The 72089-nt window shown below is 32.6% G+C and overlaps 1 protein-coding gene and 1 long non-coding RNA gene across 2 annotated transcripts in view; one reads left to right on the top strand and one right to left on the bottom strand.

Moving 5' to 3' along the window:
- LOC143055618 (uncharacterized) overlaps positions 1-6253 on the top strand; it is a 13479-nt gene extending 7226 nt beyond the window's left edge. The window contains exons 2-7 of the mRNA XM_076228780.1: positions 1555-1870; positions 3037-3196; positions 3635-3712; positions 4547-4702; positions 5224-5320; positions 5872-6253. Coding sequence (XP_076084895.1) covers positions 1570-1870; positions 3037-3196; positions 3635-3712; positions 4547-4702; positions 5224-5320; positions 5872-5877 — 798 coding nt within the window. The 5' untranslated portion in view covers positions 1555-1569 and the 3' untranslated portion in view covers positions 5878-6253. The remainder of the gene's footprint in view (positions 1-1554; positions 1871-3036; positions 3197-3634; positions 3713-4546; positions 4703-5223; positions 5321-5871) is intronic.
- Positions 6254-45295: 39042 nt separating this feature from the next.
- On the bottom strand, positions 45296-52154 carry LOC143055616 (uncharacterized). The gene is made up of 3 exons (XR_012972105.1): positions 51932-52154; positions 50950-51060; positions 45296-45796 (listed from the first exon to the last, which is right to left on the bottom strand). It is a non-coding gene; the product is annotated as an uncharacterized LOC143055616 (long non-coding RNA).
- Positions 52155-72089: the final 19935 nt, after the last annotated feature.

Raw genomic sequence — 72089 nt, 5'->3', positions numbered from 1 at the left:
TAAAGTTACATATATCTTGAATATTGAAAACGGATTCAAATCATTTACTGGCTTTCATATTGATTTAAAAATATTTGGTTTGCCTTTTTTTTTGTTTTTTGTTTCCATTGTAGATGTGAGAAAAAAGCAGCTCTGTTTCTCTTAATTTTGTCACATGGTGTCTTATGTCGTCTGATTACATAATGGATGTTATTATTGATCCGTAATAATTATCTTTTCAAAATGTTTATTTGGCACGCCATACTCGATAGAAGTGCGGACGTGAAAGAAAGCACTCTTCACGTAAACGTCAACGAAGATTGCATTTTATCTTTTAAAAAAATACAAAATATAGATCTAAATAAAGAAATATAAAAAAATATATATACATATTTATAAGAAGCTACGGGTAAATAACTCAAGTATTTGAATTTCAAGATCTTTCTCTTATAAATAATGTCTATTGGGTTCTATATTTCTAATAATAACACACATTATTTGCCGACTTCATATTCTGTGACTTTTTGTCAGGACTGTGGTTACAGATATTTACTAAATGCTACTTGTCATCTTATCTGTCATAGATTCTTTTTATGTTTTACATTATTTCTTAAGAGATAAAACTGCGTTTTAGAGAAGTTTGGTATACGTTTTAGTTTTCAAACTACTATATTACCGCTTACATCACTGAGAAAAAATACTCAGCTGAGAAAAAAAATTCTCAGCTGAGAATATTCTCAACGTTGAGAATATTTTTTTATGGCGGATAAAAAAGTTCTCATTCTTAGCTGAGTAAAATACTTCATTCTGAGAATATTTTTTTACTCAGCAAAAAAAAGTTTTATGGCGCCGGGGCCGGTCCTACTCTTTTTCCAGCAAAAGTCTACCGAAAGACCAAATCTTGTCAACCAACTTTGGACAAACAACTCTTTTTATTATTTGATAATCTATCGCTGACGCTTAATAATTACTAACGCATTCGCATTCGTCCGTCCGTACGTCCGTTCACATTTTGTGCTCTTATCTCCTCTTACACAACTTTATGAATTTAATGAAACTTTCTCAAAACATTTATTGTATCGAGTGAGTGACATTTAGGACTTTGTCCTTTTTTATTTGTATCGAAATGATATTAAGGGTTTTACTTAGAAATTAACTTGTAAACAAAAGTGGAAGACATCTTCGTATCCTTTAAAACTGATGTAATTTCAACGAAACTTTTATTAAAACTTTTTTTTTCATTATGACAATGTGCATTCGTCATCCTTTTTATTCGACAATTTTTTATTTGGGTTTTACACATCAAATCATGAACTGTGCAATAGGAGAGACATGGTATATATTTGTGCACTTCGTTCAAATTTCATATTTTAGTTCTAGTCTTAAATGTGCTTGAAATGTTTGTCTGGGGCGTCAGGTAAACATAATCAATCAAACATCAATCATAGGCCTACATGCAACAAAAAAAAATGCCAAAATCTATGTAGTATTAGTGCTTTCTATTTCAAAACCTCGCCAAATAATATAAGGCTGGAATTTAACTTTAATTTTCAGTATGATAATTTTATTTTGTAGAAAAAGCTGTTCATCATGACAAGCCCTGGTATAGTGTGTCCATCACCAGTGTACAGTAAACCATCTCCGTCTTGTTGTCCACAGTCCTCACTACTATATCCACAGATGACCTATCCGGATGCCCTCTCCTGTTACCCTTACAGTCTGATGTACAACAACTTGTTTATGCTCCAGGCGGCGTACTCCACACCAAACAAAACAAGCATCCGAAATTACCTGCCGAGTTACCATGACAGCAGCCCCATCCTTGACCTTTCAGCACGAGCAAACAGTTGTTCATCGCCAGAAGTATCTTCAGATGACAGTTTTGCATCAGGTATGATTTTTTTTTTTTTTATAATCAAATTTGTTGACACGCTCTTACTTATTTTTTCTAAGAGTATAATTTGTGAATGAGGGGACTTGAAAGCATTGTACAGTAAGGGGGTTATCTGACCATGTACAAAGAATAAGGTGTCTTCGTTGTAAAATCGTTATGCCAGCCAGAAGGGAAGACAAACGATAGAGAACCGAAAGTAAAATAGAGATATGGAACAACATTTTTTAAGATAAAAATAAAATTCGTTCTAGCGATGACAAAAGAGGAAGAACCAACCCCCACCCCCCAAACAAAAAATAAATAAAAAAATAAAAGAAATCAAAAACACATGTAAAATAAAGAATAAGTCTTTCTTCATATTATATGAATACCAGTATGATTTATTGAAGACTTGAATTATAAAACAAAAAAATTATAATAGAAATACACAGACCAAACACAGCTGTCTTGTCTGAATACGTACAATAGTTTTACCTGCCAATGGCTTATTTATAAATCCATTACTAACCCTATAGTTGTGTGACTTAATAAAAACTTATTGATATTTAAGTAAAAACATAATGTACGAAAATTCTCAAATATTTTAATCTACAAAACAACAACGTACGTGTGGTAGAACGCAGTAAACAGAAGCCTACCGCTCATTAAAGTGTGGTTAAAGCGGTCAAAACACAGCCAATGAGGAGATAAATTACCCTCTATTTAGCCTCGAATATGACTATAATAGATGTAAGATAACAATACTTTCGGAAAAGATAAGCTTAAACATCGGACATGAAAGAATTTTAATTTATTCATAGGAAGCAGGTGAATGAGATGTCAAGTTTCATTCAAAATGGGGTCGAATTTTTGTCTTATCTAGCATATAACATAGCCAATTAACAATCATTTCGTTGAAAAACCACTTTTCTGGAAGTATATTGTTATTAAGATTACATATATTGTAAATAATGACGCAGCAAATGACCGAGAAATACTGTTTTCAGTAGCTTTTGTTTTTGTACTTAAAAGCGCGGGAAAGTACGAAATATTTAGCGCATGATCACTTGAAACTGCTACTTGGTTATAGGTTTCGAAGCTTTTTTCACTCATAGAAACAGGAAATTGACCACTTAAAGGTAAAATGAAAATGCAGTTTGCTCATATCTTTCTTTTGATTTTAGAGTATAAAAAACCTGAAACCCCAAAGTTTGACTTCCACCACTTAGCCGAAGCTGCAACGACCCATAATGGAAGCAGCGACGAAGAAGCCAGTTCTCCAGAAAAGACCAGAGACGCATATGTTGTCAGTCATGCATGGCGGTACATCTTAGAATCATCTAGGTACGGACATTTTAGTCATGTAACGTTCCTCAGTAGCTTGGATTACATTTTTGTTTGTAAACACGACAATTCTTTTATTTTCAACCCAATGCATAACATATGTATCTATTTATAAACATATATAGCTGCTGAAGAACTATCATTTTTCAATCGGTGAAATTTTATGAATTTTCTCTTTATGAATATCCTTCTAAATCTAACAAACATCACAGATAATTTTTCTTCTCATTTTGAATTTAGAGTGGCCTCCCTTTGTAGTCGGAAGTGAAGTGAAATTTTAACCCGTATAGTTAATACACTATTCTTTTTAACCACGAAATACTTTTGAATGACGTTTCATTAAAAACTTTTTGTATAACTTGACATTTTATGAATGCTTTTGTATAGAGTTGCAACCAATACTTTTATAGAATTTAATGAATATTTATTTTGTTTTAGAATGCGCATGCGGTACCCATTCCATTACAACAAGTACCCACTGAAAATGGACTTAAACAGAGGGAAAAAACCAAGAAGGTAATAGTTGTGTATTGAACGTATTCAACCTCAACCTGACTTCTCATAAGATAATCTCAACACTAGAAAAAAACCTATGGTGTATATATTCAGTTGTATTGACAGAGTTTTGAAGTTAATTGTTATTAAAGTGTTCTAACCAATTACGCGGCTAGTTTAGAATATGAGATGATCTGATATCAAGATATCAAATTCAATTATTTGATTGTTACATTTGTCGGCGGAACATTTTTAAAAGCGTATTTTATAAAGAAGAAAGGTTGAGGTCCCAATAATATTTTATGTTAGAAGTGGGGATGTTTGGTTGGGATGTTTGAATCGAATCGGACGGTCGACCCCACCTCGAGAAGCTTATCTTTCCCCTCCTGTTATATCATGTATCTTGCCTTCATCTTTATATAAAAGATTTAAATGATGAAAAATAAGTGCCAAAAAGGAAGTCATGTTTGTTTTTATAATACACACAAGAATAAGATGAAAATTCAATGTAACAAAAAGTTTTAGAAAAAGGAAACGAATAACCACATCAAACGAGTATCACACATTTAACTTGTAGTAAAGGGAAATTACCCACATTATCATTAATAGACATAGCATGATATAGAAGCTAAATAAAGTCCAATGTTGGTGTTTTGGCGGGAATACGTCAAAGAAGCCTTACAGGCTCAGCATGATTTTTCAACACCTTTCCTTTCAAAAGAAATGAAAATGAAAGAACGTTTTACAGTTGTTCCTTTTTTGAACTTGATGATTTGTTTCTGGTTGAAATGCTTGGTCGCCATACTGTGCTTTTAAATGTATATAAGATTTCAATGAAGTTGAATTTTATTTCAGGGCCAAGAAAGAATACATCTGTAAATACTGTGGTCGCCATTTTACCAAGTCTTATAATCTACTGATTCACGAGAGAACTCACACAGACGAGAGACCATTCCCATGTGATATCTGTGGAAAAGCGTTCAGAAGACAGGACCATCTCAGAGATCACAAGTACGTTTTATTTATCAGTTTCTCTAAATATTATTTTACTGTTTAAGTACTCTTCAGTTCTTGAGCGTATAATGACTCTTGATCGTATAACCATGAGGCCTTTTCTCATCGATTATCGAAACCACGATTAGCTATTTATAGTAATTATTATTTACAAATTGAAACTAACTTTAATGCTTTTAAGGATAGTTATAGTTTCGAAATTTTGTTATTTCACTCACGTTAATAGATAAAGAGTTACAAGTTATTCCGAAACTAGGACTTTCATATAAACTTTTGTCATATTCTATTCGTATCAGCGAAATTTAGTTATTTCACTCACGTTAATAGATAAAGAGTTACAAGTTATTCCGAAACTAGGACTTTCATATAAACTTTTGTCATATTTTTTATTCGTATCAGCAGAAAGTAATGAAAGCAATCAGATCGGCAATGATCGGCATAGTTCGTGCAAGAACGAAAGTATAATATTTTAAGTCCACTTTTAATGTTAAATTATATCGTTTTATGTTGTTTTTCAGGTATATCCATTCCAAAGACAAACCATTCAAGTGTGCAGTCTGTGGTAAAGGGTTCTGCCAGGCACGAACATTAGCAGTCCATAAAGCAACGCACATGGTAATAATCATATTATATAGATAAAAAAATATTAGAATAATATACTTCCATCATATGCTGTTTTTATAATGAAATTAATTGGGTTACAAAAAATTTTGAGATCCCATTTAAGCCGAATGACACAGAAGGCATAGTCAAAACCAGAAGTCGAAAACTAAGTTACATTACCAGCCCCACCAAATCAAAAATCAGGATAGTTCCGTTCAAGAAAACTCACCCATTTGTAACAATACCGAAGTAACATTGGAAAACTTTTACAAATGAGGTATTATTTTCTGACTATCTTACCATTACAGTCACTCAAGATTAAAAACCTACTGAAGAATATACAGAATATATTTAAAAATTGTTATTATTCACTATTTAAAAATAATAATTTAGATATATGTACATAATGGTATAGGCTTTGCTCACTGTTGAAGGCTGTCAAATGACCTATATTTGTTTATTTTTGTGTCAGTTTGGTCTTTTGTGGAGAGTGGTCTAATTGGCAACTTTACCACATCTGATTTGCGTTGAAGCCAAATTCATATTATATTTATTTATTTTAGGCGTGATTCGACATTTTGTGATTTCGTCACGTGACTGATTCTGAGGTGCTATTTCTTAATACTGCCACAAAGTGCCATGAAAATGACATTCCGCCAAAGATTTGTGCAATTTTAAAAGAAAAGACATTCTAGTGAACTGAAAAAGGTCCACATTTATTTGTTACGAGTGCTTATAACATTCCTTATTTTGTTGTTGAATTATATATTTTGTTATTTGTTATTGTACGGTTATCAATTTTAAAGGTGTGTACATGTGTATGGTTGTGTGTTTGTATGTGTGTGTATGCTTGTGTGTTTGAAAGAATGCGAGTTATTATATAGATATGAAATTGTAAATATGCACTTGTATATATAAAAATGAAAATAAAATTATCAACTTTAAGATTTGTTTCATTTTTTAAAGATTATCTAAATATATGAAAACCAATGGAATATGCCAGAAAACACCCCTTTCTAACTCAGGGTTGAATTCAGACCGCGAAAAAATCAGGAAGAAATGTCATTCTTGGCAAAAAATTGTCAAAATAATGTTTAAAATTGAGAATGGAAATGGGGAATGTGTCAAAGAGACAACAACCCGACCATAGAAAAAACAACAGCAGAAGGTCACCAACAGGTCTTCAATGTAGCGAGACATTCCCGAACCCGGAGGCGTCCTTCAGCTGGCCCCTAAACAAATATATACTAGTTCAGTGATAATGAACGCCTTACTAATTTCCGAATTGTACACAAGAAACTAAAATTGAAAAAAATACAAGACTAACAAAGGCCAGAGGCTCCTGACTAGGGACAGGCGCAAAAATGCGGCGGGGTTAAACATGTTTATGAGATCTCAACCCTCCCCCTATACCTCTAGCCAATGTAGAAAAGTAAATGCATAACAATACGCACATTTGAAATTCAATTCAAGAGAAGTCCGAGTCTGATGTCAAAAGATGTAACCAAAGAAAATAAACAAAATGACAATAATACATAAATAACAACAGACTACTAGCAGTTAACTGACATGCCAGCTCCAGACTTCAATTAAGCTAATTGAAAGATTATGATTTCATCATATGAATATCAGGCACAATCCTTCCCGTTAGGGGTTTAGTATCATACCATCATAACATATATGAGAAGAACATAACCCGTGTCATGCCAACAACTGTTTTTTTAATAAATGTGTTTAGTTCCGATGCAAAGACCCTATAAGTGAATCAATATTAACGCCAAAATAAGCAATCTTTAGTGACCTGACAACAGTATCGTAACTATATCCCTTCTTGATAAGTCTATTTAAAGGTTTTGTTAGTTTCTGAGGTGAATACTGACAATTTTGTGCTTTATAAAGAATATTTCCATAAAAAATTGGATGTGAAATACCTGAACGTATAAGAAGTCTGCATGTTGAGTTATATTTACGAATGATGTCCTTATACCGATGATAAAATTTAGTAAATGTTTTGACTAGTTTGTGATATCGAAAACCCTGGTGTAATAATTTTTCAGTAATACATAAATTTCTCTCGTTAAAATCTAAAACATTGTTACATACACGAGCGAATCGTACAAGTTGAGATATATAAATACCGTAAGATGGTGACAATGGAACGTCACCATCTAAAAATGGATAATTAACGATAGGAAATGAAAAATCATCTCTTTTATCATAAATTTTAGTATTAAAATTTAGTATTTGTCTCTCTCCATTCGATGCAATTCTTATTCGGAAAAACTCTCCTCAAATCCTTGATCCGCCCTATCTACCCGTCTTGTCGTTTTCGTCTTACCTTTTTCTTTTAATCACGTTTTATCATCTGATCCTTTTATTTTGTCTCTTTAAATATTGTTATCTTTTATTAAAATCTGAATATAAATGCTTTATCGAAAAAAATGGTAAGTCACAGTTACCAGTTGATGATTTATTAAATAATCCTTCTATAATGTTATGGTTTTGCGAACCTTGAATTTGTTAAGTAGATATTCGAAGATGTGGTATGAGTGCCAATGAGACTACTCTCCATCTAAGCCACAATTTGTAAAAAGTAAACCATTATAGTGTTTATATAATATTCATTCATTTTTTGGGGATGTTGTTGTTGTTAATGATCAAACTTCGAAACAGCGGTTACATCCTCTTTACTACGCTACGTTGACTTTATGATAGTTTAGCGAAGCAACGTCACTATACTGTTTCGGAGTTTGTGTGAGGATCTGCTTAACTGGTTTACTTATATGTAAGTTAGTATTATTTTTTTCTTCTACTTGGTCAAAGTGACGTTGCTTATATATTAAAGTGACAAAAGGAGAGATTATTTTACACGATGATTAGATTTGTCTAGACTGAAGTTTGGCTTATATTCTATGGATATTGTCTACTGTTGAAGACCATATGTTGACCTGAACGACATTTTGCAATTATCGTGTTGTTATAGTTCTTATTTAAGGGTCTAGATGGAAGATGGCTTTCATTTCTGTATCTTATTTCTAAGTATGTGTTGCTTAGACTTAATTTTTCTATGATGTGACATTTGTACTATTATTTGTCTGTGTGTCTTTGTCTTTTTTAGCCATTGCGTTGTCCGTTTATTTTCGATCTATGAGTCTCTTTGGTATTTTTCACCCCTCTTTTCTAAGTAACTTTCATCTATTCTTTTACCAGTATTCTATTTTCTGTATACTTTTGCACCTCAATTCTTTATTTGCTTTGTTTGTTTTCTCTATTCTGTATATTGAGCCCTTTATTACGCCAATTATTTTGAATTTCCATTTCGTATAACACATAGCTATAGGAATCAGTGGCGGATCCAGGGGGGGGGGGGGGGGGGTTCCGGGGGTGCGCACCCCCCCTTTATTTTTGCCGATCAATGCATTTGTATCGGGACATATGTTTTGCACCCCCCTGCACCCCCCCTTTGCCCTGGGTTAGCACCCCCCCTTTCGAAAATTCCTGCATCCGCCCCTGGGAATCTCCCGGGTTATTTGTTGAAGGCGTTCAAGAAACAACATTATCATGTAATCACATGCAAACAATAAGACTGATCATAAGAATCGTGTCACGTGTAAGTCACATGTTTATCTCTTATGACAGATTTTAACCACATACAGGAAACATGCGTGTTATACAATACATGTATACATATACCAATCATCTAAGATAAATATCGTCCTCAATATGCATGAAATATTTGCCACTGGATGTTAAGCAACTAACAATCAATCAATCTAAAATAAATTCGCACAAAAGGAGATATCGTGATGATGCCAAAAGCCATAGTAGTATTACCAAACTTCAACAAAAGACTGTTGTCCAAACATGAGTCTATAACAGTTGAAAAAAACGATGCCAACTACAGACGACGGTCCAAACATGGAACAAGCACATGCACATTTGATTGGGTTATATTACTTTTCTGATATCGCAACCCCTTCTTTAACCAGTTATTGCTACATTTTATCATTATTCTATTAGAAGGCACATTTTATAAGCTTGTAGTTTGGTGTGAGCGAAGGCTCCGTACGTGTTGATCACCGTTCTCAGTCATGATGGTTAATTTTTACAAATTGTGAGTTAGATAGAAAGTTGTCTCATTGGCACTCATTCCAAACTTTCTATATCTACCCGAATGTAATTGCCCAAACAGGCTTGCAGTAACATTGGCATTGCCCAAACAGACATGCAGTAACATTGGCATTGCTCAAACATGCCTGCAGTTACATTGGCACTGCCGAAACAAGCATGCAGTTACATTATCATTACCCAAAAAGGCCTGCAGTAACATTGGTATAGCCAAAACAAGCCTAAAGTGACATTGTAATTGCCAAAACAGGCCTGTAGTAACATTGTCATTGCTCTAACAAACCTGCAGTAACATTGTCATCTTAAATAGGCTTGCAGTAACATTGGCACTGCCCAAACAAGCCTACAGTAACATTGTCATTACCCATGCATGCAAACAGGCCTGCAGTAACATTGTCATTGCTCTAACAGGCCTGCAGTAACATTGCCCTTGCCAAACCAAGCTCGCAGTAAAATTGTCATTGCCCAAACAAGCCTGCAGTAACATTGTCATTACCAAAACAGGCCTGCAGTAACATTTGCATTGCCAAAACAGGCCTGCAGTAACATTTGCATTGCCAAACAAACCTGCAGTAACATTGACATTGCCCAAACAAGCCTGCAGTAACATTGTCATTGCCAAAACAAGCTTGCAGTAACAATGTCATTGCTCTAACAGGCATGCAGTAACATTGTCATTGCCAAAACAAGCCTGCAGTTACATTGTCATTGCCAAAACAGGCCTGCAGTAACATTATAATTGTTCTAACAAACCTGCAATAACAATGCATTGCCCAAACAGGCCTGCAGTAACATTGGCATTGCCAAAAATAAGCCTGCAGTAACAATGCATTGCCCAAACAGGCCTGCAGTAACATTGGCATTGCCCAAACAATCCTGCAGTAACATTGTCATTGTCCGAACAAGCCTGCAGTAACATTGTCATTGCCCAAACAAGCCTGCAGTAACATTATCATCACAAATCTTACCTGTTTTTTTTAACTGATGCGAATTAGAACAAAATAAACACAATTTTCCCTGTAGACGGTTTAAAACACCTGAAAAAAAACTGTCTGTGTTTGTTCGATGAATGAATTTTTTTTAATGGTAGTCGGACCGTTTGGTTGTTAAGTTTATTTGATTCATAAAAAGGATTATGACATATGATATTGTGAAATTATTAAGTAAGATCAGAAGATCTGACTTGCATGCACTGCCGTTTTAATAACCATAAGGGAGCTACCATTTGATTTTTAAGGAGGGGGGGGGGGCTAGGATGAAAAATTGTCCTGCTTTTTTTTTAGTTGTAATCTCTGTCCTGCCTTTTTATTTTTTACTCTATTCGGTCCTGCCTTTTTTTTTTACTAGTTTATCCTGACTTTTTTTTACACAAATTGTCATCCTGCCTTTTTTTTTAACAAGTTTCTCATCCTGCCTTTTTTTTTAACAAGTTTCTCATCCTGCCTTTTTTTTTACTCAAAACTCCTGTTCTGCCTATTTTTTCAAATTTCAATCTGACAAAAATTCAAAAAATAGAGGAGCAAACATCATTAAGTTACGATAGGATAAAACGACAACCAAGTAGATTGTGTACTAATATTTCACAAGGTTCATGGCTTAGAACAAAAAAAGAAAACTTCCCCATCAAGTTCAATTTACTTCGATCACAAGATCTATTGAGCAAGTGGATGGTTTCCTTATATCACTTAGTTTTCCCACATGTCCGGACGAAAACATACACATGGTAAACTCTTATTCACTATACCAATACCTATAATCATGATACCAGGATATAAACGGAGTGACACACATTTACAAGTTTTTTTCATATAATCGTTTAAATTCAATGGTCATTTGACACTGATGATGTACAAAATGCCACAAAACATTTTTGTTGCCGCAAAATTTTTGTGAAACGAAAGACATAAGAAAATATCTGTTAGGCATAACGAGTTATACTAATGAAAGAGGATAACATTGTCATATGCGAAAACCGAACAAGACAAACGAAGCGCTTCGTTACCTATGACACAAATGCGAGGGACCACACACACTGATCCAGATAAAGGTTTTACCATAGAAGGGAACAGTCCTGTTAATATATTCCTGATATATTACCATGAATATCTGCGAAATTAACAAAAACATGAGGTCACTGTTGAAAGCATTTATGTTGACCGTAATTAAAATTAATAATATGAACTGTTTTATTTACTTTTGCTGTAAAGGTGAAATAAACACATAAACGGAGTACCACACTAATGCATGACCCAATTTCATTCTATGTTAAATTCCTCAATTTCAAACAGACACAGCTCTTTTGTTTTAAGTTGAAATACAGTTACAATCATTGAATGGTAAAGCAACACTTTATGGTGTCTTGTACTGAAAAAAAAATTCGATATACCTTAATTGGCATATAAGAATGAACTGGTTCCCGAAACCTCAGATGTACCAAAACAGGTCATTCAGATCTGACAAACAGGCAACATGTACCTTCTTAATAAAATTTGGTGCAATTTTTTTTAATATTCAAAATCATAAGTCAAAAAGAGTTCTACAATTATCACAAGTCATTCAGCTTTCATTTGATACCAACAATACCTGAATATCCTACAAAGTTTGAAAGTTACACTCATGCGTAGGAACTATTTTGTGTTAAATATGTACTACTTTCTAGTATGTGCTTTCTGGCCGGTCCGAATTAGTGGTGTTACACCTAAAGATTATACCAATAGCCGCGTCGAAAAGTATGTGGAAAGAATTACCCCTCCACTTCTAAAAGATAGTGGTTAACACAATATTTCATTTTTGTTTGCTTTTGATTTTTTTAAAAACAAAACATATTAACATGAAATATTTTATTACGATTTACACGTTTCTCACAGAAACATGTATCCTCAGTTAAGTTGTTCTTTTCTTAGCTAAATATATTACAATTATCCAAAAATAAAATCTATGTTTATGCTATTTCATTTGGGAAAATCCATATCATTTCCAGTATAGCATAAGTATTCAAAATAGAGAATGATTAGTAAACATCTGCACTGATATAAATGTGATATGCGCGAAACTATACTTTGTTCCGAACGGACGAATTTTTCTACATTGTCCTACGGTAAATTAGTAATCTTACCTGAAGTTCTTTTATGCATATCAGCCCTGGTTATAAAAATACTTTTATATACACATTTTTGTTGGCGATGCTGAATGATTGCCAATGAAACAGCTGCCCACCTCAGCTCTGATGACATATTGATGTTAGCAAGGACACACTGTGGCCTTCATCAATGAAGAAAACCCATGCCATATAATGTTAGTCAGCTATGCAAGACACTGACATAAAAAATGGCAGCATGCATGTTTGCCTTTCATGCAGATATCTATCTAGTAAAGGGAAATGATATGAACTATCGGTCATCGCACTGCCTTTAACAACGAGTAAACCTATAGAGTGTGAGCTATGAAATATCCCGGTTTACAAATGCGAAATACCTCAACAGAGTAAAGCAAGTGTTTACTTGAAGGATATACCATAAAGCGTAAATAATTATTGAAGAATTGAATGCTTCTTTTTGTAACTTCATTGGGGTGTAAAAGCGTTGACCGAAGTACATTTTTTATGAATCGCTTACGCGCTTCATTCTAAGATGTGCACACGGCCAACGCGCTTTTACAACCCTATGAAGTTATAAAAAGAAGCATTCAATACTTATAATTTCATAAAATGAGAATGGAAATAGGGAATGTGTCAAAGAGACACCAACCGAACAAGTTTATTTTACTTTGATCACATGATCTTTTGTACAAATGGGTGATTTCGTTATATTATTTTGTTTTCAGACAAGACCACATGATATAGGGTAGACAAGTCTGTCTTACAACAGTTTGCTTATGAACTAGTATGTGAAGTTAGATTAAATCATGTCAATGTGCTGAAAGCTGACCATACAGTCATCCATCAATAATTCAATTTTGAATATAACGCGTCGTTTGATTGGCTGACGTTATTTTGTTATCAGGCCATAGACATAATTTAGTCATGTGACCGTGAAGTCATCAACGTTTTTTTCATGGTTTTCTATGGTTTAAAATGAGACTTAGAATTGAGTTATAAGAAATGACTGTAATATTTTTTTCTGTCTATTCGAAATAATATTAAAAATGCGGTGCACACTGTTAAATAACTCGCTACGCGCGTTATTCAGTGTGAACAATTTTTTTTATGTTATTTCTTCATAGACAGAAAAAATATTACAGTCATTCCTTAAAAAAACACGAGTCTAGTGTCATTATAAATCCATTTCAACCGAACGTGTCCGTGTATCTATACATCCCGCACAGAAAAACAACGCATTATCTGCAATTCCGCTAATCCAGGATGTGCAAAGTCTAACTATCCTATTATAATTGTGTTGCAATACCTTTTCCTACCCATACAAACTACTCGTTTAATTATCCACTTATTAAATACATAGATGTATCGTCTATCATATGATACAAGTACGGAAAACGTCTAAGTACATCTTTTATGTTATTTTAAATAGTTATCATAAGACATTCATAATTTTCATTTTTTCGGATTTTCCTATCAGGTTTGTTACGGATTTGGATACACGTTCGAGGCGAGCTCTCCTCTTAAATCTGGAAAGTACAAATTTTACGTGTATTTTTGATTTTCATTAAATTGTCATTTTTTTGCTGTTTACTACGCAGTACAATTTTGTTTCGAAAAACATTTTCTAATCAAATTCAATAGATAACTTATTTTAAACTATTACGTTAAAATCATTTCCCAGATCAATTAATATTTAACTCAAAATATCCGATTTCAACATGTTGATTGATTGATTAATTGATTGAGAGAGAGAGAGAAAGGTGGAGGAGAGAAATATATTAAATTAATGTAACAGTTGAGATAGACAAAAGATAAAATATATTGGTTTGACATATTGGCCACTGGTTATATCAGCGTGTATCCATGTATATTGTACAGTAAAGTATTCCCCTTAAGAAAGGATTCTGAAGGTGAGAGAGAGAGAGGGTAACAGATAGAAAGAGAGAGAGAGAGTTTGCCAGATTGGCCACTGGTTATATCAGCGTGGATCAATCTGTACAGTAAAGTATTCCCCCTTTAGAATGGATTTTGAAGGTGAGAGAGAGAGAGGGGGTGACAGAATGAAAGAGAGAGAGTTTGCCAGATTACCCACTGGTTATATTAGCGTGGATCAATATGTACTGAAAATTATTCCCCTTAAGAATGGTTTCTGAAGGTGAGAGAGAGAGGGTGACAGAAAGAAAGAGCGAGAGAGTTTGTCAGATTAGCCACTGGTTATATCAGCGTGGACCAATCTGTACTGTAAAGTATTCCCCCTTAAGAATGGATTCTGAAGGTGAGAGAGAGAGGGTGACAGATAAAGAGAGAGAGAGAGAGTTTGCCAGATCAGCCACTGGTTATATCAGCGTGGATCAATCTGTACTGTAAAGTAAAGTGTATCACTTAAGAATGGATTCTGAAGAAGATGAGAAGTGTTTTAATGAAACCAGAGGCAGTGAGCTCATCGTTCCGTCGAGTGTTTCCGTTCGGTACTACATTACCGTTATATAATCTAAAAGTGGTAACTAGGAACTTGTCAAAATATCTACTTTGCTATGTTCTTTTAAAATCTAATTATATACTTCTCAAACTGTAAACAAGAGGTTCTAAGTAGGGTATGAGAGCGTTCTATACTGTCAAAACATTTGATTATGGAAATTTTTAACGACCTTGACTGTCTATACACCACTTGCACGGTCGTCAAAACAGTGATTAGCCCCTAGTTGTACGTACATCTCGAATGTTCAGCTGTTTAGAAAATCTGGATAGGATTTACTATATAGAGAATAATGGACAAACATTACAGAATAAAGAGGGAAGGGGTGAAAAATAGAGAAACAGCAAGCTAAAATTAAATTGAAATACAACTATGGAGTAATAAATTATAGGGAATAAAACAATAATGGACCAAAAACTTTAAATAAAAGAGAAAATAAAGAATAAAGAGATGATGCCCCCTTCATCTAGACCCTTTGTGCACGAACTTTATCCTTTACCACCCGCGTACATACAGCGGGTTAACTGATTAAAAGTTAAAAATTCCCTTTCACTACAGAAGCATCCTGAACGCTTAAATATGTCTATTCATCTTGAAACATTATACCTATACTTATATTTTCTTTAAAACACATGACCATCATCTTACAAAGGCTTCCCGAATCATCAAATCACTTACATGTAGTATAATTTCACTATGAAAAAAGATATTATTTAGTCAAGGTCCTTGGCTTACTGTGAATGTATCATAGGCCAGTGCCAACCAGTGGCCTTCGGAAGACAGAGTCATCTTGGACTAGTGGACTTTGTATCCAATGATAAAAGCACAAAAATACTATCATTACCCTCTCATATTCAAATTTATAATCGTTACTTGATTAAATGTATACATTGTCAGTGCAGGTCAGAGGAGAACTAAACACGTGTAGATAATTTCAAATTTCTCGCTGTACACGTTCCATTTCTGTTCAGCAACATTCAATAAGCACCGCTGTAATGAAATTCCCAGTTGATACGATAATTAAAAGCTTGCATTCCGATAATGATTTCATTGAAAGAGGGTTGCTGCTACTTACAGTGTATTATATTATTATCAATAAAATGGAACTTATCCTGAATATCCCACTCCCACCTCCCCTTGGAAACGAGGTGTACCAATGTGGACTATAGAACGTGTTTAAGACATGATTAATGCATGTGAATAATATACAATTAATGCAGCATCGTTTTTATCAATTAACAGCAACCAAAAATTTATATACTTTTTATTACTATTGTAACTTTAACACGCATTATTGGTGCAAATGAAATATCTAATTTAAGCGCAAATGAAATATTTTATTTTGACGCAAATGAAAAAAAAATGTTGCGCAAAGGATTTTTGTTGTTGGCGCAAATAGATTCTTATTTTGGCGCAAATTAAAAGCATCGATAATGAACGACAAAAGAATTAACCACATTTGATATGTAATATCCAACTAAGTGTATTTTGGCATGATCAGATGAGATACTAATATTAGGACAGTGACAAACACTTCACATACCACTTAAGCTGATGAGACCTAGTACTTGAAATAATTATAGACGCCGTCCAAAGTCAAAACTTCCTACCAAATAGATCAGCTGACAAGGAAGTTAGCATTTATATTTGTTTGTAGTCATCTGTTTTATATGTTGTTGTTTTTTTTTTTCGCGTTTAAATTGTCCTTTGATATATAGGCGCACTCATAGCTTTATAATATAAATCAAATATTGACGACTCCTCTTAAGCAGATATCTAATTCTTTAGGATTAAAACTGATGTTTATTTGTTTATAGGTATGAAGTGCCACTTTGAGCGAACGTAGCTTTGTCTTTGTGGTAAGGTTTTACTGTTTAATGGAACCAGTGTACGCGAAGAGAACAATTGACATCCGCCAATCCTTGTTCATTTGTTTTTAGTCAAACACTCTTTGCCACGCGCTGTACATAACATAATATGCATTCATGCTTTTAAACGGATGCAGATGGCAAACGGATGCATTTCCTCGAAAAAAGTAAAATAAATGAAAGAACAGAGTTTAAATGTCTCCCGCATTGCACTTATTTTATATTTCATTTCCAAGAGGCATAACCCTTTAAAGAATAGTAGATTCTCCACCATTATAGAACTTTTCTGAGATATTCCTGATACTAACCGACTTGTAAGTTTTATAAAAATTTGGCAAGAATTGTACCCGTGAGAGCTCTTACGAGTCCATCTTCCATAAATGAATCATTTCAAAGGGGCATAACTCTTTAAAAAAGTCGATCGTCCACCATTTAGGAACTTTTCCGAGATATTGCTACCTATAGTATAAGTCTATAAAAAAAATCTGGAAGGAATTGTACCAGTAGGAGCGCTACCAAGACAGGACGCACTGACATATACGGGGTACCCAACACTTTGACTAAAACAGATTCTGGTCGTTTAATTTTCTTAAACTTTGACTTGTTGACAATAATTATAAAAAAAATCAAGAAATTTGAACCATACCATCTGTAAGAATAATTTTATTGGATATATAGCAGCTCGACAAAGACTTGTTTTGATTATCCAGATGCAAGATTTTTCTTGATTAATAATATTAAATAAAGTTTTAGCTGATATTCTAAGATTTAATTACGTAGGTGGTTTAGATCCCTTCATCCATAATGGTGCGTTCAGCCAAGGAGTTTATATAACTTAGTTCAGCTAAATAGCATATTCAATGGAAAACACTGTTTGCTCTGCTTATAAGATAAGAGGGTAACCATTTATCTGTAAAAATAGATGATGCCTTGCCCTTTGTGACAATCCTACTGCCTGTCGATACATTTATTTTTGGCATTGCACAAGTGATGTCTTCTATTACTGACCATGACGTTAATTATTAAATCCCTTGGATGTGTTTTAGTTGATTTAAGTCTCTAATGCATACATTTTTATTAATAATTGCTTTTGGCTTTTAGCTACATGTAGCTGTCAGTAAATGCGAGTACTCAAAAATAACTTTCTTGTTAATTTGACCTGTTGTTAGCACTTGTAATGTTTTTTTTTTGTTATTTAAAGTTTGCTAGTTCAGGGTTATATAAAAAAGAAGATGTGGTATGTGGTATGATTGCCAATGAGACAACTATCCACAAAAGACCAAAATGACAGACATTAACAACTATAGGTCACCGTACGGCCTTCAACAATGAGCAAAGCCTGTACCGCATAGTCAGCTATAAAAGGCCCCGATAAGACAATGTAAAACAATTCAAACGAAAAAACTAACGGCCTTATTTATGTAAAAAAAAAAAAAAGGTTTATTTGGTCTATTTACCAGCTTTGATAAGTGTTTGGTATTACTGTGTATTTTCACTGCTTCGTAGTATGACATCAAAATTATTTATTCCGAAAAAATATTTCCTTTCTCCATTTAAACTGTATATCTAACAAGAAAATTATTTTCATTTATCTGCGTATATTATTGTAAATGGCGGATTTTTGTTCAAGATTATTGCTGTTTTTTTTCTGAAATTGTTTAACATCTCACAGCGGTATAATATTGCTACTTCAATTATTCACTCCTTAGTTATTGATTTTGTATTTTCATTGTATCATATATCAAATTTATTTCTTCGGTGTATGTTCACTTGTGTTATATGTCTTTTGATTGAGTTAAGCCATTTCAATTGATATTTTATAGTGTGTCTTTCTATGTTGTGTTGTTACACTATTGTTTCAGGTAAGGGGGATGGTTGGTACCTATTAAAACGTTTAAACCCGCAGCAATTGTTTGAACCTGTCCTAAGTCGTGAATCTGATGTTCAGTAGTTTTCGTTTGTTGCTGTGGTTCCTAAGTGTTTCTCGTTTTTGTTGTTGTTGTTTTTTTTTTGTTTTTTTTTATAGATTAGACCGTTGGTTTTACGGTTTGAATGGGTTTACACAAGGTATTTTGGGGGCTCTTTATAGCTTGCCGTTCGGTGTGAGCCAAGGCTTCGTTTTGAAGACCGTACTTTGACCTATTATGGTTTTCTTTTATAAATTGTGACTTGGATGGAAAGCTATCTCGTTTATACTCATACCACATCTTCTTATATCTATTTGAAAGAGGAAACAAACCAACAATAACCATCCATGTAATGTGACTAACTCATACTATGTAGCAAATCAGATTATTTTTCAATTCCCAGTGGGATTTGAAATAATGTGCCCAGTCTAGAGAAAAAACAACACAAAGTGAAAGATTTTAATATTTTATTTGTTATGCTTAACAATAACCACCATTATTAGATACCCAGGGTTTCATTTTTTTCTTGCTAAATGGTTGATTTGTTTTTAGTTTGTTTTTCTAAACATTCAAATCAAGTTAAAATATCCATAGAGGATTTCGTCGTGTATGGAAAGTATGTGAACCACTTATCGTATATCTAACTAGGACAGACCATCCACTCATGTTCAGCTCAGGGTTATTTTCAAAGGTAGAAGATGGTCATTGAAACCACATGTTTCTTTTTAATTTTACTTCGCCTACGAATGGACTTTTTATGTATTGAATCAGCATGACATTACGAAATGCAAATATAGTGTGACTGACGTGCACATTTTAACATTTACTCTGCTGTTAGTGATAATTGACATATTCGGCTGAACATCCAATTTTAGAAAACCTACAAAAAATATCAATGAAAATATCACGGTGACCTCGTACTTACTTTGTCATTTCGGAAGTTATAGACAATTGATTTGATTCCGAACATACCTACTTCCTGTCATCATTTTTATGAATGAAATCTGAATGACCTTAAACCTGACCTCTATGGCCTCAAATTGTATGTAGTACTCTAACATCTTTTTTAAATATACGATTTATTAGATAAAATTGCCTAGTTTTATTTTAGTGCAAATTGAAAAAATGAAAAACGAAACAACAAAATTATTATTTTACTATTGAGTGAAGATATAGAGGAACTAAAAAGAAGAAGTATGCACATCTATTCATATTTTTATACATGTAAATTTGACAGCGATCGAATCTAAAATTAGTTGTGCACCCGAGAGTGGACAAGAGTTTTCTGTAACATGGATAATTTTGTAAAGGTGTTGTTTGACAAAAAGAGAGATATAGAATCATTTTCATAACAGCGTGGACAACTTTTGTTAGTAATAATACTGAATCATTTACCTTGAACTTGTTTGACATCGGCTATCGATTACAGCGATTTTACGCTCAATAAGTCAAAACTGGTCTTGCCCACGCTGTTATGAAAATGTTTCTAATGCTGAGTTCACACGTAATTCGAATTCGATTCGCATTAACTAATTCGAATTAGTTTAATTCGCATTCGAAACGTTTTACGTCAGGTTGGAAACGTCAATTCTAATTCGAATTGCAATGCGCGTCAAATTCGCTTTACTGTCCAAACGACGTTAACTTTTAATTAGTATTAACAAAAGCGTATTTGTTATGCGAATTGGCCAATTCGAATTAATTAATTCAAATTAATTCGAATTAAAAAAAAGAATAGTGTGTGAACGCGATTAGCGAATTCGATTCGCATTCGATTCGAATTCAATTCGAATTAAGTGTCCGTGTGAACGAGGCATAAGAAGAATTTAAGCACCACTTTTAAAATGCATTATACACTGATTGATATATTGTTTAACTGAAAATTACGCACACTCCCGGGCCACAAAACTGCAAAACCTGATAAGATTGAGATGTTAATAAAAAAAATGTTCTGGATACAATATTTTATGTCGAGTATAACGAATTGTATAACTTAAAGAAAGACTTTCAAATAATATAAGAATTGCATACATTGAATTGCATACCTAAAATTACATATCAACATCATAAAAGATGCATCTATATAAATTTGATTTAAGGGGCTAAAGCTAATATTTGTTTTTATTGCTCAAATGGTTATGTTAGTTTTACAGAGATAAATCCGTCTGACGGCATAATATTTTCAGCCTATGATGGTTTACTTTTACGAATAGTGACTTAGATGGAGAGTTTTCTTATTGGCACTCATACCACATCTTCTTATATTATTCTGCTCATTATTAGTCATTGATATGATCTAATTATTCAAGCAGTTTACTTTGCAATTACTACAAAGGTGATAAATTTTATTATATACAGCCTCCTTCATTAATAACTACTGTTTCCTTTGAATCTTAAATAAGAAATAAGATAAAACAAATGTTTGCGTTATAACGCAAAGGTTTGCGTTATATCGCAAAGGTTTGCGTTATAACGCAAAAATAGGAAGAAAAATAAAAAAAAATGTGTGGCGCTAATACGCTTCCGTAGAAAATAACATTTGAAAATGCTACGCACTATAAACTATATTTGGTCATCACGTGACGTTGCTCAACCAATTAAAGGTAGGATATTACAATATACAAAATTCTGCTGAAGATCAAATTTCAGAAAACATCGTATCCGTTGTTTATATTGTCAATTCACTTATTAACTTTGTCCTTTCGGAAGTTGACTCTCACCAATGTATTGTTCATGAAGGTGCATCAATCCTGTCCTTCCGGAACATAGTTATATTTATGAATGAAAATTTATTTGACCTTCGGTTTAAGTGGAATTTTTGTAGTGACCTTAAAGTACGTGGATAATATTTATTCATAAACAATTGTTGGTTTAAGAAAACTTTTGTGGTTATGAATTATGAATGAAAATAGATGACCTTTTCATAAAGAAGATAAGAAATGACCAATTTAATTAAATCGGAAAACCGCCTTCGACTAATAATAGTAAGTTGTGGGTGACTTCAAAATAGTAAGGAAGGAACTAACACCTTGCGCCTTATTTTTAAACAATATTGTTTGAAAAACGATGGAATCTCTAGAATTTGAAAAATAATCGGAAAAAATATATAACAATGAATAGGATTTTGAAATTTGGTAAACATCTAAATTTTAAAATAAGAGATAATTGGATCGAAGATTTGTTACTAGGAAAGAATACTGGTAGGCCTAAATTAAATTTCAATAACAATAAAAAAAATGCATGCATTTTCCAGTGCAGACTGACTTAACCGTCATTTAATATATTCAATCAATGTACTGAGCATCCCATCCCCTCCCTCCCTCCCTCCCTCCCTCCCTCCATCCATCCCTTTTTTAATGAGAACATGTGGTTGGGACAAAATGGCTGGATCTCCCCCTGCACCCATATAACTACATTAGCCTCATAAAACATACTGTTACCAGCCTCGCTCCCATTACAATACATTTGTCCGCATTTTCTTCGAAACGAGGAGTCTACTGGAAGATAAGTTCTTATAATACAATGTAACGCAATTTCGAGAAAATATCACAACAAGTTGGAAACTAAGGTTTGCCACAATTTTAAGATAATTTAGAGTATGAGAGGTCATTGGCTTCCTACTCCCTTAAAAATATAAAAATACAATATTAACAAGAGGCTCTCAAGTGCCTGAATCGGGCACCTGTTATTTTGTTGCTTAAATCTTTCATCAATGATTATTTTTTTATTTTAAATGTATATTAATGAGTGGATTAAAAATGTCATTTAAATGTTCATTGTATTTTTCATATTTTCTTCAAAAGCAATAAATTCATTTTACCCATATGCTCCAGTGTCTATGTTTCTTGACGTACAAGGAAATAAAATACAAAGTTTATACTAAATTCGTTTGAGAAGATTTTAAGGTTAAGAAACATAAAGAACTTGTGTATAATTGTCCTTAAAGGGCAATAAGTAAACTCTTTAAGGAATCAATTGACAATTTTGATCATATAATTTTATTTGTAGATCTTACTTTGCTTAACATTTTTGCTGTATACAGTTTATCTTTATCTTCAATAATATTCAATATAATAACCAAAAACTGCAAAATTTCCTTAAAGTAACCAATTTAGTGGCAGCAACCCAACAATGGGTTGTTCGGTTTGTCTGAAAATTTGAACAGTTGTTCTCCTTGTCAGATTGCCCTGAATGCTATACTTTCTGAGATATGAGCCAAAAACTGCATTTGATTCCCCTGTTCTATTTTAGCCATGGCGGCCATGTTTATTGATGGATAAACTATTCGGACACAATTCATAAACTGAAATCCTAAAGTATTTGGCACAATAGTTTCAGAGGAGATGATTTTTAGATGTAAGCAAACTTGATGAACAAATTGTGTGAAATTGCTTTAAAGGGCAATAACTCCTTAAGGGGTCAATTGACAATTTTGGTCATTATTTTTTTTTGTAGATCTTACTTTTCTGAACATTATTGCTGCTAACAGTTTATTTCTATCTATAATATTCAAGATGATAACACATAAAACGCAATATTTCCTTAAAACTATCGATTTAGTGGCAGCAACCCAACAATGGGTTGTTCCATTCGTCTGGAAATTTCAGGGCTGATAGATCTTGACCAACTGAACAAGTTTACCCCATGTCCGATTTGCTCTAAAAGTGTTAGTTTTTAGAGATATACACATGGAAAAAAGTATTGCAACACCGAATTGAAATGCCAATTACAAAAACACCCTATATTATTTTGTGATATAATTATTGCAATAGAAGTAGTTAAACATTACTCAAATCTCACCTGAGTTTAATAAATCAATGTCGACTCGATAAGTTGTAAACTGCACATGCAGCTACTGTACCCGTACACCAGAAAACAGATCCTCATTGTTTTCCACACTTTAAATAACCAAGTTTGTAAAGTTATGTGATTGATACCATGTAATGGGTCCTCCGCGACTCTCAACTGCAGCAAGATGGCAGATAATCAGCATGAGCGAAGCAGGTATGTTCTTGTGACAATTACACGTATTGTTAGTCATCACTATTCCAGTATAGGTCGTTTTGTGAAAAAAAAATCAGGCAACAAAGGATTTTAAAGACCTAGTGAGATCAGAAAGACCCCTTTAACGTCAGCTAGGGAAAACCAAGCATTATGAAGTTTGCAAACTACTTACAATCCTCGAAAAAAGTGGTTGCAATACAGGAGACTTCGAACACAAACTGTTCAACATCGACTCATAGCTAATGGTTACTGTGCGACAAGACCTTTTTTGGGACCCTTGCTTCCATACAGACATAGAGTGGCCCGTTTCTAATGGTGCAGAGTTCGCCAAAGTTGGAAAGTTATCCGTGTGAATGGAGGCTGCACCAAATATTGATTCTTTGGAGTATAACAATCAATCAAGATGTGAACAATCATCTTTAGATTTATTTTGAAATTCTGACATTATAAAGTTCGATTACAGTAAAAGTTGTAAAATGCATTTTTTTTTGTATTTCATTTTATTATCAAAATTGTGGTTAATTATAACATTTTTTTCATACTTTTTTAATTCGTTTTAATGCCAATGTTGTCATTAACAATGTTTCAATATTATACGTTTATTTTATCAAATTTTATCTAAGAAAAAACAGTCTTAGTTTCCAAGGTTTTAAAACTCAAGGTGTTGCAATACTTTTTCCATGTGTATATAAACCAAACAAATTAATGCATTTGGCTAGAGGTATAGGGGAGGGTTGAGATCTCATAAACATGTTCAACGTTTAGTATGGCGTTCATTATCACTGAACTATTTTTGTTTAGGGGTCAGCTGAAGGACGTTTCCGGGTGCCGGAATTTCTCGCTACATTGAAGACCTGTTGGTGACCTTCTGCTGTTGATTTTTCTATGGTCGGGTTGTCTCTTTGACACAATCCCCATTTCCATTCTCAATTTTATTTGAACCCTATGTTCTATTATTAGCCATGACGGCCATGTTTATCAACGGACCAAAACTTCGGATACAATTTATAAAGTAGATACCTTAAGGAACGTTCAGTTAAAGTTTGAAGGTATTCGGCTCAGCAGTTTCTGAGGAGAAGATTTTTGAAATAGTTAACGATCCCAGACTACGGACGACGACGGACGCCAAGTGATGGAATAAGCTCACATGGGGCCCTTTGAGCCCCGGTGAGATAAAAGGCATCTGAAGGATAAAAACGAGGACAATAGCAATTGTAATGTTAAGTTTAATTACAAAACTAGTAAACTTAAATTTCGGTTTAAACTAGTAATTTCAGAAAATTTTAGTATGAAACTTCATATTGCATCATTTTAAAAACTGTTTCTAATAGGCCAACAGTAAAGGCTTTTAAAAGCAGCACAGTTAATTCTAAATTACGGAAAACTTTAACAGAACAATACATGAAAAACCTATAACTGGTGAAGTGTTTCCGAACTTGTCCATTGTTTATTTAATATCGAATAATGAGATATTAAGTTATAAAGATGTCACATGAATAAAATCTATTATATGAAGGGTTTCTCAAGTGTATGTCTATCAACAATGGCGTTACAACTTAGTAAAAAATAAAATAACAAAATTCCTAAATCCGAGAAATATTCGAAACTGAAAGTCCCTAAGCAAAAAACACCAAACGAACGGATAACAACTAGAACATGTCTGACTAGGCACAGTAATATAATCCTTTTTTTATAAGTTCAAAATAAAAAAAGGAATTTCCAAAATATCGCACAATACAACAGACCTCATCAACCACCAACGTCTCCCTAAATTAAACCACATAGATAAAAAAACAAAACAAAAAAAAAACAACGACGAACAACAAATGGCCGAAATAGCCTGACTTGTAAAAGGAAAGTGACTGAGTACACAATTTTTACATAGGGTGAAGCTTACAAAAAGGAAAAAAAAACCCACTTATATTAATGACAAAATCTTCCATCTATATAAACATATCAAATCAAATATAAAGGTGAAGGTCCACTTATTGAGGCCAGCTGGTCAGTGACTGAATATTCCAGAAAGCAAATATATTTTAAACACAATAGTTGGTGTCACTATGAAAATGCATGGGTAGTTTCAAATTGGTATCAAATAAAAGCCTAAGTACGTAGGGAAATATTAAAAACATTTGTTGAAAGTTAATTTTCAAGTATAGATTTGTTTATGGAATTGAAATAAGAGGGTTTCACATATCAAACTGATCCCCGAATTTTAGGAAACCGATCCGCTCCTAATTGTTATTAAAGGAAAGCTGATTTTTTTCAAGCCCGTGCTAAATTAAGGTATTGTTTGGACGTTAAATAAATTTTATTTGAACTTAAGACATCATGTTACAGAACGTCGGTTGGACTGTGCTGGATGTATAAAAATAAATCCCTACAATATAGCTGACCGCCATTTTTAATTCATAAATAAAACAGTCATGTTAGATCGGAATGTCGGAGTTACATCTTTGATGCCCAGTTTATGGAGAGAGACGTTATATATATCGGCACGTTGAAGAAGCCTTGCAAAACATTTTTTTTTCAGTGACCATCCGAATTTTTCGCCCGTTATCAAGGTCTACCAAGATTCTATGTGATTTTTTTTAAAAAGAATTATTGCTACATGTAGCGCATGAACTGCTTACCGTTACGGAGGACTTAAATTCACTTCCAGTTTTTGGTGGGGGTTCATTTTGCTTAGTCTTTTTTTGTTTTTTAAATTATGTTTCTAATTTGTGTTTTATGCTCTACTATTGTTGATCTGTTTGTCTTTTTCATTTTTTGCAATGGTATTGACAATTAATTTCGACTTAAGAGTTGTATGTCACTTTGGTACATTTCGCTCCTCTATTTCTCTTCTTCAATATGCAGGAAATATTTTAACTTGGTAGATAAGCAAACAATCAGTTGATTTATTGTTTATTGTTGATAACATATGTTCTGTCGGTGCGTTAAGGGTCATATGTTGAGAAGAAAAGAGTTTCTGAGAACTACTTTAAATTTGTGCATTGTTCATGTATAAATAGAAAATGCATATATAATAAAATATAGACAATTAAATTAATAAAAGAAGATTAAAAAAAATTCTGTGGCAAAATTACATCATGTACTTAGAAGTAATTTTCAAAAATGAAGAAAATAGCATTTTTCTTCTTATAATTTCGCGGAAACCTTTGCCACATTATACTCGTACAGTAACGTCACAGTATATACATGCATATGCAAATTGTTCGGAATACCTAAATTGTAACTATTTTGTCAAAAAGCAGTAGACATTTTGTGAAAATAATCGAAATGCCAATGCTACACAAAGCCAACTTGAAAAAAATTGTTACAGGCAGCTATTTCTTACAATATTCATAGTATGAATGGATTTTATCATATACTTGTCAACAAAAGAAACGATACACGACTTTGAAATAAAATTTATCAAAAAGTGTTAAATATAAAACAAAATGAGATATACTGTTTTAAAAAGCTTTCATTTTCAATGTATGCACATATGATAATGAAAATCAAAAATTGTCGGAAAGTATCTAAATTCCGTGTAAACGAGCATAGTGTGCAAATTAGTTTTGCGGAAAGTTGAATAAAAAATCGACAGATAATTTTCTAAGTACTAAATAAAATTTCAAGTTTGTTTAAAAATATTCAATATGCAATCAAGTTGTGTTCATGTTGTAATTAATGGGTTGAAATATTGTTTTTTTCAAATTTTGGGGAAAAAAGTGTTTTTTGAAATCTCAAAAAATGCAAAAAAATGTTTTTTTTATTTTCGTCTCAAATCAATGCTTTAGATATGAAAACAACACACAGTAAATAACAGTTGATAATATATACATTTTAACGATTTCTCGTGGGGCCGAACTTTGCTTAACAAATAAACAAAGAAACTGTATGATTTTTAAAAACAAATTGATGGCAAACATTGTCTTTACTTTTAAATGAGAGGTTGGCATCATTAATTGGAACTTCTGTTTCTAAAATTGTCGTTTTATGTAAATTTTGTAAAAAAAAAAAAAAAAATCGCGAAAAAACGTCACGAAAGCAAAAAAAATTTTTTTTTAAACGGATTTATATTTCCATAATGATAAGTATTAGTACCTTCAATATTGGTCCAATGAACGGAAAACTTTATCTTTCATTTGAAAAAAAAAGTCTTTTATCGTTTTCTTTTGTTGACTAGTATATATTTCTAAAAATGAAGATACGTATATCAAAACGATAGTTATTCAACTTTCACGGATGTGAACTTCTGCATGTATGCAATTTATACGGTGGCAGAATGCGGCCATGAAAGAAAAAAAAAGTATGTTGTTCCCTCAAGATACTATGTCGTTCCCTCAAGATGCTATGTCGTTCCCACAAGATAGTTATCTCGTTCCCTCAAGATACTATGTCGTTCCCTCAAGATAGTTATCTCGTTCCCTCAATATAGTTATCTCGTTCCCTCAAGATAGTTATCTCGTTCCCTCAAGATACTATGTCGTTCCCTCAAGATGTTATGTTGTTCCCTCAAGATAGTTATCTCGTTCCCTCAAGATGCTATGTCGTTCCCTCAAGATACTATGTCGTTCCCTCAAGATGTTATGTTGTTCCCTCAACATAGTTATCTCGTTCCCTCAAGATACTATGTCGTTCCCTCAAGATAGTTATCTCGTTCCCTCAAGATACTATGTCGTTCCCTCAAGATGTTATGTTGTTCCCTCAAGATAGTTATCTCGTTCCCTCAAGATACTATGTCGTTCCCTCAAGATGTTATGTTGTTCCCTCAAGATGCTATATCGTTCCCTCAAGATACTATGTTGTTCCCTCAAGATAGTTATCTCGTTCCCTCAAGATTTTAAAATTGTATTGATATATGATTCATTTCGCCCTTCGAAGCGGAACTGTAGACGTGGCCAGATCCACAAAGTAGAATATTTGCATAATAATAATGATATAATAATTCTGTATTTAAAGAGAATAACTGAGAAGGGATAGGAGGGGTCCTGATTCAGAAATCCCGGGCTTAAAAACACGAAATCTCGAAATCCCGAATTTAAATAAAGTAAATCCCGACGTCCCGTAATCCGAAAAAAAGAATTCCCGGATCCGAAAGGGTCAATCCCGAAATCCTGAGCTTAAAAACACCCGATCCCGGAGTCCCAGTAAAGGTAGCATTCCACAGTTAGATGTGTAGTTTCGCATTTTGGCCCCTGAGGATTTTTCAAATATAAGAGCTAGTGTGCAATAAAATTCATTTTTGGTTAGCTGAGTATTAAAATAGCCTTCGTATTGGGTTTATATGAACATCAAGATCATATATAATGTATGTAATATAGGCTGTTTTCTGTATGACAGTCCGTATTTGTATGTCCATACCATACATTGGTCCGGCAATTTTTGTAATGTTTTTTTCCAACTTTTTGTCGCACGAACTTTGTGATTAGATTTTACGAAAAAATTAGGCGAAAGACACCCATTTTTTATTTGATCATTAGGAAGATTTATGAAAACAGTGTCTAAAAAGGTATCACTCAAAAGCATTGAAATTCTAGTTTTATCCAAATTTTGGGGGGATATGTGACATGCATGTTTACCCCCTTTTTGCAATATTTTATGGTAAATAAATGCATAATGTTGCCATGGATACACAGAAAAGGAATTATTTTTCACCCTTTTAACATTTGAAAATTAAGTCTAAGGAAGATACTGATTACATACATATGCATATGTACAACACAAACAGTTAGGTTAATGTGTTAGAAATCCAGGAATAGGAGAGGATAAAACATTTTGTGGCTCATTTTTAATTTTATTTTCTAAGAGGGTGGTAAAGGGTTATTTTCGTGCAACGTTTTCGGCCTTTTCATTTTACGTGTTTTCGTGATTTTGTGTTTTATTTCTCGTTTTCTCGTGATTGGTTCGATGTGCGTGCTTCGTATTTCCCCTTATTTATTTTCCGTGTTTCGTGTCGGTGGTCTTAATTTCTCGTTCTTGCATTGTTCCGCATTTGATTAAAAAGTGAATTGGAAGTAACTCCACGTCTTTACTCCATCGTTTCGAAGTTGGAAATAAAGAATAAATCAATATAATTGTATTGCTATGTTGAGGGAACGAGATAATTATCTTGAGGGAACGACATAGTATCTTGAGGGAACGACATAGTATCTTGAGGGAACAACATAACATCTTGATTAAAAAGTGAATTGGAAGTAACTCCACGTCTTTACTCCATCGTTTCGAAGTTGGAAATAAAGAATAAATCAATATAATTGTATTGCTATGTTGAGGGAACGAGATAATTATCTTGAGGGAACGACATAGTATCTTGAGGGAACGAGATAACTATCTTGAGGGAACGAGATAACTATCTTGAGGGAACGACATAGTATCTTGAGGGAACGAGATAACTATCTTGTGGGGACGACATATCATCTTGAGGGAACGACATAGTATCTTGAGGGAACAACATAACATCTTGAGGGAACGACATAGTATCTTGAAGGAACGAGATAATTATCTTGAGGGAACGACATAGTTATCTTGAGGGAACGACATAGTATCTTGAGGGAACGAGATAACTTTCTTGTGGGAACGACATAGCATCTTGAGGGAACGACATAGTATCTTGAGGGAACAACATAATTTTTTTTTCTTTCATGGCCGCATTCTGCCACCGTAAATTTAGGTATAACTCAAACAACCGCACGGCTTTTGTAATTGAGTATAGAGTAAACAAATAAGACATAACTTTGTAATAAAGTATCTAAATATGAATATAAAGTTAGGATACTGTAAATGTTAGGAGCAATTGATATCACCTCCAGTTTTTGGTTGAGCTCGTGTTGGTCAGTCTTTAGTTTTCTATGTTGTGTGTGTGTACTGTTGTTTGTCTGTTTGTCTTTTTCTTTGTTAGCCAAGGAATTGTCACTTATGAGTTTGAATGTACATTTGGTATCTTTTGCAACTTCCTAAATAATGTTTAGTTTAAATTTGAAAAATAACGCCTTGAGTATAGCTCTAGCGAGAATTTTTTGAAAACGGCCCTAGATTGAAATCAATTTATACCCTGTTTGGCGTTGCTCTTTAATATTTTCCTTTCTAAGCTCATGTGCATTCGAATCCACGTACTTGTATATTTTCATTCGTAACATTATAGTCACCAATTTCAGCTATAAAGAGATATGATGATATGAAAGCGGTTTAGAATCATGACATGACCCAATATAATCCTGTTTTTCAAAAAGAAGCTTATAACCAGGTCAGAATGTGTCATTTCCAGGATGTTTGGCACAAATTACAATACCATTGTCTAAAACTGATAAAAATAGTCACTGTCAAGGTTTATTATGGTTGTAGCAGAATTGGAATAATGACTAGTTTGGAGACAACACGACCATCAGATTGTTCCGTCTCGAAAAGATTTATTTTTTATTTTATGTTCAGCGATACAAAATAAATGTATATTGGAATATACCTGACTTAGGTTTGGGGGACTTAAGACAAGTATATATATATTGTAAATAAAACGAAGAGCTTTCAATTTATGATCCTTTAACTTTGGATTCAAACGCCGAAAGAGGCTGATACGGTCTGATACATGTAATGTAATCATCACAACAATCATGGTTAAGACAATACAACGGTTCCGGAAAGTACGGATTCAACATACAGATATATAACAATATTCAGAATAAGTTATAGAAATGCAGGTGACTGTGAGTCGAATCGTTCTTAGACTACAGAGCCGATTTCTGTAATTAAATGCAAAATAGCACAACCCAAAACTGTTCTTATTTCAAGATAATCATTCAATCCATCGATCGAAAAAGAATTTCATATAGTCTTCATTATAAGACTGATCAATGAATAATATGCCTTGCTCTGAATAGTCGAGTTAGAAATGCCTTAAACAAAAATGAATAAAGATATGTTATCAACATCAGGTTCGAAAATAGCAAAACAAAACAGAACGTTGATAGACACAGTTCAGTCAGAACCAAGTCTCTTCGAAAACAAAGCAATATGAATATACAAAATGCTATAAGGTGATCCAGGGGCGGATCCAGCCATTTACAAAAAAGGGGGAGTTCCCAACCCAGGACAAAAGACAATATATCCCTATTCAAATGCATTTATCGGCCAAAAAAGGGGGTTCAAACCCCCGGACCCCTTCCCCCTGGATCCGCCAATGTGATTCATGCATATCAGGAGACTATTGTCCAGTCGATGCATCATTCCTTGCGGTCATAAAACTTTCGAGTCAGTTTTTTGTACTCATACTCCAAAATCAACAAATCAAAATTCTAAATGGAGTTCAAACGATCCCCTCAGTATTTTTGGTTTCTATGATTTGTCTCCCCTTAGTCGTTTGCGATTTAAACAATGGCAAAAAACTGTCTTCATAAATTGAAGTAATTTTAGTTTTGAGTGTCTCGAACAGCTACACCTCGATCAGTGGAATGAAAAAACATAAAATGTCGAATTTTGACAATCAATGTCTTTTCAGTTATGCTCGAGGCAAAAATAATTTAAAATTCAAAGCTTATTCAAAAGAGTAAGAGCTTTAAACCGAAAAGGACAAAATTAAGAGTAAAGCTAATGCCGGGCAAGGAATCAGAGCTTTGCTTTGCATGAGGGAGATAAATTCTTTAATTTAAACAAAATTCCTTAATTTGTAACAGGAAATTTCAATAACACAAAATCCGCATTTTCTGGACTGGTGATATCCACCAGCAGCGACATCAAACATGTAGTATGATAACATAAACGGTCCCAATGTTTCTGCACCAGATGCGCATTTCGACAATCAATGTATCTTCAGTGATGCTCGAGACCAAACTATTTTGAAATAACGGAAAAGTTTACCCGGTCTTTTTTTATGTGCTTGTCAAAAAGTCAGTACCCTCTCCAGTAAGATCATTCTGAACATTAATGAAATATTTGCCACTGGACTTAAGGCAACTAACAATCAGTTAATACGTCTTCAACAAGAATGGTTGTCTCATGTACTATTATTCCAGTTTTTATTATTTGTAGAGTATGGCAATTTTTTTGTTTTTTTTTTGTTTCTCTTCTAATTATTCAACTTTTATAGACATGAGACGGTAAAGATTGTACTTTTTTGTCTATTGGTGGATACAGTGAATTGCTCCTTTTTATATATTTGATAGAGTTTTATTTATTTTGATTTAATGCCTGATTGACGTTACCCCTAATATTACCAAAGATATATCAATAAAAATCATTTTGCTCTAAAACCAGATATCTACGGGAATAAACTATTGCTAGTGCTGGTTTTGTCAAAGTGCACATATTCCATATACATCATATATAATGCATAGAAAAAGTATGGCTAATTATGATAAATTCAATTATGAAAAGTAACATTTACACGGTACTTGATTTTATTCGTTTTTTCCATCGATGTAAAAAAAAAACTATCAACTTTGTGTCTCGAATTTGAGGAAATATACCAACTACATTGCTCAAATTTTAGGAACTGCCTAGTAAATGTGATAACTGTAGAGCACCGCTAAGTAGTTGATTGTATCAAATAAAAAAATCTAACAAATCTCCTCTTATGACAAGAAGAAATCATATATATCCTTTTTTTCTGAGAACATTTTAACACTATTGTATGATAGGTCGGCAGTATTTTCAGCAGCAATTAGGAATTAATGCGGAAAACTGTGGAAAACAATAGTCAAAAACACTTCACTTAACGAGTGTTTCCGAAATTTGTTCATTGTTTGTTTGATATTTAACCAATTGATGTTAGCTAGTTAAAGACATCACTGGAATTATTTCAATTATACAATTTTAATGTTTTACATGCGTAAATATTCAAAGGGCTTACTTATTATTTTTTAAGGACTTCCCCCTTTTTCAAATTGACATTGGAGTTCGGTAATTTTGTTAATATTTTTTTCTATAATTGATCTTTTGAATCAAAACAAGGATCAAAATGACGGAGAATCAAAGAATAATCATCAACAAGTATGAATTGTCGCGACTTGCAATTTTCTAAATTTTCCAACTTCCAATAGAAATCACTGACTTGTTTTTCTCTATTATTGCATTTTTAGGGGATATTTTGAGAGGTATACGTGTATATACGGATCTTTTTTCGATTCTTTTTTTAATCCAAAATAATAATAATAAAAAAAATGATGGGTAAGTGGAAAATTGTTAGTCGAACTATTTCCTGTGTGAAAATGATTCAAATTGTGAGAGGGCCTAACTTTTGTTTCCTGTCATCATGGCGTTGTTTGTCTTCGACTTATGGATTTGAATAACCCATTGGTATTTTTAAAGTGTTGCCTCTCTTTGAAAAAAAAACGAACATATTCTCAATCTAATTAAATAAAGATCTCTGATTTCGTTTAACTACTCATATGTAGTGTAACGAAATCAGAGGTCTATATTTTGATTAGATTGACATATTCTTTGAGCAAATGATTCGAAAAATGTGTACGTTTTCCTTGACAAAACGATAGCGAAATCTAATTCATACCAACATAATCTTATCATATTTTATTTTTTTCCAATTCAAAAAGAATATAAATCTTGAATTGGCCCCAGAGATATTGTCAAAAATATTAGAAATATTTGATAGGTGTCAGCAGGAACGTTATGCTCTTGTTGAAATGCTGTTTTGATGTTTATAACATTAGCACGGTTCTATATCAAACAAATAAATATGTGCCTGTCCCGAGTCAGCAGCCTGTATTTCAACGGTTGAATGTCGTTTGATGCTGTGTGACATATTTGTTTTTTTTTGTATTTTTTTTTGTGTATATAAATAAAGCCATTAGTTTTCTCGTTTGAATTGTTTTCCATTTGTCATTTCTTGACCTTCAATAGCTGATTATGCGATGTGGACTTTTCTTTTGAAGGCCGTACGGTGACCTATTGTAATAAGTTGTTAATTTCTGTGTCATTTGATCTCTTGTAGATAGTTGTCCCATTGGCAATCATACATATTTTTTTTTATATATATATTATCTCGGAAGATTCTGAAATAAATTAAGGAAGAGAAAAATCTCTTCAAATATACCAGTATAGAACTACAAAGATTTGGTACGATTGTCAATGAGAAAATTGCACCAGAGACCAAATTAAATGACATAGAGGTTAGCAACTATATGTAACTATACGGCCTTCAACAATGAACAGAACCCATACCGCTTAGCAAGCTTTGAAAAGCCTCAATAGGACAAAACAAGTCAAACGAGAAAAATAATTCAAACGAGAAATATAATTGCCTGATTTTATAAAAAAAACAACATGATTCTAGTATACAACAAGAAAAGACAACCAGTGAATTAGAGGCTACTGACTTAAGACAGACACGAACATAAAGTGGCGAAATTGAACATGTTTTCGTGTGTCCAACCCTCCGTCTAACTTGCTTATGTGTAATTGTGTTACCAAATAGCTTCTACAAACTTATGTAGTCTTAAATATGTTTACAGAATCGCTTTATTTTTGACACTATAACAAAACTTATTTAAATTGTTGACTTAGTTAATAAAGTGGTCAAGACGTTTCACTTCCTATAATCTCCCCCTAATGTTTACATGGTAGGTCAGTTATTTGATTAACAATAGGACTGAAACAGTTTCCAAAAAGTACATAAATTGTATCAGGTGGCTTTTTCAAAAGGAAACGTCTCACTAATATTCATAGGTACTTTCATATCAAGTTATTTAGTATGTATTTTGATGGCATAGTTTTGCCTAAATAATTGTTTATGTATTTTGCATTTTGCAGTGGGATTAACAAGTAAATTATGACAACATTTGTTTGCTAAATAATTTGTAATGTGTCTGCTCTAACATGCAGCTTTGCTATCAGTGCATATATAGGAAGATCGATCGAAACTTGACCAAACTTACTTTCATACCAGTACTGGGGGCCGTCTGTGCAAACGTGTAGTCCAAGAAGTGTGGCTTTAAGACGAGTACAGCGATATAAGCGTTGTTTGTTTGTGTTTGATAGACATTCTTGTTACTCGTAGTTGTGTTGTGTTATGAATAAATGCAACATATTGTTGTTGTCCATTATCACAAAGCATTTTTTCTTGTATAGTATTAAACGTAGAATTGATGATTGATAATTAATGTTTGAATAAAGTCCAGTGGCAAATGTTTCATGTTTTTTAGGACGCTATTTAGCACATAAAATTAAGTATTATGATGCAAGTTTAAATAAACAGAAGCGTCGTCTGTATATTCCTGAGATATGAGGGTAATCACTATAGTTGTCCCTTTCTTTTTTCTATTGTTTTTTTTTATTCTTTAGAGACATCTTATTCCGTTCATTTTTTGTGTGTCCAATTTTCTATTTTCTTTATATTTTAGCACCCTATTAATTTCTATTCTTCCTTGGGTAGGAGTTTGGGGGTGGCGGTGGGGGAGGATATTGCATGCCCATAATTCACTATTATGTCAAAATCATCTAGATCATAAACATACAAACCAAATGTAGAATGAAATTCAAATGAGAAAAATGTATGTAAAGGGAGATAATACCGACATTATTTTTATTTACAAATCATTATTTTACTTCCTTAAATGATCGAGGAATATTCAAATTCGAAGTTTATGAATAACTCTATTTTGCTACGATAATTAAAGGAAAGTAATTTAGAAATTTGTGTGGCATCAATCAGCTTGTTCAATCTTCTAATCTTATTGAAGAAATAATAAAGTACGTAACTCTGCTACAAAAACTTAAAAAGGTATTGAAAAGATGACAAACGATAATCTATAATTATTGCGCAGAAATTATACAAATTCAATTTATCACATGGAAAAATACGAAGAAATTGTATTTTATTTAAGAAACCCTCAAATATAGGTATATAAGTACATTTATAAAAAAGGAAAACAATATGCAAACCATTTATTATTTCAAACACATATTAAACTTGTTAAAGTAATATGATAAGTGATAAAGATTGGAAGTTGAACATATTACAAAATTTAAGCAAAATTCAAAGTTTAAGAACGCAACATACATAATGCAAAAAAATATAAAAATCAAAATATAAAATATATGATAAGTAAAATATGATGTTTAAAAAAACCTAGATGTGATAGCGTTGAATCAAAAGTAAAAAAATCCAATCAAAGTTCATTTTTAAACAAACACCAAATTATACAAAGCCAAGTACAGCATTTGAATCAAATATCATATTTTGAACGAAAACAAAGTTGGAATCGAAATTAATGTAAAAAATAGTGAAATAGAATCACATGGTGGAACAAAAATCAAATTGAATGAAATACAGAGTGTCAAATAATGTCAAATTGTTAACAACATGTAAAAAATATCAATATTCTGGAGTGAAAAAGTTTGAATAAATACCAAATTTATTGAGTACAGCACAAAGTTTAAAACAAGTACTTTTAGTACACAAAAAATTGAATGAAATACAAAGTTTGAAACACATTAAATTCTATAATTGAATAAAAAAAATGAGACACATTTATTTAAATAATTGAAATACAAAGTTTGATGAGACATAATTATATTAAAAATTATAGGATTGAAATACAAAGTTTGAGACACATTTAATTCTATGATTGAATAACAAAGTTTGAAACACATTTAATTCTATGATTGAATAACAAAGTTTGAGACACATTTAATTCTATGATTGAATAACAAAGTTTGAAACATATTTAATTCTATGATTGAATAACAAAGTTTGAAACACATTTAATTCTATGATTGAATAACAAAGTTTGAGACACATTTAATTCTATGATTGAATAACAAAGTTTGAAACACATTTAATTTCTATGATTGAATAAAAAATGTTTCAAGTATATAGCAAATTTATAAGTGAAATTGAAATACAAATTTCAGACATTTAATTTCATTAAGGAAAAATACAGTTTCAAATATCAAAATACATTGAGAGAAAATGCCAAACTTATCAAATTGTCATATAAATATCAAATGTCATAAATAACAAATAACAATTATCATATCATAATAACAATAGTATAACCAAGTAAATTGACTTTTATTAAATATTATTGCAAAGTATACGTAATATGGCGATGTTTCTGATTTTGATGAAATCGAAATTTAAAATGTAAAAATATTTCCTGATGCTTTTTATATTAATCCTATTCCACAAAATTTATTTTATAATTGACACTGACCATGAAAGTGTAAAAGACATCCATCAAATTTTGATATTCAGATGCAGTTCATGGTACCCTTAGCCTGAAGGTGGTACCCATCACCTTCACTAAAAGTAATTTGGCTCGTCTAATTTTCATAAAATTTTGACATTTGAAGTTTTTACTTTGACCCTTTGACTAAAATATAAACATTTCCAAAAAATTGAACTAACCATTTTATCCAAAAAATTACACTGGTTAAATAGAAGTTTGACAAACACCAATTTTGATCATTGAGAAGCTTAATATTCCAACACAATGTAATTAAAACGTTTACCTGATTTTAAAGAGTTATCTTCCTGTAGTGTAAGGTACCGGAAGGGTAAGCAGATCCTGCTCCACATGCGGCACCCGTCGTGTTGCTTATGTGATAATGTATCGGCAATATAATGGAATACAAATAAATAACATTTAGTTACATAAAATAAATAACATATTTCACAATATCAAGTATTGAATCAAAATGAACATTGTTTATTAATCAAAATATCTTATCAATTACACGGCTTATACAACGGTTTCACACAGTGTATCAACACATCTTATTAATTACATTCCTTATTCATACTAATTCATAGAGTGTATCAATATTCATTACAAAACTTGTACACACTGTTTCACACTGTTTAGCAATATTTTAAACGATTTACATAACTTGTACACACTGGTCCACAGAGTTTGCATTATTTCTAACGACTTACACGACTTATACATATTGATTCACAGTTTATGAATATTTCTATTCATTACACAACATGTACACACTGATTCACACAGAATACCATCATTACTCCTGCTGTATACATACTAATTCACACAATGTATAAATATGTAAATTCATTACACAATTTATACACACTGATTCACACAGCATGTCAATATCTCTAACAATTTACATAAATTGTACATACTAATTCACACAATGAATAAAATTTAAATTCATTACAAAATTTGTACACTCTGATTCACACAGTATACTATTATTCTTAAGTATTTGCACAATTTAAACAAATTGATTGACGCTGTACATCAATATTTCTAATAAATTAATAAACATTACGTTCACATTTTGATTCACACAATATATCAACAGTTCTGTTATAAATGACACGATTTATACATGCTTATTTACATGGTATCAATATAACAGAATCAAAAGGGTGTGTAATTCTGGCTGGCAGTGAGTCATCCTAAGGCAGTTGAAACTCAAGTTCTTGATTATTTCTAAATTTTTAAAACAACGGAAAATTTCAGAAAGGTTCGTTTTAAATAATGACAGAACCAAAGTACCAAATATTAAGCTGATGATATCACAAGGAACTGGTAGTTCACAAGAAGCGGTATCCGCCGAGGACATAAAAGAGGGACGACAGATACCAAAGGGACAGTCAAACTCATAAATCTAAAACAAACTGACAACGCCATGGCTAAAAAGGAAAAAGACAAACAGAAAAACTATAGTACACATGACACAACATAGAAAACTAAAGAATAAACAACACGAACCCCACCAAAAACTAGGGGTGATCTCAGGTGCTCCGGAAGGGTAAGCAGATCCGGAAGGGTAAGCAGATCCTGCTCCACATGACACATAAAGTACATGGACAAAGTAATCGAACAAAATTACTGAACTCCGAGGAAAATTCCAAACGCATACACCTTATAAATTTCATGCATGAGCTTTTCCTGCTATATCTTCAGTTGGAACGTTCAAAGCCGAATACTAGTTTCTGAAAGCCAGGATTGTATAAGAAGCAGAACAGTGGATCAAAAAGCTGATTGAATAAAAGTTAAATCCATCTTTAGTCACCTTTGCTTGGTGGAGGTGAAACGTTAGTTTCTTAATGATATTTAAATTAATAAAGACAACATAATTCTGTCACAAATTAATTCACAAAAATACTGAACTCTGAGTGAAATTCAAAACGGAAAGTCCCCAATTAAATGGCAAAATCAAAAGTACACACACATCAAACGAATGGACAACAGCTTCATATTCCTGACTTGGTCCAGGCATTTTCTTATGAAGAAAATGGTGAATTGAACCTTGTTTTATAGCGCTAAAACTCTCACTTGTATGTCCATCGCATCAAATGTCATTATACTGACAACGATGCGTGAATATAACAAACATATATAATAAGTAGAAATGTCAAAATAGGGGTACATCAGTCAACACCGGGTCACAATCTTGATCACAACAAAAACTAACAAATATCTCACAAAGAAGCACAAAAAGTATATATCACATTTTACAAACTCATTCAGTAAAGATAGCTGATGATATCAGCATTCACTTTGAAGATTGGAAGAGCAGAGTTTTCAAAATTTATGATTAACTTTATTGCAAGGGAGTGAGAGGTGATACCAACAGCACTATCCAATATTTGTTTTACAAAAAAGTCCTGGCAACTCTTGATTTCGGAATATTTTTTGTTGTCATCTGCTTGACCACACTATGTTTTTCATTAAAACTGGGGATCGCAAAATAACACATAACCCCTTTCCCCTTGAAGTTAAATGGTTGTTCCCTTATGTAGGATCCTGATTTATGTCGAATGGCATAGTATTCTGCTTCATGCAAACTGTATTTTACCGTTACTTTGGGCTAACAATGAACATTTAATGTTTTTCTATCTTATTTTGGTTTTTAATGATTTGACATTATTGTTTTACCATGTAATTGCCCTCCAATGTTAGCCCTAATGAAATGGACTGTTGTAATTGAACTTGTGTTGGGACTACAAAGTATAAGTGATAATAAGTAAAACGAAAACATTTCCCACCTTGACCAGAACCATGAACTAAAACCTTTTTTATAACTTATCTATAAGGTTTTATTTTTTATCAACATCACAAGGGGAAAACCCTTTTTGCAACTTCTTTACAAGGTGTAAAATTTTGTTTTCAATATCACAAGAAAAAAAAAACCTTTTATGTAGCTTATTTACAGGGTTTTGTATTTTTCGTCAAAATCAAAAGAGAGAAAACTTTTTTTTGCCGCTTGTTTACAAGGTTTAATATTTTATTTTATCAATATTACAAGGGGGAAAACCCTTATTTGCATCTTCTTAACAAGGTTTTGTACGTTTCATCAACATCCCAAGGGGTCGAAACCTGTCAATGCAGATGTTCAACAATATGTTATATTTTCACTAACATCACAAGCGAGCAAATTGGATTCAGAAAGTGTATTAGTGTAATGATTCTTTACAAGGTTTTATATTTTTCTTCAACATCATAAGGGGGTAAGTTTGTTTCAGCAAGCGTATCATTGTAATGACGAGTTCTATGAGTAAGCTTCCAATACGCAGGTAGCCAACGGATCTCTGTTGACGTCACAAAAACAACAAGAAAAATCATTCCATAAGTACTTTCTAAAAACATTATAATATGAAAAATAAAAATTTGTTGGTCTGTGAGCTTGCTTAAATATCCAACACATTGTTTTAAAAGCATAACAGCAGTCATAATGGCATAAAAAATCACCATTCTTCTATTTGTGGATGTGTTTGTTTGTAAAATAGGATTCCATCTCGTACGTATCCATACCAATACAAGAAGACTTACATTGATACAAGAAATGGTCACAACTGGTACCCTATATAAAAATTTGACCATATTTGGATCATACATAAAGCATGCGTGACCCCCGTAACCGGAAATAAATATGTTCGTTGTATTTACCTTTTGTAAGCTGTCTGTAGGATTTTTGCTTAACGCAATGTTTATGACGACACATAGGATTGTTATTACGTTGACAAAAACAGCATACCAAATAACACTTTGCCTTTTGAAATAAATACCTGTGTTTGGTCTAAAAAGCCAAAATACCCGAAACATATGACCGATGCAGACGTGAATCCACAAAACTACATTAAGTAAACCGAAGTGTTTGAACATACCAGAGACTGAACACCAAGGATTGCTATCAAGAAGTTGTAAACTATGGAAAAGCCAGAAAATATACGCTAACATCATGTTACCTGCCAGGAACATATTATTCAAACCTGATATGTTCCGTAATTGTTTGAAACAGGAATAGACCAGCAGGACAATGAACAAAGAAATCATTGAAAGGGCCATGAAAAACTGGTAAAGAGTGTCAATATTAAAAAATACTTCTACAATTACCATAAACACTCCATTCAAACTAGGTTTCAGTTTAGGACATATTTTGTTTTTCTCTTTTTTCAACTCTGTTGTTGAGTTGTTATATTGATACACTGAAACATTTAGCAAGCTTACTGAATCATTAACCAACCTTACATTTCTATAAAGCACAGAAGTGATATTATTATTATTACATGCATACGATAATGTAATCAACCTTCTTATATAAGAACTACATACTGCAAGCACTGCATGTGCTTTAACAGACATCTTGGGACGACTGGTAATATTTTCTCTTGAAACATCTGGGCATATATAAATAAAATCCTTCAGCATACTAGTTGTAAACACATCAAAGGCAGTTTCTCGTGACTTACTTTTTTCATCTATATCTTCTGTATGATTTTCACCCATAATCTTCTCGATGATAAATTCATCGTCAAACACTTTACATTCCCCGCCAAACAACTGTAAAAACAATATTTTTGAATGACAAACAATTCCTTAAGTGAATTTATACTTTACACGGTATCTAAAAAAAGTAGTAGAAGAACTGATAATTATTAGTTACTAGTAAATCAGTCTGTAATTACTGTTAGGCAACAATTGTACTAACATCGGGAGTAGTTATATCTGTAAACTCAGTGATTTTTGCCGACAAATTTCTACTGGTCCGGTGGACCACCAGCTCATAAAATGTACTCGTCCGACGCAAATTCTACTGGTCTCGGCCCACCGGACTAGCGTAAATTTCGACCCCTGTCTGTAGTAAAAGATAAGAAGGTTTATTTTTATTTAACAATTATGGTTCCCAAAATTTTAGCTTCGGTGTTAACAATATATCCATTATATAGTCATTTTCATAAACTTAATATTTGCAAAGGCATGAATTATTCCAAATGCTAAGGATTTTCTTATCCAAGACAGTTAAACTTGGCCGTGTTTGGCATAACGTTTTGGAATTTTTGGTCATCATTGCTTTCATCTTTGTTTGGCTTTCTTTGCTATTTTTACCTGAGCGTCACTTATTAGCCTTATGTAGACGAAACACGCGTCTGGTGTATTAAATTATAAGCCTGGTATCTTTAATAACTATTAGAGTGTCGTAATTTTCTATTGTATTGTTTATTCGTGTTTTTCTCTGATCTGCATATTCTTTATTTATTTGTATTGTAGTCCTGTCATGAAATGCTAAATTTAACATTGCCATAAAAGCGGGAGGTTTGCTAGCTACAAAACCTGGTTTAACCCATCATTTTTTTCCTAAATAGATGTCCTATACCAAGTCAGGGAAATTGCAATTGTTATCGTATAGTTTGTTTCTGTGTGTGTTGCATTGTCGTTTGTTTTTAGTTCACTTCAGTGTTTCTGTTGTTTTGTTGTCGAAATGTACTATATTCCAGTCATGTAATGGTGTCATTGTAGTGTTTTATATATAATATTGCCATAAAAGTGGGATATTTGGATAGCCAAAAAAATGGGTTTAACTCACCATTTTTCTTAATTGTCATGTACCAAGTCAGGAAAATGGTCATTGTCATACTATAGTTCGTTTCTGTGTATGTTGCATTTTAGTGATTCTGTTGTGTCGTTGCTCTCCTTATATTGGATGTGTTTCCCTCAGGTTTAGTTTGTAACCCGGATTTGTTTTCTCATAATCGATTTTTGAATTTCGAACAGCGGTATACTATTGTTGCCTTATTAAACAAAGTAATATTTAAACGATCTCATTGAAAAAAAATATTCAGTCGTTTTGATTTAGTCTTTTGGAAGCCACTTTAACCCTGGAGAAAATACGTTTTTCTATTCAATTATTAGACCTATACCTATCAAAGACAACTCGTGTTCATTGTTTCTGATGGATTGTGTAGTAGACATACTAGTGAAACTATTGGAATTTGTAAATCTGTAGATTCATTTATTTTCTTTGGCACAAATTTTTGTGGATGAAGGAAAACTTGCACGTTCGTGAACATTTAAGTTCGTTGTTTTGTCGAAGCCTTTAAACAAGCCTAAGAAAGTTTGTCATTCGTTGAACATCTAATTTCGTGGTTCACCAATACCATCGAAATCCACGAAAATTGATATCTAACGAATAATAATGAATCCACAGTACGAGTAGAAGTAACAAAAAGTTATCAAAGGTACCAGGATTACAATTTAGTACGCCAGACGCGCGTTTCGTCTTCATAAGACTCATCAGTGACGCTCATATCAAAATATTCACAAAGCCAAACATGTACATCTGCGAAGAACAAATATGATATACAGGACAAATCGATAATCACTGAATTGAAGGCTTAGACTTTGGACAGGCACATACAGAATATGGCGGGGTAAGAAATGTTTGCTTGCGCAAAACCCTAAACGTACCTGATATAATGGTGTAACAGTACAACGTATATAACAAACAATTAAAATCAGTTGTACAGGGCATAATTTAGAAATAATTATTCAAGCTATACTTTATTGTAGATTTAATATGGGTAGGCATTATACTCGTGATTAGTTTCCCCCTAGCGTTAGTAAGTGCTAAATTAACACAAATATAATGCCTACTTATGTTAAAACTACAATAAAGTATAGCTTGCATCAATTCTTTCGATTCTGATTAGGACAATTAAGGTAATTTCTATGTCCGATGTGTATAAGTGTAGCGCGTTTGTGTAGGCTCTTCCATGAACCTCCCATTTTTTTTTCAGCCAGCATGAACGGTTGTCGTATCTAGTTCAGATATGTCAATTTAAAATTGCAACACATTACAGTTGTAATAGATGTATTAGTACAACTTGTATTTCTTTTCGTTTTATTATTATTTCTGCTGCGCAATACTGCGCAATACTGAGTAATTCGGTTTTTGGCCTTTATATACTGTTTTACGCGCCCTTTTCATTTTATCGAGATTTCACACACCAAAACTTGTTCGACAACTTTATTACATTTAGATTGTAATATTATGCTTTGTATAAATCCTAATTCTTTGTATTTTCTTTTTGTAGATATTAGTATGAACAGTTGAGATGATTATATAGATAATATAATGACGCATGATGTATGGACTTTGAATATTCAATTGCACGGTATACGAAGCGAGGTAGAACATAAGAACAAATATAAGAGTACACCGAGTTACTAAAAGTTTGTCCAAAGTCAATAATCAGAAAGAAAAATGTGTTAATATAAAAATAGTAATATTAGAAGTATTAGTAAAAAAAGACAGTAGCAGTATAAGTTGTGATACAAGTAGCTGTTGTTGTTGTTGTAGTTGAATTAATATTAGTAGCGGTAGAAGTAATAGGAGTAAATATAACAGTAGTGATTTAAATAACTGCATTAGGAGTACACAATGTTGTAATTGTGGTCGACTTAGTACCAAAAAAAGAAGAAAAACTTACTCTTTTGCGTATAGCAGGCTTTTTGGTACGACTAAATATTTTATACTCTGACTTTTCCTTGAAACATTCCTTATCAAAGTTGGAATACATTGCATTAAAAGACGACTGCAGTTTGGTTTCCTCTTTTCGTTTACAAAAATCTATTATTGTATTTAGGTTTTGATGCATCTTGCAAATCAACTTCCAATTTTCAGAACCCTTTTCTCCTTGGATATATACAAACTGTGTGGTATTTGTGGTTGGTTTGCCGTTTACACAGAGCGGAAATGACGTCAATACTGTCAAGAAAATACAAGTCATGAACGCCATGAACGTAGCCTTTTTGTCTGCAATATATATATATATATATTCATATTTGAGAACTGTGGATTCATTAATATTCGTTGGATGCCAGTTTTCGTGGATTTTGTGGTAACAAGTGTACCGGGAATTTAAATATTCAACGATTGGCAAATTTTTTACTGTTCGTAGACAGACTTTTGCAAAACCACGAACTCAAAAATCCACGAAAATACAGGCATTCCTCAATACGCGAAAATTGGTACGCACGAAAATAAATGAATCCACAGTAATAATACATCAATAATTCAATTTGCTGGAAAAGAACTGATCAATGATACATGGATTAAAATTAATTTTGCCAGACGCTCGTCTGATTAATGTACGCGGATCAAAAACGCCTTTATGAAAACCTTGTTGCTATAGCCATATATAGGAGTGATTAGTAAACCTAATTATTATGATGTTATTTAGATGAGTTATAGAAAAAATAATGACATCAATATGGTATTGGTCATTTGTTATAAACCAGACTCTGACAGAATACAAACAGCCCTCATGGTGATCTCTCACTTCCAGCAACTTTCAGGTACCGACAAAACACCAATGAAATTTTTGCGGCATTACAGAATACCAGATCTAATACAGAAACAAATAGAAGGAACCTGACACAGGACATTTCCTTAGCAAATACAAAAATTAACCAAGTATCAACATAAAGTTAAAGGAAGCCACCAAGAAATGAGGTTACCGAAACAGTAAAATCGACTCGACTATTTGGCAGAATTCCACAGGTATTTTGCGGAATTAAAAAAGGCAACCTTCATCATGTTCATGCAAATGTTGTTTTTCTTGTTCTTGTTTAGCTTGTTGAACGCAAGCATATGCTTTGTTTAGTAACACATTTTTGGGGGGCGGGGGTCTTTATTTCTTTATAGTGAATTTGTGTATTATTCTTTTTTTGTTTGCAATTATTTTGTTTTATGTGAACCCATCTACACCTGTATAATATCTATTTCAGTATCAGTAGCTGAAGCCCATTGTTAGTTTAACAACTGGACCGATGAATACATTTGTTGAGTGTTACCAGTCCAGTAGTTCAGTTATTCAAACTTAAAATTTTTCAAAAAAACTAACTCACTGACTCTGCACGTTTTTGTGTGCCTTATGTTTTGGATATATTGTATTTGTATCTTTTATGTATTTAAAATATTGATTCGAAAAGGTAATGTATCCATTACTTCATCACATACAATTTAATCGGCCTCCCATGAAAATTATATATCCATTACATCATCACGATATAATTCAATTTCGCTAAACGTTGTACCGATATATATGTCGTGTATAAGTTGCGATTTTGTACAGGTTATAACATGTACAAAAATATTGTACATGTTATAACTTGTATAATGCAAAAATAAAAGTTATAACATGTACAAAAGTATCCCGTACATGTTATAACTTGTACAAAATGTTGCTTAAAAACGGTTTTAACTTGTACAAATTTGAAAAATAAAGATATGCTTCTATTATTGCAACAGATGTTATTAACCTCAATAATTTTTCATCAATTTTTATTATTCATTCATGTAAGTGTGTTTTGTCCTTTTTTGGTACAGTTAATGTCTAGGGGTCTGTATGACGAAACATTCCTAAAACCTGTCATAAAATATATCTTAGGACATGTCCAATGATCCTTTTAGGACTATCTATGGACATATCTTATACCTCGTCTCAAAGCTGTCTTCGGATGATCTTAGCTTGATAAGATAATAAATAAGATTACATTTGTGACTATCCTTAGACCCTCATTAAACACCGCTTCTGTTTTCCTGACTTTGTGACCATTTTTAAGAGGAGTAGGACCTTTTTGGGACGTCGGGATCAGGTATTTTTAACTCTAGATTTCGGGATTGATCCTATTAGGATCTTGAAATTCTTTTTTTGAATTTCGGGATGTCAGGATTTATATTTCTTTTAGTTCGGGACCTTGGGATTTCATGCTTTGCGGCCTAGGATTTCGGGATCAGGAGGCCCTTCCTATCCTCCTCTTTAAGAGATGTTCTAATTTAGGAATACTTTGTGACACCAACATAGGATTAAGATTTGTCATAAGACCATCCTAAGACATGTCTTATTCCTAAGACAGCTTTTATGAAACAGATGCATAGTTTTAGTTCTTTGTTGTACCTTTTAAAACACACATTCATTCAACAAACATCATTCAGTATTCTGATCTGATGAATTATAATGGTGAGTGTCCATTTGAAGACAAATGTAAAATACTTTCATTCTAGTTGACACTAAAAGACGTAAGAGGATAGCCAGGATATATTTCTCTACAAATAAAATTGAGAATGGAAATAGGGAATGTGTGAAAGAGACAAAACCCGACTATAGAGCTGACAACAGCCGAGGGCCACCAATACCTGGTTTCAAAGTAGAGGATATATATCTAAAACATCAAAATGACATTCACCTCATGCAATGATAGCTTACAATTTATAAAAAAAAAAAATAATTTGAGGTATAAATTTACACAAGTCATGCTGAAGGTCAAAAATGTTGAAAAGTAGATTCAAAGATATTTATAATGAAGCGTGGTCCAATCAAAACAATTTCAGCTCTCTCTTGCTTTTTCAGAGCAATCAAATGAGACATTACTTTAGTTTTTGCATGCTATAAATCGAGGTGGAGGAGTATTACACAAAATGTTATGGAATTGTTCTTATAAATTTCAGATGAATTTATTTACTCGTATCTAGTGTATTGTCATTTAGGAATTTCAGAGATAATGTATGCTTTTAGTAAATAAAAGAGAAAAGAAATATATGCTTTTATTAAATAGTGTCACACTGATGTAAGCCATGATAGACTGCATAAAACATACAAATATATGAAAACACATTATGCCGACATAAGTCATGAAGCATGCATTTCTGAAACTTTGTGATCATTTTCCTGTTAAGAAAAAACACGTTATGGCCTATTGATTGTTGTTCTTTCTTCATTAATAAATTTAAATGTCATTTTTACTTCATTTATATTTATCTTAATTTTTGTACAAGTTAAAACCATTTTTAAGCAATATTTTGTACATGTTATAAGGTACTTTTGTACATGTTATAACTTGTATGTTTGCATTATACAAGTTATAACATGTACAATATTTTTGTACACGTTATAACCTGTACAAAATGGCAACATTATTTCATAACAACGTTCCGTTCGAAATTAAAACCAGAGAACTTTTAATAACGAACAATGGCGGAACATCATAAACCTCCTTGACGACGTCGCCTATAGCGACACTACATCAGTTATCCCGAAGAGTCCCAATGGAAGGATGAAATCGATAGAACGAAACTGTTAACTTTTTACTTATTTTATTATTTTATTTAATGAATGATCCGATGGATACATCTGTTGTAGAGTTGTCACTGACTCAGACGTACTTATAAATATAATTATTTTCTGTGACTGTATATTACATTAATTTGTAGGATCCTTTACTATAGATAATTTAGCTGATCTGTTACAATAACATCTTCATGCCTTATATATCATGTACTGTAGTACGCCGCTAGATTAAAACTGACGAGGAAAGGTAACACACGGCCAGCGAAAGCTCTTTTTTTGAGAGCCCAGGTGGTTGTGTGGTCTAGCAGGACGGCTGCAGTGCAGGCGATTTGGTGTCACGATATCACAGTAGCATGGGTTCGAATCCCGGCGAGGGAAGAACCAAAAATTTGCGAAAGCAAATTTACAGATCTAACATTGTTGGGTTGATGTTTAGACGAGTTGTATATACATTATGTACACAGCCATGTATCACCATCACTGATGGCGATCCGATGGATACATCTGTTGTAGAGTTGTCACTGACTCAGATGTACTTATAAATATAACTATTTTCTGTGACTGTATATTACATTAATTTGTAGGATCCTTTACTATAGATAATTTAGCTGATCTGTAACAATAACATCTTCATGCCTTATATATCATGTACTGTAGTACGCCGCTAGATTAAAACTGACGAGGAAAGGTAACACACGGCCAGCGAAAGCTCTTTTTTGAGAGCCCAGGTGGTCGTGTGGTCTAGCGGGACGACTGCAGTGCAGGCGATTTGGTGTCACGATATCACAGTAGCATGGGTTCGAATCCCGGCGAGGGAAGAACCAAAAATTTGCGAAAGCAAATTTACAGATCTAACATTGTTGGGTTGATGTTTAGACGAGTTGTATATACATTATGTACACAGCCATGTATCACCATCACTGATGGCGATGTTTAGACGAGTTGTATATATATATATATATATATTAAGTTTACTGGTTGGTAGATTCTTATAGACTCTATATATATATATATATATATATATATATATCATATTTTCCCTCCGGTTTATATGATCCGTTCATCCTATATATTGACTCTTAAAATTCAAGAGTTAATCTAAAAATGAGGGTACTTTCTCTAAAAATGAGGGTGCTTTTTATATGGCCTTCCAAATACCGTTTCGATCCCTAACATCACTGAAGAGACATTTATTGTCGAAATCCGGATATGGTGTACTAAAGAAATATTGACACCGAATGTTTGTGGCACAACATCCTGTCCACAAGTTAACAATTTTTTTTCTTTCTGTGACGTATTAAAATTTATATTAAGATCCATTTTGTTACATCTTGTGATCAATTTTATTTGGCAATCGCCAATGGCAGTCAGCAGGGTTAAAGAACATCAGTTGTTCGACCGGTTAGTCAAATGCGTTTTGTTTAAATATACTTTTTCACTTTTTTGGTCTTTTGGATAATGTTGTTTGTGCTGTTTTTAGACCCTTCTACAACGAAATTTGTTTTACATGCACACGTATAAAAATTGCGGTCTTTATCCAACGCAATCATAAGTTTGAACGTAGTTTTCAATTTAGACTCGTTTATATAAATTGAAAACTACGTTCAAACCTATAAACAGAATTTTTTTTTTATTATATATATATATAATTTTACAGCTTAATAATCACATTCAATTTGTTTTATTGAAGTGCCCTCAATTAATATCTCGTGCCGTGCCCTTAGAAAATCACATGTTTGTAAACAAAATATAATATACAAGATCAATATATTAAAAATAACACTCACATATTCCTACATTTGAATAACACACAGAAAACATCTAGATACATACATACCTGTGCAATTAAAGCGTCACATGCATTAACAAATTGACAGCATCTGCATGTTACAAAAATACTTTCTGTAGCTTTATTTCAACATACTTCTTCTATCTTATACATCAGTTTCTGTTCAGTTTTGTTAGTAAACTATATCATGTATATGATATAATTTATGCATTTCATACTGTTATTTTTTTGTACAATTATTAGCGTCAAAACTGAAGAATTCTTTTTTAAACTATAATCATGCTGATTAAACAAGTGTAAAATAGTGTACGTATTCGAACTAGTATCTGGTGTTATACAATATACAATCAACCTATCGTCTACATCGCAGGAAAATAAGAATCACTTGGAAATACCGGTATAATAAGTAAACCTTAATTGTACCTTATGTTTACCTAAACCATGCAAACGACATTAAAATTGAGAAAGGAATTGGGGAATGTGTCAAAGCAACAACAACTCGACCATAGAGCAGTCTAAAGCCGAAGGGCACCAATAGGTCTTCAATGTAGCGAGAAACTCCCGCACCCGGAGGCGTCCTTCAACTGGCCCCTTAAAATATGTATACTAGTTCAGTAATAATAGACGTCATACTAAACTCAAAATTATACACAAGAAACTAAAATTAAAAATCATACAAGACTAACAAAGGCCAGAGGCTCCTGACTTAAGACAGGCGCAAAATTGCGACGGGTTAAACATGTTTGTGAGATCTCACCCTTCCCCCTATGACTCTAGCCAATGTAGAAAAGTAAACGCATAACAATACGCACATAAAAATTCAGTTCAAGAGAAGTCCGAGTCCGTTGTCAGAAGATGTAACAAAAGAAAATAAACAAAATGACAATAGTACATTAATAACAAAAGACTACTAGCAGTTAACTGGCATGCTAGCTCAATTTGAATATCAAGCAAACTAGCCCCTGTTTACACTCAATACACAGTGAGAGAAAATAAATGTTTAGATGAAGATGCTTGTAAATTGCCTTACCTTCCGATGGGTTAAGATTTACATGTGTTTGTTCTAACTACATGAACTACACAATACGTCTATTTTTTCATACTGTTTACCATGAGATAGCCTGTCATTCTGTATCTAATTATCAATAAAACAAAATGACATTTAATGAATGTCTATTATATCAATTATATAAATGAACAATCATATGCTATTTCCGATTATGACATTTTACTTTAATATCAAGGTTTTGTATACTATAGCTTCACCAATGAATGAGTTTGCTGTATATAAGGTTTCGAAATAAAATCATCCGAGATACCCAGAGCTAAAAGTTGTACCATAGAATCATGATAGATTAGCTTTGTATCTACAAAATAATCATCATAAAACACAAAAAAAAACAACCAATAACAAACGAAGATGAAGAGCATTGAGAACCCAACATTCAATATGAATTCAAGTTATGAATTAATTAACTGTTTACCAAACCTTGTTTTTTCCGAAATAATATTAACTATTTTCTACTCTATGAATTTGAATACATTACATCAACTGTATGTATAACGCCAATATACAGTTGATGTTATGTATTTCTAGAATATAAAATATTGAGTATTACTAAAAATTATAGTTTGTTAAACAGTCAAATAATTATTATGACTATATCAATAATAAGTAATCTTAACGCTGACTACTGGGCTTAGGAAATCATAATTTACAACATAATATGAAGAGGGGTCAAATATACCAGAGGGATGACCAATGTCATAGATCGAAAATAAACTGATAACGCCATGGCTAAAAATTATAAGGGACAAATAGACAATTGTTATGCATTTACTTTTCTACATTGGCTAGAGGTATAGGGGGAGGGTTGAGATCTCATAAACATGTTTAATCCCGACGCATTTTTTCCCCTGTCCCAAGTCAGGAGTCTCTGGCCTTTGTTAGTCTTGTATTATTTTAATTTAGTTTCTTGTGTACAATTTTGAAATTAGTATGACGTTCATTATCACTGAACTAGTATATATTTGTTTAGGGGCCAGCTGATGGACGCCTCCGGGTGCGGGAATTTCTCGCTACATTGAAGACCTGTTGGTGACCTTCTGCAGTTGTTTTTTCTATGGTCGGGTTGTTGTCTCTTTGACACATTCCCCATATCATTCTCAATTGTATTAATTAATAATACAAATGACACAACATAGAAAAATAAAGACTTAGCAACACGAACACCACCAAAATTGTGGGTGATCCCAGGTGTTCCGAAAGGGTAAGAAGATCCTGCCCCACATGTGGCACCCGTCATATTGCTGATGTTATTACAAATCCGGTAAATAGTCTAACTCGGTAGGGCACATTCATGAAAAGGGAAGGGTATTGTATTATAAATATCCGATATCATTTGTGAAACGGTTATTTCGTAACGATCAATTTTAATTTTTGCCATACTCATTCGAATAAACATGATCAGTTACAGAGTTGAAGAAGAAATAAAAGAAAAAAAAACTATATAATGGTGTTTACAAGATTTATCCATGGGGAGATAAATCTGTTCAGGCGTATTGAAACATGACCACAAATGGAGTGGTTCGACAGTATGAGTTATTTATCAAGCTAAAATATTAAATAATATGGGAAACCAACAGCCATGCTGGGTAGGTGTTTTAACGTGCCAGTTGACAAAATTACAGTCTACATACCAGACAGGTCTTACTAAACAGACATATTATTCTAATTCTGGGACGACGAGTCGATGAACTAACTTCTTACTAGATGTAGAGTGCTTAGTGGAGATTCTTCAATTACCAATGTCAAATCATAGGTTTATCCAGGTCGAGGAAGGATTGTTTTGTTTTACATTGCTCATTTAGAACATAAATATACATAATTTATATAGCTCCCTATCATTTCAATTTTATATTAATCATGATTGTTCTCATGAATTAAGGTTGAACCTTTCCCATTGATGTCGCTATAATTGAAAGTTTTGAACAATTTTTAATTAGACATTTTTTATATATATATATGAAATTGAGAACGGGACGTGGCATATGTCAAAGAAACAATAACCCGACAAATGAGCAGACAACATCAAACATAACTCTGTGAAAAAATGTGTATTTACTATGAATAGTTTTTAAGTAATCCAGTTTTCAAATTTTACGACCAATCAAGTCAGTTTTTTTAGCCAAAATTTTGAGAAAATGGGTGAGGGGTACAAAAAATGATGTACTTGTCATATCATTTTTGTCTTTTCAAATTTCTTACATATGTATCCCTTCAATCAATTATAACTGGAATGTTGAAATAATATGCATTTTGTTCTTAAAACTGAGAAAAATAAAACTTTTACAAAATTGACAGGCTGAGCATGGTAAATTTGACACAAAAAAGCATCAAAATATGATAAAACTTTCTTATATTTACACCTACCTATAATTTTTGTAAGTTAAAGTTATTTAGATTGGTCCACTTCATCTTTATTGAAAGTATGAAAAAAAGTTTAATTGTCGAACTGTGATTTTTTTCACGATAAAAGACCAAAAATAGGTAAAAATTAATTAAAAATGTGAAAATCATCAAAATTGGGTATTTTCAAAGGGTCGTAGCAAAAAAAGAAGTGCACAACCATACGATTTTTTTCTGTACCAATTATTCTTTTACAGTCTTATAAACCCCAAAATCAGGTTAAGAAAAAAAGTTTAATCCTAGAAATGTTTGGCTCCTCAGAGGTGTACATCCTTAATAACGTTGTACTGTTAAGGGAATATTTATAATGATCAAAATAAGGGTTTGTCAAACTACTATATAACCAGTGTACTTTTTCTTTAAAAAATAGTTGGTTAAATTTTTAGAAATTTTTTGTGTATTTTTGTCAAAGGGTCAAAGTAAATACTTTTTCATAATTTCATGAAAATTAAACGAGCCAAATTAATTTTATAGTGACGGTGTTGGGTACAAACCTCCTTTTGACGATCAAATTGACAATGCTTTTGAAAGGGAACATATGGTTGGGACCCCTTTTAAAAAAGACTGAATCTGCCCCTGAACCCATACATATATTTATACATAAGCCGCATAAAACATAATGTTGCGCGCGTCGGGCGCAAATAGAAAATTTCAATCGTGGTATCTATGTTGAGTTTATCAACCACCCTCGTTGAGATAACAATACATTTTCCCGCATTTTCTTCGAAAGACAGAAAGTCTACTGGAAGATAAGTTCTTGAAAAATGTTATACAATTTAACGCATTTTCGAAAAAATATCACTACAATTTGGAAACAAAGAGGTTTGCCACAATTTTAAGTCTATTTAGAATATTAGATGTTATTGGCTTCCTCCCCCACAAAAAATATCATAATGCAATATGAACAATAGGCTATCAAGTGCCTGAATCGCTCACCTGTTATTTTTTGCTTAAATCTTTCATCAATGATTATTTTTGCTTTTGAACGTATATTAATGAATGGCTTAATAATGCCATTTAAATGTTCATTGTATCTGTCATATTTTCTTCAAAAGCAAATAAATGCATTTTACCCATATGTTTCATTTTAGCCATCGTGTCTATGTTTCTTGACGTACAAGGAAATGAAATAAAAAAATTATACTAGATTCTTTTGAGAAGATTTTTAAAGTTAAGAAACATAAACAACTTGTGTAAAATCGTCCTTATAGGTCAATAAGTTAACTCCTTAAGGAATCAATTGACAATTTTGATCTTGAAAAACCTTTTTTGTAGATATTACTTTGCTTAACATGTTTGCTGTATACAGTTTATCTTTATCTTCAAAAATATTCAAGATAAAAACCAAAAACTGCAAATTTTCCCTAAAGTAACCAATAGTGGCAGCAGCCTAAAAATGGATTGTTTGGTTTGACTGAAAATTTCAGGGCTGACAGATCCTGACCCTTTGAACCCATTTTCAGATTGCTCTAAATGCTTTAGTTTCTGAGATATAAGTCTAAAACTGCATTTGATCCCCCCTTTTCCCCTTCTATTTTTAGCCATGGCGGCCATGTTTATTGATGGATAAAAAATTCGAATACAATTCATAAACTAAAATCCTTAACTAAAGGAACATTCACTTAAAGTTTTAGGCACTATAGTTTCAGAGGAGAAGATTTTGAAATGTTAGCAAACTTGATGAACAAATTGTGTGAAATTGCTTTAAAGGGCAATAACTTCTTAAGGGGTCAATTGACAATTTTGGTCACTTTTGTTTTGTATATCTTACTTTGCTGAACATTATTGCTGCTAACAGTTTATTTCTATCTATAATATTATTCAAGATAATAACAAATAAAACGCAATACTCTTTAAACTACCAATTTAGTTGCAGCAACCCAACAATGGGTTGATCCATTCGTCTGAAATTTTCAGGGCTAATAGATCTTGACCATTTGGATAAGTTTAACCCATGTCAGATTTGCTCAAAAAGCTTTAGTTTTTAGAGATATAAATCAAACAATGCATTTGAACCCTATGTTCTATTTTTAGCCATGACGGCAATGTTTATCAATGGACCAAAACTGCGGATTTAATTCATAAAGTAGATACCTTGAGGAACGTTCAGTTAAAGTTTGAAGGTATTCGGCCCAGTTGTTTCTGAGAAAAGAGTTTTGAAATAGTTAACGACACCACACGACGGACGACGACGGACGCCAAGTGATGGAATAAGCTCACACTCGGTGAGATAAAAAAGCATCTGAAGGATAAAAACGAGGACAATAGCAATTGTAATGTTAAGTTTTATTACAAAACTAGTAAATTTAAATTTCGGGTATGAAATTTAATATTACATCATTTGAAAAAATGTTTCTAATAGGCCAACAGTAAAAGCTTTAAAGCACAGTTATTTATTTATTACGGAAAACTTTTGTTAAACAATACATGAAAAACCTATAACTGGTGAAGTGTTTCCGAACTTGTCCATTGTTGTTTAATGTCGAATAATGAGTATTATAATTTTAAAGATATCACATGAATCAAATCTATCATATGAAGGGTTTCTCAAGTGTATGACTATAAACAATGGTGTTACAACTTAGTAAAAAATAAAATAACAAAATTCGAAACTGAAAGTCCTTAAGCAAAACACACCAACCGAATGGATAACAACAACTGTCATATGTCCGACTCGGCACAGTAATAAAATTATTATTTTATAAGTTCAAAATTAAAAAAAGGCCGAAAAACAGTCCGATAGTACATACAATGAATTTCCAAAATACTGCACAATACAACCATCAACGTCTCCCTAAATTAAACCACACAAATAAAAACAAGAATTTGTCCTAAGTACACGGAGGACCTATTAGCACCATCATTTTCTACGTTCAGTGGACAGTGACAATGGGGTAAAAACTCTAATTTGGCATTAAAATTAGACAGATCATATCATCAGTAACATGTGTACTAAGTTTCAAGTTGATTGGATTTCAACTTTATTAAAAACTATCTTGACCAAAAACTTTAATCTGAAGATGGACAGACGGATGGACGGACAAACGAACGAAAGGACCAGAAAACATGATACCCCCTACTTTTGTAGGTGGGGCATAAAATAGTCCGATAAGATACAACGAATCGCCAAAATATCGGAAACTACAAGAGACAACATCAACCACCACCCTCTTATGCCTCCCTAATTTAAACCACACCGATAAAAAAAAAAAAAAAAAAAAAAAAAAAAACCAACGACGAACAACAAATGGCCGAAATAGCCTGACTTGTAAAAGTCACAGCAGGTGATTGAGTATACAATTTTTACATTGGGTGAAGCTTACAAAAAGGAAAAACAACCACTGTTATATAAATACCAAAATCTACCATCTCTATAAACATTTTTAAACAACCCTCTTGAAATCAAATATAAAGGTTAAGGGCCACTTAAATTGGGACCAGCTGGTCAGAGAGAATATTCCAGAAAGCAATACAAATTTCAAACAAAATATTTCTATCGCGTAAGTGTTATTAGTAAAATGCATGGGTATTTTTAATTGGTATCAAATAAAAGCTTAAGGACGTAGGGGGATATATTAAAAACATTTGTTGAAAGTTAATTTTCAAGTATAGATTTGTTTATGGAATTGATTTTAGAGGGTTTCACATATCCAACTGATCCCGAAATTTTCGGAAATCGATCCGCTCCTAATTGTTATTAAACGCAAGCTGATTTTTGTCAAGCCCGTGCCAAGTTAAGGTATTGTTTGGACATTAAATGACCGTCATTTCATTTGAACTTAAGACATCATGTTACAGAACATATCAATAATACTGTAGGTTGAAAATAACTTTTTCATGGTTAGAACCGTCGGTTGGGCTGTGCTGGATATATAAAAATAAATACAAACAGTATAGCTGACCGTCATATTGAATTCGTAAATAAAACAGTCACGTTAGATCGGAATGTTAGAGTTACATCTTTGATGCCCAGTTTTAGTACGGCGGCTTTGTGAAAAGTTGTGCACATTCTGCTACAAGCATGAAATTTGGCATAGACCTTCCTCAACTAATACTCTTTTATTTCAGAGCTTTCAAACTACCAGTATTGTCTATGTTCGCATCCGAGACTACATCCACTGTTGTTACAGTTTCAAGGTGTTTCCTAACGAGTATGATGATTGGGTATTATGTCCTTTCCTTGATAAAATACCTTGAAACTGTAACAAGAGTGGATGAAGTATTTGATGAGTATGGTAGTTGTAGCAACAAATGCTCAGGATATTCTATCTTATCCAACACGTAAAGTATTTTAAGTGTAGCACCATGTTCACATTAAGAGACAGACACTAAAATCATGGTGCATGTGTCTGATGCAGTGAAACACGAACTTAAACGAGTCATGATTAACAGTCGTTACTGATGATGCTGTCAATACTATTTCGCTATTCCGTGACATAGGGGCAGACGAACTATGGATTGTGTTTGGCGAGGCAAAAATCTTTCGATTAATATCTATCAATGGCCTTTCAGATGCACTAGGCAATGAGTGATCACACACACTTATTGTGACCCATACCTTTATCGGTTGTGATACGGTTCTCTCTTTGCTTGAAAAGGAAAAAAGACTGCATGGGAGACATTGATGGCATTTGAAGATGTGACTTTAATATAAAGAATGATGATTGATCAGCCTAAATCACCAGGGTTTTCTGTAAGATCGCACAAACTTATCAGATGGAGCTTACATGATTAACGAAGCAAGAAAATAACTATTTGCACAAAAGGGAAGGCTAATTATAATTGAGGCTATTCCCTCAACTTGGTCTTGTCTTTTCAAGCATGTAAAACGTGCAATATACTAATGCAGGTGTTTAGGGGACGAGCTTGGGATTGGCTCTTATGCTACCCAGTCCAGACACTAATAAATGACGAAGGGACAAAGAGGATCTCTCTTTACTCTTTCTGAGGCCTCATCATTTTGTCAGAGGCTTGTACATTGTGGATGTAAGAAAGGATGCCGCGGTCATTGTTAATGTGGAAAATCGGGTCTCCCACTGTATTTTGATATTTTGAAATTCACGTCAAATTTTTACCGGAAGTGTCAACTTTCTATTTAAACATTTACAACATGATGATAGAATTAGTGGTTTGAGGGATAACTTAAAGCCAAAAGTTTAATGACCAGCAAATAAAAAAATCATTTCCTTTACATTTTGAAAAAAGTTGAATATTTGGATTAAAGATTGATATTTCTATGTCCGCCATTTTGGATATTACCGGAAGTAAGGGATTTTAAGACATATGTCTCATACATTGTATCCATCAGAAGCACTAAAGGAAGGTTCCTGCACAATGTAATGATAGTAGCAATACGTTAAAACACATTTCAACTTCCCTCCCTAAAAAATAAGCTTATTCAAGTACAATGTCCGCCATGTTGGATTTTAACCGGAAGTAGGGTTTTTGAAGACATCTAAACTTTATAATATATCCAAAAGTAGTACATAACAAAGGTTTGCACCAAATATTATGCTAGTAGCATGATAATAACACTTTTTCACATACTAGCCTTCGATATTAGGATGATTCAAGTATAATGTCCGCCATTTTGGATTTAACCGGAAGTGAGACATTTTTTTCAAATGCCTCCTTATCTGAAATAAAAGATTAATAGTTGAGGAAGGTCTATACCATATTTCATGCTTGTAGCAGGATGTACACAATTCTTCTGAAATATGATTGTAGCTGCAGGACTATTAACGGCAGTCATTTCCTACAAAATTCATATCATATCTTTTTAAAACTGGAGATACCAGTTATTAAGTTTTCACGGATGTGAAGTACAGCATGTACGCAATTTGGGTATTGCTAATTTTTCAAACAACCGCACGGCTTTTGTAATTGAGCATAGAGTTAAAAAAAAAAGGCATAACATTGTAATACAGTATCTAAATATGAATATAAAGTTAGGAATCTGATGTTCAGTAGTTGTCGTTTGTTGATGTGATTCATATAAAAGTGTTTCTCGTTTCTTGTTTTTTTATATAGATTAGTCTGTTGGTTTTAGACGAGTCATTTTTTGGGCCCTTAATAGCTTCGGTGTGAGTCAAAGCTTCGTGTTGAAGACATTACTTTGACCTATAATGGTTGACTTTTACAAATTGTGACTTGAATGGAGAGTTGTCTCATTGGCAGTCATACCACATCTTCTAATATATATTAGGAAACTGTAAATGATCGGAGCAATTAAGATCACCTCTAGTTTTTTAGTGGAGCTTGTGTTGCTCAGTATTTAGTTTTCTATGTTCTATTTGTCTTTTTCTTTGTTAGCCAAGACATTGTCAGTTTATTTTTCACTTATGAGTTTGAATGTCCATTTGGTATCTTTCGCATCCTCCTTTGTAATGTTTATAGTTTGAATTTGAAAAATAACGCCTTGAGAATAGCTTAAATGAGAAACTTGTTGAAAACGGCTGTAGATTGAAATAAATTTAGACCCTGGTTGGCCTTACTCTTCAGGGTTTTATTTTTTAAGCTCATGTGCATTTCAATCCAGATACAAGCAGATTTTTCATTTGTAATATTGTAGTCACCAATTCCAGCTATAATAGAGATATGTTGATATGAAAGCGGTTTAGAATCATGACATGACCCAGTATTCCTGTTTTTCAAAGAGAAGCTTATAACCAGGTCAGAATGTGTCATTTCCAGGATGTTTAGCACAAATGACAATACCATTGTCTAAAACTGATAAAAATAGTAACTTTCAAGGTTTATTATGGTTGTAGCAGAATTGGAATGAAGAGTACATTTTGGAGTCATACACGAGAAAAGCAGATATCTCTGTCTCGAAGTTTTATGTTTGCGTTAAAATCTTCAATTCATAAACTTTTAGTTCTTTCCATGTTTTCAGAATGTCATATTTGTCGTTTCCATAATATGTAACACAAATGACAGTATCATTATCTTAAAAGATATTAATAGCGAAGGTTTATAACACTGAAAGCAAAATATACAGTACATTTTGAAATATTGACAAAAAAAACAACAACAAATACATGAATAGCTCTTTTTTTAAGCTATTGCAACTCCTCTGTAGGTAAACCAAGCAAGGCGCAGTAAACTCACGGAAAATAAATAATAGTCTGCAAACGTTGTGGTAAAAGGTGCTGCATATATGATTTTTGTTATTGCAGACAAAGAAGTGAAAAAAACCCGCTTTCAAATCTTCGAGATTCTTCCAAAATATTCTTAAACATTGGCAGATAACTGCGTTTAATTAATTTAATATTTTTTTGAGTGTCTTGATCCTCATACTTTCGACTTTACCTCGATCAGAGGAGTGCAGAAACATAAAAAATTCAAATAGAATTGCACATGAATAACATATAAACGGTACCAATTTTTCTGCACCAGATGCGCTATTCGACAATCAATGTCTCTTCAGTGATGTTCAAGGCCAAAACATTTTGAAACAATGGAAAAGTTAACACGGTCTTTATTTATGTTGTCAGGAACCTCTTTAATTAGATTACCTTGAGCAATAATGAAATATTTTCCACTGGACGCTAGGCAACCAATAATCAGTCAATAAATCTTCAACAAGGATGGTTGTCTTATGTATTTTTATTAGTATACCAGTTTTTATTATTTGTAGAGTATGAGAAATTAAAACTTTTGTTGTGTCTGCATGTTTTAATTATTCTCAAATTTTATAGACGGAGACAATTAAGTTTGTATACATATTGAATAATTGTCTTTTGTTTAATACAGGGTGTTGCTCCCTTTTTTGATTGTCTTTTGTTATTTTTTTTTGTTGCCGGATTACTGTCCGATTGACAGCTCCCCCAGATATTACTTAAGATATATCAATAAAAGTCATATTGCATTCAAAATCAGCAGTTTTCTACGGGAATACACTATTTTTAGTGCTGATCTTGTCAAAATTGTACATATTCCATAAAAATCATGTATAAAGCATTGAAAAGGTAAAGCTAATTATGATAAAATCAATGATCAAAAGTAACATTTACACGGTACTTGGTTTTATTCGGTTTTTTTCCATCGATATAAAACAAAAAAGTATCAACTATTGTGTCTCTAATTTGTATAAATATATCAAACTACATTGCTCAAATGTTAGGAACTGCCTAGAAAATATTATTTCTGTATACATAAACAACTGTATGCATAAAAATAGTTTTAATGACAATTTCATTTGATTTCATATTCTCAACCTAAAAACAATTGCTAAAACAATACGATAAAAAGAATAATCATTATGCAATTTAATATTTTCATACTGACTTCATCAACCCGCACGTGTGGGCTCGCTTGATATTATTAATACTAATACAGTCAATATCAAAAAGGGCTTGCTTGATATTATTACTGATAAAGTCAGTATAAAAATCAAAACATCAATTATTCTATATATATTTTGCTTATCATTTAATTATATTGTGCTTATCATTTAATTATTTTGTGTATAACATTTCAATATTTTTGTCTTTCATATTAATAAATTATGCCTAACGTTTTACAATATTAAGGTTATTGTTATGATATATTAAGGTTAGCTTTTAAGAATTTCAATATGTTATATATTTTAGTATCATTTCAGTTATTGTGTATAATCCCTGACGTTTTTTCTAGTGATTATACATAATTCCTGACAGTTTATGTGATTATATATAATCCATAAACTAACCAGTGATTCTTCATAACCCCTGAAAAATTTAGGGATTTTACATAATCCATGATTATACAAATTCACTGTAACATATATACGGATCTTTTTTCACTTCTTTTTTTAATCCAACATAATAATAATAAAAAAAAAGGATGGGTAGGTGGAAAATTGTGAGTCGAACTATTTCCTGTTTGAAAATGTTTCAAATTGTGAGAGGGCCTAACTTTTGTTTCCTGTCATGACGTTGTTTGTCTTCGACTAATGGATTTGAATAACCCATTGGTATTTTTGAAGTGTTGCCTCTCTTTGAAAAAAAAACCGAACATATTCTCAATCTAATTAAATAAAGATCTCTGATTTCGTTTTACTACTCATATGTAGTGTAACGAAATCAGAGGTCTATATTTTGATTAGATTGACATATTCGTTGAGCAAATGATTCGAAAATGTGTACGTTTTCCTTGACAAAACGATATCGAAATCTAATTCATACCAACTTAATCTTATCATATATTATTTTTTTCCAATTCAAAAAGAATATAAATCTTGAATTGGCCCCAGAGATATTGTCAAAAATGTTAGAAATATTTGATAGGTGTCAGCAGGAACGTTATGCTCTTGTTAAAATGCTATTTTGATATCTATAACATTAGCACGGTTCTGTATCAAACAAATAAATATGTGCCTGTCCCGAGTCAGCAGCCTGTATTTCAACGGTTGAATGTCGGTTGATGCTGTGTTACATATTTGTTTTTTTTTGTATTTTTTTTTGTATATAAATAAAGCCATTAGTTTTCTCATTTGAATTGTTTTCCATTTGTCATTTCTTGATCTTCAATAGCTGACTATGCGATATGGACTTTTCTTTTGAAGGCCATACGGTGACCTATTGTAATAAGTTGTTAATTTCTGTGTCATTTGATCTCTTGTAGATAGTTGTCCCATTGGCAATCATACATATTTTTTTTTATATATATATATATTATCTCGAAAGATTCTGATATAAATTAAGGAAGCGAAAAATCTCTTCAAATATACCAGTATAGAACTACAAAGATTTGGTACGATTGTCAATGAGAAAATTGCATCAGAGACCAAATTAAATGACATTTAGTTAGCAACTATATGTAACTATACGGCCTTCAACAATGAACAGAACCCATACCGCTCAGCAATCTTTAAAAAGCCTCAATAGGACAAAACAATTCAAACGAGAAAAATAATTCAAACGAGAAAAATAATTGCCTGATTTTATAAAAAAAACATGACTCTAGTATACAACAAGAAAAGACAATCACTGAAGTAGAGGCTACTGACTTAAGACAGACACGAACATAAAGTGGCGAAATTGAACATGTTTTCGGGTGTCCAACCCTCCGTCTAACTTGCTTATGTGTAATTGTGTTACCAAATAGCTTCTACAAACTTATGTCGTCTTTAATATGTTTACAGAATCGCTTTATTTTTGACACTATTACAAAACTTATTTAAATTGTTGACTTAGTTAAAAAAGTGGTCAAGACGTTTCACTTCCTATAATCTCCCCCCTAATGTTTACATGGTAGGTCAGTTATTTGATTAACAATAGGACTGAAACAGTTTCCAAAAAGTAAACACAAAAATTGTATCAGGTGGCTATTTCAAAAGGGAACATCTCACTAATATTCATAGGTACTTTCATATCAAGTTATTTAGTATGTGTTTTGATTGCATAGTTTTGCCTAAATAATTGTTTATGTATTTTGCATTTTGCAGTGGGATTAACAAGTAAATTATGACAACATTTGTTTGCTGAATAATTTGTAATGTGTCTGCTCTCACATGCAGCTTTGCTATCAGTGCATATATAGGAAGATCGATCGAAACTTGACCAAGATTACTTTTAAAACCAGTGCTGGGGGGCCGTCTGTGCAAACGTGTAGTCAAAGAAGTGTGGCTTTAAGACGAGTACAGCGATTTAAGCGTTGTTTATGTTACATATTTGTTTTTCGTTCATTTTTTTTTTTTATTTTACATAAATTAGGCCGTTAGTTTTCTCGTTTGAATTGTTTTACATTGTCTTATCAGGGCCTTTTATAGCTAGATATGCGGTATGGGCTTTGCTCATTGTTAAAGGCCGTACGGTGACCTATAGTTGTAAATGTCTGTGTCATTTTGGTCTTTTGTGGATAGTTGTTTCATTGGCAATCATACCACATCTTCTTTTTTATATTGTTTGTGTTTGGTAGACATTCTTGTTACTCGTAGTTGTGTTGTGAATAAATACAACATATTATTGTTTTCCATTATAACAAGGCATTTTTCTTTTATAGTATTAAACATATAATTGATAATCAATGTTTGAATAACATCCAGTGGCAAATATTTCATGTTTTTAGGACTATATTTAGCACATGAAAATTAAGTATTATGATGCAAGTTTAAAATAAACAGAAGCGTCGTCTGAATATTCCTGAGATATGAGGGTAATCACAATAGTTGTCCCTTTCTTTTTTCTATTCTGTTTTTTTTTATTTTTTATTGTCATAGAGACATCTTATTCCGTTCATTTTTGTGTGCCCAATATTCTATTTTCTTTATATTTTAGAATCCTATTAATTTCTATTCTTACTTGGGGTAGGAGTTTGGGGCGTGGGGGAGGATATTGCATGCCCATAATTCACTATTATGTCAAAACCATCTAGATCATAAACATACAAACCAAACGTAGAATGAAATTCAAATGAGAAAAATGTATGTAAAGGGAGATAATACCGACATTATTTTTATTTACAAATCATTATTTTACTTCCTTAAATGATCGAGGAATATTCAAATTCGAAGTTTATGAATAACTCTATTTTGCTACGATAATTAAAGGACAGTATTATATATTTAATGCACAGTGACATTCTAGAACATATTGATAAAAGACACCATGAAGGGAGTAAACGTTCTGTAGGAGGGTCTAAATGGTGGGCCCTTCATTCAGGTAATTTTTCTGCAATGTATATATTTTTTGCCCATCATTCCTTACTATTCTCCATATATTAGCACCCTATTATTCTCTTTTTTGTCCTGTTTTTCTTTATTTTTGTTAATACGTTTTGCCTTTATTCGTCCCATTTTGCCTATTATTCTCTAGTCTCTAATCATTTCCAGACCTGCCTGTGTGTTGATTGTGCCCGGTCGGGAGCCAGTTTTTCAGCGGTTTCACTTTGTTGCTGTGAATAATAACCGTTTTTCGTTTATTTTTTCGTGAATAAGCCAGGTTATTGGTGTGTCGGACCTATGGAATGTACTAATGGGGTGTCGGACCAATGAATAGTGTCGCCCCAATGGGGTTCGTATGTGGATGACCCCTGTTTGAACAAATGAGTTGGGATATAATTGTCTTTTCACACAACTTTACTATTTATATGTTTTATATGTTTGTTAAAAAATTAATTTAGGGAAACTTGTGCGACATGCTTTACTAAGAGTTTGGCCATGACAAATATTTCAGACAGTCAAAGAATTGAAATGTCATTTATACAACACGCTTGAAGCAGTTAATAGCAGTATTATTGCATAAAGGACGACATCAAAAGTTCAAAGAAGGATAACAAACTTAATTCTAATTCACATAGTTTTTTCACTGACCCCCCACCCCCCTCAACTTAATTTGGGAAAAATTGATTGACCCATATAGATATATGTAAAAATCAATGTCGGATAACCACATCTTGCAGCAGTTCAACCCCCCTCCCCACCCCCAAACTATTTCAATTAAGTTTTTTTTATCTTACATTGATCTTTTGATTGTCGTCCCTAAGGTGCTTGACAAGTTTTAATAAGCATTAACGATACTAAATTTATTGCATCAACCCTCCCTCTAATCAGGTACAATGTAGTGGTGACATGCATCAACCCTCCCTCTAATTAGGTACAATGTAGTGGTGACATGCATCAACCCTCCCTCTAATCAGGTACAATGTAGTGGTGACATGCATCAACCCTCCCTCTAATCAGGTACAATGTAGTGGTGACATGCATCAACCCTCCCTCTAATTAGGTACAATGTAGTGGCGACATGCATCAACCCTCCCTCTAATCAGGTACAATGTAGTGGTGACATGCATCAACCCTCCCTCTAATTAGGTACAATGTAGTGGTGACATGCATCAACCCTCCCTCTAATCAGGTACAATGTAGTGGTGACATGCATCAACCCTCCCTCTAATCAGGTACAATGTAGTGGTGACATGCATCAACCCTCCCTCTAATCAGGTACAATGTAGTGGTGACATGCATCAACCCTCCCTCTAATCAGGTACCATGTAGTGGTGACATGCATCAACCCTCCCTCTAATCAGGTACAATGTAGTGGTGACATGCATCAACCCTCCCTCTAATCAGGTACAATGTAGTGGTGACATGCATCAACCCTCCCTCTAATCAGGTACAATGTAGTGGTGACATGCATCAACCCTCCCTCTAATCAGGTACAATGTAGTGGTGACATGCATCAACCCTCCCTCTAATCAGGTACAATGTAGTGGTGACAAAACACAACATTAAAACAACTATATAAAATAGTCTCTTCAGATGAGCACTTACTTAAAAAGTAAAATAACAAAACTAACAAATTTTGAGGAAAATTCAGAACGGAAAGATCAAAATTAAGATGGCAAAATCAAACACCTCAAACGAATGAAAACAACTGTCATATTCCTTAAAAAAGAAGAGCGAAAGAAACCAGAAGGACAGTCAAGCACATAAATCGAAAATAAACTGACAACGCCATGGCTAACAAATAAAAAGACAAACAGACAAACAATAGCACAAAAGACACAACATAGAAAACTAAAGATTAAGCAACACAAACCCCACAAAAAACTGGGGTGATCTTAGGTGCTCCGGAAGGTAAGCAAATCCTGCCCTTTACAGATATCAAAATTAAAATTGTGTACGCTAGACGCTCATTTCGTGTATGAAAGACTCATTATGGAAACTCGATTTAAAAAAGGTAAAAAAGGCTACATAAAGTACGAAGTTGAAGAGCACTGCTTATTTTCTAAAATTCTCGAAGGTTTTGCCAAATACATTTTTTTCAATACCTTTTTATGTTTTTGTAGCAGAGTTACGTACTTTATTAAGTCTTCAATAGGAAGATTGAACAAGCTGATTGATGCCGCACAAATTTCTAATCATTGACTCTGAAGAGACTTCAGGTATTAGTAAGTTATGTTTTAAACTATCTCACGCAAATTGGCTGTAGACACTGTACACGATTATTGCTATTTTTCAAAATGTTTCCTTTAAACTGACTAACTGATAAGTGCATTTCTCAGTAGAGTGATATGCTACATTATTGCTAGAAACTAAGGGTGCACGAGGCCTGGTCAATGAATTATCAACGTCGTAAAAGGTAAAATAGCGATAGACAAATTATCACCGCCGTTCAAGCTCAAGCAGAAAAATAAGTCTCGTTGAGATGACAAACGATAATCTATAATTATTGCGCAGAAATTATACAAATTCAATTTATCACATGGAAAAATACGAAGAAATTGTATTTTATTTAAGAAACCCTCAAATATAGGTATATAAGTACATTTATAAAAAAGGAAAACAATATGCAAACCATTTATTATTTCAAATACATATTAAACTTGTTAAAGTAATATGATAAGTGATAAAGATTGGAACATATTACAAAATTTAAGCAAAATTCAAAGTTTAAGAAGGCAACATACATAATGCAAAAAAATTTAAAAATCAAAATATAAAATATCATAAGTAAAATATGATGTTTAAAAAAACCCAGATGTGATAGCCTTGAATCAAAAGTAAAAAAATCCAATCAAAGTTCATTTTTAAACAAACACCAAATTATACAAAGCCAAGTACAGCATTTGAATCAAATATCATATTTTGAACGAAAACAAAGTTTTAATCAACATTAATGCAAAAAATAGTGAAATAGAATCACATGGTGGAACAAAAATCAAATTGAATGAAATACAGAGTGTCAAATGATGTCAAATTGTTAACATGTAAAAAATATCAATATTCTGGAGTGAAAAAGTTTGAATAAATACCAAATTTATTGAGTACAGCACAAAGTTTAAAACAAGCATTTTTAGTATACAAAAACTTGAATGAAATACAAAGTTTGAAACACATTAAATTCTATAATTGAATAAAAAAATGAGACACATTTCATTCTATAATTGAAAAACAAAGTTTGATGAGACATATATTAAAAATTATATGATTGAAATACAAAGTTTGAGACACATTTAATTCTATGATTGAATAACAAAGTTTGAAACACATTTAATTCTATGATTGAATAACAAAGTTTGAGACACATTTAATTCTATGATTGAATAACAAAGTTTGAAACATATTTAATTCTATGATTGAATAACAAAGTTCGAGACACATTTAATTCTATGATTGAATAACAAAGTTTGAGACACATTTAATTCTATGATTAAATAACCAAGTTTGAAACACATTTAATTCTATGATTGAATAACAAAGTTTGAAACACATTTAATTTCTATGATTGAATAACAAAGTTTGAAACACATTTAATTCTATGATTAAATAACAAAGTTTGAAATACATTTATTTCTTATGATTGAATAAAAAATGTTTCAAGTAAATAGCAAATTTATAAGTGAAATACAAATTTCAGACATTTAATTTCATTAAGGAAAAATACAGTTTCAAATATCAAAATACATTGAGAGAAAATGCCAAACTTATCAAATTGTCATATAAATATCAAATGTCATATATAACAAATAGCAATGATCATATCATAATAACAATAGTATAACCAAGTAAATTGACTTTTACTAAATATTATTGCAAAGCATACGTAATATGGCGATGTTTCTGATTTTGATGAAATCGAAATTTAAAATGTAAAAAAATAAGTCATATTTCCTGATGCTTTTTTATATTAATCCTATTCCACAAAATTTATTTTGTAATTGACACTGACCATGAAAGTGTAAAAGCAACATCCATCACATTTTGATATTCAGATGCAGTTCATAGAGTTAGAAATGCATACCTAATATAAAAATCCAAATTAACTCCCAATATCTAACACTTAGCCCGAAGGTGATACCCTTAGCCTGAAGGTGGTACCCATCACCTTCTCTAAAATTAATTTGGCTCGTCTAATTTTCATAAAATTTTGACATTTGAAGTTTTTACTTTGACCCTTTGACTAAAATATAAAAAATTCCAAAAAATTGAACCAACCATTTTATAAAAAAAATTACAATGGTTATATAGTAGTTCGACAAACACTTATTTTGATCACTGAGAAGCTTAATATTCCAACACAATGTAATTAAAACGTTTACCTGATTTTTCAGAGTTATCTTCCTGTAGTGTAAGGTAGCACCTTAATGTATCGGCAATGTAATGGAATACAAATAAATAACATTTAGTTACATAAAATACATAACATATTTCATTGAATCAAAATTAACATTGTTTAGTAATCAAAATATCTTATCAATTATACGACTTATACAACGGTTTCACACAGTGTATCAACACATCTTATTAATTACATGACTTATTCATACTAATTCATACAGTGTATCAATATTCATTACAAAACTTGTACACACTGTTTCACACTGTTTAGCAATATTTTTAACGATTTACATAACTTTTACACACTGGTCAACTGAGTTTGCATTATTTCTAACGACTTACATGACTTATACAAATTGATTCACACAGTTTATCAATAATTAACATGTACACACTGATTCACACAGAATACCATTATTCCTCTATAGGTGCATGCCGTATACATACTAATTCACACACTGTATAAATATGTAAATTCATTACACAATTTATACACACTAATTCACACAGCATATCAATATCTTTAACAATTTACATAACTTGTACATACTAATTCATGCAATGCATGAAAATTTAAATTCATTACAAAACTTGTACACTGTAATTCACAAAGTATATTATTATTCTTAAGTATTTACACGATTTAAACAAGTTGATTGACGCTGTACATCAATATTTCTAATAAATTAATAAACATTACGTTCACATTTTGATTCACACAATATAGCAACAGTTCTGTTACAAATGACTCGATTTATACATGCTTATTCACATGGTATCAATATAACAGAATCAAAAGGGTGTGTAATTTTTAGTTGGCAGTGAGTAATGCTAAGGCAGCTGAAACTCAAGTTTCTTGATTATTTCTAAATTTTCAAACAATGGAAAATTTCAAAAAGGTTTGTTTTAAATAATGACAGTACCAAAGTACCAAATATTAAGCTGATGATATCACAAGGAACTGGTAGTTCACAAGAAGAGGTATCCGCCGAGGACATAAAGGACATGGACAAAGTAATCTAACAAAAATACTGAACTCCGAGGAAAATTCCAAACGCATACACCTTATAAATTTCATGCATCCGAAGCGCTTTTCCTGATATATCTTCAGTTGGAACGCTCAAAGCCGAAAACTGGTTTCTGAAAGCCAAGATTGTATAAGAAGCAGAACAGTGGATCAAAAAGCTGATTGAATAAAAGATAAATCCATCTTTCGTCATCTTTGCTTGGTGGAGATGAAACGTTAGTTTCTTAATGATATTTAAATTAATATAGACAATATAATTCTGTCACAAATTAAATCACAAAAATACTGAACTCTGAGTGAAATTCAAAACGGAAAGTTCATAATCAAATGGCAAAATCAAAAGTACACACACATCAAACGAATGGACAACAGCTTCATATTCCTGACTTGGCTCAGGCATTTTCTTATGCGGAAAATGGTGAATTGAACCTTGTTTTATAGCGCTAAACCTCTCACTTGTATGTCCATCGTATCAAATGTCATTATATCGACAACGATGCGTGAATATAACAAACATATATAATAAGTACAAATGTCAAAATAGGGGTACATCAGTCAGCACCGTGTCACAATCTTAATCACAACAAAATCACAAAGAAGCACAAAAAGTATATATCACACTTTACAAACTCATTCACTAAGTAAAGATA

Source organism: Mytilus galloprovincialis, chromosome 12 (genome assembly GCF_965363235.1).
Source record: "Mytilus galloprovincialis chromosome 12, xbMytGall1.hap1.1, whole genome shotgun sequence".
NCBI classification, from domain to species: domain Eukaryota; kingdom Metazoa; phylum Mollusca; class Bivalvia; order Mytilida; family Mytilidae; genus Mytilus; species Mytilus galloprovincialis.
This window is presented reverse-complemented; position numbering and strand designations above follow the sequence as displayed.